This window comes from Cajanus cajan, chromosome 2 (genome assembly GCF_000230855.2).
Source record: "Cajanus cajan strain Asha chromosome 2, NIPB_CcT2T_4, whole genome shotgun sequence".
In the NCBI taxonomy this organism is placed as follows: Eukaryota; Viridiplantae; Streptophyta; class Magnoliopsida; order Fabales; family Fabaceae; genus Cajanus; species Cajanus cajan.
Genome location: NC_138518.1, coordinates 73,954,873 through 74,024,398, shown reverse-complemented (window position 1 = coordinate 74,024,398; position 69,526 = coordinate 73,954,873). Strand labels below are relative to the sequence as shown.

Here is a 69,526-nt window from a genome sequence, read left to right as displayed (position 1 = left end):
AAAGTTCACAATAACAAGTGAGGGAATAAATACATAATTATATATATATATTATAAATTTAAGTTCTTAGTTTTTAGAGTAAAATAACTTATACTACCGAATATGTGCATGGATCATCAGATAGTTTACACTATACCTTGCATATAATCTCTCATGCTTTCATGAACTGGGTAACGTACTAGCTTTGTCTTCACAAGAGCGTAGAACTGCAGAAGCTAGGTATTTTTGAGATTTCAATTTTAAAAGAAAATAGAAGAAATGACAAAAAAAAATTCAATAAAAATTCTTTAATTTGCTTATATTTAAAAAATAAAAATACATTATATTTACTTATATTTATAAAATTTATATACTTTTTAATTTAAATATAAAATTTACCTTTAAAATCACACTTCCGATATTAAAGTCATCAAAATTGATATATATCAATCGAGTCAAATTGAACCTGTGAAATAAAAGCTCGAAAAACAACTAGCTTTGGTATTATTTTTTTTTCTTAATTATAAAATACCTATAGAATTATGAAAATAAAAAAGCAATTAATTTAGCTCAATTTGATAAGCTATATACTAATGAACTTAGCAAATCTATGACCTATTTAAAGATAGATTTAACTTGATTTACTCCTCCACTTTGCATTAAGGATGATAAAATAAGTTGCTAGTCGACCTTCTAACTCATCAAAATTAATAAAGATGAATCATTTTAATATGTTTTATCTAGCTTGTCAACCCATCAAAGCAAATGGTGGATTGGAGCGAGTTGATCCATTCCCCCATTAAATCATTAAAAATTATTATTTTTATTTATTTTGTAACTTATGATGTATGTCACATTATATTAGTACAATCTTTTATTAATCCCAAGCGTGTGGTTCAGCGGTAGGGGTTGATCCACGCTTAAGCAAGGCCAGGGGTTCGAATCTTTTATTAACCCCAAAAAAAAGTACAATCTTTTATTGAAAAATTATTAATATTTGTATTGTGGTTCTTAAGGATATTATAATCTTATATTATTATATTATTGAAAGATTATTAGTAATGATTTTCATTGAAAGAGAAATACTTTTAATGATTTATAATTTATTATTTTTATGTTGTAATCTTGAGATTAAAGAACAAACTTATATCATGTGTCTTTTAATTAATTAAACTTTTCAGTTGCGGCAAAAAAAAATTAATTTATCAATTTAAATTAATTATTAAACAAAAAGAAATTGGCAAATCAACTTTGTCAACCTGCCTTATCTTATTTTTTGCAAGTTGATAGCAAAGTAGGTCAAAATGATCATATCAATCCATTTTATCACCATTACTTTTTATGTGATATACTGTCAATTGGGTCAATTTAGACTAATCACTTTGCTAGTTGTACCTAATATGAGGGTTTTCATAACATTTTGGAGTTTTGTAGAAATTAATTGTCAAAATAAACATTTGAAAACAAAAACGCATTTTAGGGTGATCAAGTGTCAAAACACAAAAATGCAAGTTAATTACAAAGTCATGTAATTAATTTATTTTTTATCTTTTGCATTTTTTTTTAATGAGATTTGTTACGCATGTGAGATGTCTCTTTATTATAATTTTCGTAACTCTTAAATTCTCTTTGTGATTATTACAGATTCTCTTAAAATAAATAAGAAATAATCACTATGACCGATTTAGTGATAGATATGGAGTGGAGATATATAGATATACGAAAAATTAAGTTGAATTGAGATTATTGCGGTTATCGTAATATTTTATATTCATATAATGAAAAACAAATAATTAATAAATGACATAATTTAATTTTCATCTTATCTGGAGTATAAAAAGTTGGAATTTTGCACACACATTCCCCTATCAACGAAATACAAATTACGTATACGAAATTATTTTGTTATGGCAAGCAGCCTGTGGGACTAACTAGTTCAATTCTCAGCAAACTATTGTTCTCTAATATACCATAAATATACATATATAGTACAGTACTCGTCTATGCTGCTGCTGCTGCTGCTACCTCTCACTCTCACTAATGCTTCTGACGATTCGTCATGTTCATGCTCATGCTCACACGCACTCCACTCCAGCCTGCATGACTTGCCCTTTTCATCTACGTAATAAAGTTGAGTTGAGCACAGACAAAGATCGTTTCCATCCCAACCTCTTCTCCTCCATTCAGCTGTTTAGCCTTTTTATATATCTTAGAATCTGCAAATATATCTCTTCCTCTAGCTAGGACCGCACCCTTAATTTTCAACATTATTTTGCATTCATATCTATGGATAAAAAGGAACACAATTTTCCAAGATACGGAACAACAACCCTGTCTTAGGGCCTAGTTATAGCCACAGGAATTAACAAAGCTCGTGTCTATATATAATTGCTTAAGCCGCCAGATCACTGTCCCTAACCAACCAATCATTGTATGTCACATCCATGAAAGCAACCTTACGTCCCAAAGCTTCTCATTCTCACTACGTGTCGCACTTCAATTTGTAATCCACTATGTCGACACTCTTCATCACTTTCTTGTTTTTCTGCATAACCACACCAAATTTCAGATCGCCATTTTCTTTTCTTTTATACACACTTTCCTTTGTCCAAACTTCAATCTTTTATGAGTGTTTCTGTAAAGACTATAAAAGCTAGATATCTAAAAATTAATAATAAAAAAAACATTTTATTAAGATCAACTCTTAAGAATAGAGGATGAAAAAAAAACAACTTTAAGAACTTGAAATTTAATTATAAGAAAAAAAACATTTTCTTTTCTTATAATTATTCTCGAGTATTAATTTGCCAAACCAATTAAATCTGCAGATATTATTGTCTCCTAAAGACTAATTAATTAGACAAATTTATAATTTCTAACACAAATAGGATCAAAGGAACGCATCGACAAGATGAATGTTTCTGCATTTGGTATGCAGTCGACAATAAATTAGGGCTTACCTGGTCCTACGCATACATCCTCCTGGATTAATGTGAAGTAAGATCTTTAAGCTTCAAGTGTTTGTTTCTTCGACCGCGAAATCATAGGTACTTAGGCTAGAAGTAACAGCGAGCCTAATAGCCCTCACTGTCATAATCTAAACTAATGGCAAATGGTCCAGCAGAAAGATACAGAATACCCAATTATACGGTTATTATTACATATAAATCTCTTTGGACCACGAATGTTAAATATACGAAATACATGGTCCAGATTTTTGAGCACCATGCGTATGCCTGCATTGCAGAATAGGAAAGCTGAGTCGTGGTTATTTTCCTGCGGTATCACGTGCGATCTGGACCATGTATACTGTCGTAGGTCAAATCCTTCAAGTTCTATAGTTCACACTTGAAGCTTAATTTATCATTTACAGAAGAAATTATTAGATTTTACAAGATTATTAAGTATTTATAGTCTTAATTAATCATTATATAACATGTATTTAAAATTTTTAATCCATAAAAACTAATAATCCTTAATTACATATTATATAAAGATTAATTAAGAAGTATGTAATTCAAAATTATCTAATAATTTCTCCATTCCATGACAGAAGCTATCAATATTGTATATATATTATAACATATGAAAATTTTCTTTTATTATGTTTGTACATTTAAAAATTGTTTAGTCATCCACAAAGTGGATAAATAAGTCTTACCAATAATATAGTTATAAGAAAATAATATATTACAAAAATTAAAATGAAAAGAAATATAATGAATATTATTATTTTACTTAAATATTACAGTAAAAAAAAAAGGCTCATTCTATCTGTATATTGGTCTAGAATAGAGGAAAAAAATAAAGAGAAATATTAGATGGAATGACATAAAATAGATTTTTATCAAATTCCATTTTATTAGATGATTCAAATAGTGAACCCTAGAACTATGCACTAATTATTTTGCAAATCTAGATTCAACTATAAGTTCCAGCCAGCTGAATCCGGTTAATATATAGTAGCAATTCCACTGAGTCATATGGATGATTAATCTAAGTAATGAGATACCTAAACCAATTATTTAATACGGTTTTGATTAAATACTCATATTTTATGTTTCTTGCAGTTAGATAGGAATGAGCTAGCTAGGTAATAGGTTGGGTTGTGTTATTTGCAGAAATACTTTTGGTAGTTTTCATTTGTACCATATACTTTGTAAATTGAGTTTTTCTTTTGTCTTAATTAGTAACGAACTGGTTTTTTGAAGATAAAAATTTAATCAATACTTTCATCTTGCAAAACTTAATTGTAAAAGGGGAAAAATGTTTATTATTATAAATAAATGAATTTTCTGTACATTTTTGTCTTTTACATATGCATATTTTTTCCGAAACTTTGGACTTTCAACATCAATCCTATAATTTGACATAAAAGTGCTTTACAAAATTACATGTATAATAATCCTCGAGTCGAGCAATTCATGGTCGTTCCATTCTCTAGTCTTTCTTCCACCGTCCTTCCTTAATCAAAATCACTAGCTACATCATCACGGTCACTATCATAATTATAGTTGGAATAAATTATGCTACTAAAAATAAATTTTGACGTATTCTTCTCATTAGCTGTATATTTCTTTATTGTTACTTCATATAATAGTTATATATATATATATATATATATATATATATATATATATATTAGTTTAAAGTTGGCTGACACTTTAATCCACCATATATACAATCAAGCTGCCCCAGAAATTAGATATATAGATCTGTATGAAGTTTTGAATCTAACCGATCGAATAGGGTCGTCCTAATTTTAAATGCCAATAATAGACGAATTCGACTGAATGCATGTAACAAACACAAACCTAAAATAAATTTGTTCTTGAAGAAACTGAACAAAAATATGTATTATAACATAATTGTTACGTGGAGCCCTTTTCATTTTAGTCTTATCTTATAGATAGAAAATGACATTCATACGAAGATTCTCACTCTAATACTAGGAGATTTCTTTGAAAATTAATGTCTATCAAATAGAATTTTATCGGTCTTGAAAAATATCAAGACCATGTCATAGAGAATACAAGTTTGATCTAGATTCTTAATCATTTGTACCAATCATCTTTGCTTTTATTAGAGATGTTAATGGGCGAGATGAGTATGGACTTTGGATAATATATAGTTCATGTTATCCTTTCTGTCGAATAAATATTCATTCATATAGATACTCATTGAGTAGGTAATTAGGTATTCACATATTTTTTTAATATCTGCAGATATCTATTGGTACACGAAAGAATTTATTAAAAAAATATTTTTAAAATATTTTAATCATATATTTTAGTTATTTGTAATCATTTTTTAAGTTATAAAAATTTACATAAAAAAGTTTAAAAATTATAAAATTTAAATTAAAATATTCTTTATAATTATATTAAATACAATAAGTAAATTTAAAAACTAAATTTTAAATATTAAATATAAGTTTAAGGTTCAAATAAAATATTTTGATTACAAAATTATTAAAATAATAAAATAATAAAACACAATACTTAACTATTATAAGTTCAAATAAAGTTTAAATAAAATTAAATTCATATAAGTCTAAAAAAATTGAATATTAACGGATAAAAGAATACTATAAAACTCATACCTTCGTCTTTAATATACAGATATAAAAAATATTTGTATTTGTTACTCATATATACTCATTTATGATATTTATTTTTTATTTGTTGCAAATTTTATCAAAAAATACTCACATTTGACATAATGAATTAGTTAAATATACATTTAATGATTCTCATTAAATGATGAACGAGAGTATAGTAGTTGCTAATATGAGTAATTAGTAATTAATAAAATAATTTAATTAAAAAGTGACCAAATTTACCAGTTTCACTATAATAGACGGAACTAAGTAGAATTATATTATATATCTTGAACTGGCCACATTATCTTGTTAGTACGTACGTAGGCCAAAACTGGAAAAGACATTATCTTGAACTTTGTCATTAAATGCGTATCTCTCTATATATATTCCTTTAATGATTTCGTAAAATGGTAGCTCTAAAGAAGATGAAGCTGGGGTGTGGGCGAGGAAGAGGAATGAAGGGGATGTTATTAATTAGGATGTGATTATGAAATCTCATAATTAGCACTTAATTAGTAGGGCATGCGCACAGTTATGCTGGTCCTCACCTGGATTAATTGTATATGTACCTTTGATGCTGATGGTCTATCTGCAGGTTTCTGAGACTTGATTGGAGTGGTCACTGGCGCATAATTAATATAATATTCGTCTTCATACAGATCCAACCATTCTTTTTCGGTGTTCACCAATTCAACACAATTTGGCCGGAATAGAACACACCAACAGTGTATCTTAAAACCCTATCTACTTACGTTAATGACTATTAGCATGTCTATATTATCGTTTAGTTCCGATCAACGTCAAAACTACAAAAGAGAGTAAAGATACGTTAAATGTGGCTTTGAAATTCGAGAATTGAGTAAACCAAACACATATATTTGTCATTTTCGATCAAATTCAACTCAATTGTATTTGTAGCTAGAAACAACTTCTACTAGCTAAGGACCCTCCCTCTCTCTCCCTCTCTAATCCGGTATAAACGACTCATGCAGATCTGTTTCCGGGATAAGCATTACAACCATTTTTTTTCCACCCCAATTCAACAAATTAATTACCCAATTATTTTTAATTTTATATCTATTACCACAACTTTTTAATTAATATAAATATTAATTTTCTTAAATTAGTTTGTTGAATAAAATTACAATTAAAACAATTTAAATAAATTTTTTGGACTGAATTTTTCTTGAATCAATTAAAATATAATTTATATAGTGAAACAGGAAACTTTTATTTAAAATTTAACAGTCCTAATTAATTTTATTTTGTATTTGTGGCAATATTCTAGTGAGTTTGGAAAATTTTATCTACAACTTATTAGACATATTTTCTGATTAAACACTTGCTTGGATATCCAACACGTTGAAAACATCTTAAACAAAAAATTTAGTTTTATTTTACTTGAATAATATGATTATCTATGCTGGTAGTGGATATATACATATGTATGTATTAATATTGATATGTTAAATATTTCAAAAAGAAATGACACTCATCACAATTTTATTCGAGTTGATCATATCTGATTATCATTAAAAAGATCTTAAGAAGAAACCACTTTTTATCTACAATATGGTAATCTACTATGCCTTAAAAATCGGTCTGATGTAGAACTATACTCACTACAACAAAATTTGTTATTAACAATAATTATTTAATGATAAAATTTAATTACCGCCATATATAAAAATATTAATGACTAATATATAATAACTACTAAAAATACATTTATATTATACTAAAGTTTATTATTAGCGACAATTATTTATTAGAAAAAATTTAAGTCTCACATCGATTAGAGATAAGATAATTAAATAGTATATAAGTGAGTAATAGCTATCATTTTATATATTCATTTTATAGGGTTGACTCCTAATTCACTATTCTAAATTGGTATCAAATTACTCATTGTTACTAAATTTAATAGTTTTAATTATAAAACAATTAGAGAGCAGCTTTCACCTTATAAATCTCACATTTCTTAAGAAACAAGACAATTAAAAATCTCACATTTCTTAAGAAACAAGACAATTAAAAAAATAAAATAAAAAATATATAAATAAAAGATAACTTTCATCTTACAAATCTCACTTCAATTAAATAGAGATAAAAAAAAAATATAAGTTATGAATTTAGAAAAGGAAATTATAGGAATAAATTATTTAAAGTAAAGGAGACAACTGAAAAAAATAACTTTTAATAGCCTTTAAAATGTTTACTAGAATTGTTACTAAAAAAATAAGTTTTTCCGATAATTTAATAGATCTTTACTAGCATTTTATAAATGTTGGTAATAATATTAGTAAGTAGCAACGGGATACATCAGCCTTTATTTAAATACTGGTGTAAAAAATAATAATCATTTATATGACCGCTAAATAATAAATTAATTGTCACAAAAAACTAATTTTAGTATTGTGACTATTCCATCTATACACGAAAAAAATATGGAAACGCAACTCTCCTAGTGTTGGTTCATATATCTACTAGTGGAAAACTTAGATTTGTTATCTGAAATTGTCACTACAACTTAAATTTTCAACGTGCTTTTAAATTTTATATATATATATATATATATATATATATATATATATATATATATATATATATATATATATATATATATATATATTCCTTCATCATTGAATTTAACGTAAGTACATCCATGTGCACTGGACTTCAATTTTCAATCCTGACATATCAATCATTTATTAGATCAAATCCATCCAACCCATCCAATTGTTGGCACTGGCCAAGTTGAATGAAATAGTGGGATTTTGTGGAATTTCAACAGCAATGGTGGTCCGAGCTAGTTCCTCATTTCTAATGGAAAAGACTTGACAGTGAGACGAAGATAAGTACATATTAAAGTAATTTCATTTTACATGTAAAATGAATTCTAAAAAGATTAGCATGCCTAAGTCTTTTATAGATAAATCAGAAGAGGGCCACGTTCATCTTCACGAAAATTGGCACCTTTTTATTCTCTAATGAATTTTTCTTTTCAAACCGTTGGATTTTTCTTTCCAAGAGCTTTTCTCGATGTTTTATATCAGATTATGGTCCCCTATCAAACTGTTACATCAACTATAAATAATATTGTCAAAGTCTATATTAATAAAGCATGATCCTCTCTTTACAAACTAGTTTTGTAATGATTGAGTTGAGATCAAATTTTATATTTTAAGATGATATTAAAGTTATTTAAATTTATTTTAAAAGAGTCATATACCATTTCATACATGCATAAGTCTTGTGAGAGATTGAATTGAAAAAAATAAGTTTTTATTGATTAAAAATAAAATAATTAAAATATATATAAAATAACTCTCACCTTACAAATTAATTTTGTATGATTGAATTAGGTCTAAAATATATATTCTAATATGATATTTGATATTAGAATATATTAAGTCAATTAGAAATATTTAATCCTGCAAACTTTACACTTAAATTGTTTAATCCTTGACATGTTTTGTATAATTAAGTTAGACTCAAATTTTATATTCTAAAAGTTTTAATTAATTTACGACACAAACACACAAATATATATATATAAATTTAAATAAGATTTTAGTCATTTTTATTTTATTATTCTTAATTTTTTTATTCATTTTAACTCTTGTTTTCTTATTAGGTTAATAAGGATGTATAATTTATTTTCATCATGTCAACCTGTATAGAAATAAAATAATATTTCTAACTATAACTTTATATTCAAATTGAAGATCAAATATGATCCTTGATTAAAAAACACAAATGTTAAACCATTTGTACTAATAATTATTGGTATTCATTTTAGTTTTAAATATTAATACTTTGGTTCTTATAAAATTGTAAATTTTTTATATATATAGTTCTCACTTATATATTAAAAGATTTTTTCTAATTTCTTGATATTTAAGAAATATCATATTTATTTTCGAATTTTTTTAGCCTCCTTATAAAATTGTTAACTTTTTACGTGTTTTTCTTATATCAGAAGATTTTTATTTCAAGTTTTGTTATTTAGGAAACATTAGGTTTGTTTTTTATTCACATGATCATTTAACAGGAACAAGGAGCCAAAAAAAAAATATTAAAAGGATCATAATAGGATTTTTTATGCAGGTCAAAAATGAAAACTATGTTACATGAACTAAAAGAATATTTAAGTTGTACATATAAATACAGAAAGACAAAACATTTTATGTGAGAAAAAAAAACAAGGATTATATAATCAAATACATAAATTATTATTGCTGTCAAGTTAAAAAAAAAAAAAAAGGAAATTAACATCTCTTGAAGAAAAATAATCATGATTATATAATCATATATAAATAACTATAGTTATTTTAATTAAATAATTTTTTTTTTGTTCGTCCCTGGAGTATCCACCGCCGACAGCAGTGACTAATCTCCTCGCTACATTGGAGGCACCTCAAAGAGTGAGATAGTTGACCCAATATTTAACGCAGCTGCATACACAAGGCAGGACTCGAACCCCTGACTTTGTTTAAATTAAATAATTTATTTTAAATATGTGAGATTAATAGTTTATAGAACTAAAGTCAAATCGATAGACATCTGGGATGAGAACAAATTGAAAAACAAGGCAGGCTAGCTGCCTAGTCTCAAAATATTAAACTAGCTAGCTAGGTAGATATGGCAATACATACATTGTATAAACATGTAATAGAGTCTTTTAAAATTACAAGTGTTTTTAAGAATTTTTTATTTTGTAAAAAAATTCACTAAATTCCTTTTATCTTATAACTAAACAGATTCGCATATTACTGCCACGTAAACATCTTTAACTAACCAAACTAAAGTGAAAATACAATGATAAAGCCCCTCACAATGATAATTGACCCAATTAATTTCGTAGTTTTGTTATATATATATATATATATATATATATATATATATATATATATATATATTATTGCTTTAGGTATAAGATGATTTTAGAAAAGATTTTTTTTTGAATAATCAAGGTTAATATATTACTTCCTTAGACTATAACAACCTTATGTTTAAGCAATTATATATATCTTATTTTTTTTCATTAAACTCGGTATACATGTTACAAAGAATATTTTTAATTTAAACTCTATATGACAACTTGAGAATAAAAAAAAATATTTTTCACCATCAAATTAAGAAAAAAAAAATGATAAATCATACCCATAAAAAAGTTCCGTATACAAGAATTGTTTAAAATTTTTTCGTGAGAGTAAAAATGTAGTAAGTTATTTAAATGTGATATAATGATATAACATTCAATAATGTAATAAGATATATAGTTAAATAACTTGTATAGTAGATACTTTTAAATTACATGCACTAACATCAAGATGTGATACATTCTCTTAAATCCAACATATTCTTAGTGTTAAAACAAATTTTGATATGAAGATTTTATAAAATTATTAAAATTAATAGAAAAAATAAAACTTTATAAAAAATTGCTTTTTTTTAATTGATGTTTAAACTTTATTTATCAAAAAACACACCTTAATTATCATTAAATAAAATCAACTTAATTTTGAAGAGATCACGGAACAAGATCGAATTGCTCTCTATTATCGCCCAATGCTAATTGTGTCTCGCCTGTCAAACATAATATTTTTGTGGCTTCCATGCTTAGTGATTTTCCAAACTTGCTTTTTGTCATCTTCATACCATAACTTCTGAATCATCATTAGATTCAAAAACCCCAACCTCAATTCATAGCAATTTGTTTTAGTTTCCGTTATTCATTTTATTTATTCTACCATTTATTTTTTTTAATAGTTCTCGCTTGATTCATTCCTTCTCATGATTAGGCATGACAATCTAACCCGCCCCCGTGGGTACCTGCCCAAATTCACCCCAATTTGAATGGAAAAAACTCGTGTTTATCGAGTTCGAATTTTCCCCGATTGATAAAATCGGGGGCGGGGCGGGGACGAGAATGTTAATACCCACCCCGCCCTGTCCCCATACCCGCTCCCGCCTCCGCCCCGCTTAATAATATAATTAAAAAATTATTTATATATATATATATATAAACCAAAATTAGAAATATTTATATGTAAAAATTTATATTATTTTACTTATTTATTTATTTTTTTAAAATTGTTCATATTTATTTAAAAGAAAAAAAGAAGAAAAAAAATAAGAATGGGGGCGGGGGCGGGGGGCAGGGCGAGGAAACCCGAACCCTGCCGAGAGCGGGGATAAAGACCTAAATTTTACCCCCAATAAGTATTGGAGACGGGGGCAAGAACGTAAAACCCGCTCTCGCCTCGCCTCGTTGCCATGCCTCCGCATGATCAACCACCAACAATTTTAATAGCACCAAAGTGGTTGCCTTTCCCATTCAAAATTCACCAAATTGCTTGATCTCAAAGCTTCCTAGGACACCCCCCTCCCCTCTCTTTTTCCCCTTTTTCAACTTAAATCTGTCGAACACAACTGCCAGTTGATATCATCGTCGAAAACTTAAATGGTAGGTCCTATTAATGCCCCCATGAGACACCTCATCAGCTACGAACCTCCCCATATGTCACCACCACCAAGTCTAATCACAGCCAAGTTCAGTTTGGTTTACAATCACAAACAACCCGATCAATACAATTTCTTAAGGGATTAAAATGTAAAATAAAAAATAATCTTGTAAAAATCCGACCCATTATTATTAGAATAGAAAAAAATTACAGTGTTATCTTTTACATCTAGACCCTCCTTAATTTAAAATTACACTAGATTCTCTTGCATGTTCTTTGCTTTGTTGTTTTTAAGAATATCGTGTAGTTGACACAAAAAACGTAAAACAAATTTACGTAATTTTTTAAAGTAAGAATAACATGTAGATTAAGAATAGTAGGTGTAATATTTGAATGAAACATGCATCCCATGCACAAGACATTACGTTGGATATCATTCTTTGTCTAACTATCTGAGACAATTTTAATCGAGTTGGATCGATTTAATACGAACAAACAGTGTTTTTTTTTTTTTTTGAGTATTTAAAGTAGTTGATCCACTCGGTAATATTCCTTTATATATCCTAAAGTCCATCAACTCCTACACACGCGGGCTGTTAACAGCTTTCCAGCGATGTTGAATATCTTCAGCAATCCTGTTTGCATCAATAGATAGACCAAGCAGGCCACGTTTAGTGAAACCCACGGCATAGAGGCCATTTTCACCTTTCCATCCATTTGAGAAAGCTTTCCGGGGCAATCCATCCTTCTCACAAAACATGTCACTGTCCTGGTCACCAAAAAAATTCAAAATTCCCAATCATTATGTGCTAATCATATTTCATTCATGTCAGTGATGACATTAAGTGCCAAAACTAAGCCAATTAGCCAAAAGCCCCAAATTAAGTTAGCAACTATTGAAGGAAGTACCTTCAACCAAGTGGGTACATTGCTTTTGTAACCAGTTGCCAGAATGATGACATCGAAATTCTCTGTTTTTCCATCTACGAACTCCACTTTATGCTTTGCTAGTTGTTTAATTCCGCGGCACACCTATACACATTAGACAATATAATGTTGGAAATAATAAAACTAAATATAAAAGCCTTTTTTTTTCTTTTAAATCTTTACCTTAAAGCCAAAGGCAAATTTGTTTTGTTTGATTAGGACAAGAACCAGAATACGACGAAAATTACTTTGACTTTGATTGAGAAAGGAAGAAATTATCCAACCTTAATTTTTCCACCTTTTATGTGAGCAAGTGTCCCAACATCCAAAACTGGGGTCTTGCCGTACAAGTTCTTAAACTCTAGAGGTCCAATTTTGGGACGATTAAGTCCAAATTGAGCTGTGTCTCCCAGAATGAGATGTGACATTAGAAGTAAAAATTTATCCACGATACGTATGGGGAACCATTTGAGCAAGCTCATAGATAAACCAAAAGTTGATTTCCCAAACATCTGCTGGGGCAAGATATGCACCTGCACTCAAAACAAAATATCACGTTTATAATTTAAAATAAAAAGATCTTAATTAAAAGTTGCTCAAGAACCTTTCTAAGAGACACGAGACTAGTGACCATAATCTTTTCATGCTTCCAGCGATTCCCGTAACCACTGAAAATTTTTCTACGACAGAAAATAACATGCTACCAAAGATTTTGGGTTGTTGACCACGTTTGCGCATGGACCGTGACTATAACTTTTTTTTCAGTTTCTTGTAAAAAAAAAAAAAAGCATTAAAATCTTATTTTTAACATACGTAAAATCTATATGTATCTGTTATTAATGAGAGTACGTGTAAACTAAATTCTAATTATATTACTAAGTAGTAGCTAGAGATATATGAAGATGTTGAGTATGTTATTTAGATCACAAGTTTAAAGTGTACTCACCGTATCTCTGACCACAAGGGATGGACGAGCATTATGGTTGCAAAGATCTAAACAAACCTCCATGCCTGAATTTCCACATCCAACCACCAAAACATTCTTCCCACAAAACATGCTACCACTCTTATATGAGCTAGTGTGTAAGATAGGCCCTTCAAACTCAGTCATTCCTTCAATTTGGGGCACAATCTCCTCAGCATTCTCTCCAGTAGCTACTATGAGCCACTGAGTAACATATTCTGTCTCCTCCTTTTTGAAACCTTGAGTCTTCACCCTCCAACAGGCACATCTATGATCAAATTTGGCACTTACCACAGTCTTGCTTAAAGCTGGTTTTATGTCAAAATGGTGAGCATAGGCCTTCAAGTAGGCCAAGAATTGTTGTTTGGTTGGATAAGAGGGAAAGTTTTGGGGGAATGGCATTAGAGGAAGTTGGCAGAATTGCTTAGGGAGATGAAGGCATAGGCGATCATAAGTCTTGAGCTGCCACATTGAAGCTATGCAATCAGCTCTTTCAAGTATTAGGCTTGGAATGCCTTTCTGTTTAAGACATGCTGCTGCAGCAAGCCCTGATGGACCACCACCAACTATCACTGGTCCTGCCACCACTATAGACCTTCTCATTTTTCCCATGTTTACCTCAATATAATCATGCACACTTTTTCCTTCCACTTCCTTCAAGTACTCCATCAAAAAGCATCACCAAAGGGGGTTCATAATTTCAAGAACTTGAAGCATGGATAAGCTTCATGGGGTGCGTCGTTACAAGGTGAAACCATAAAATCAAAGTTTTTAAATTGCGGTTGCTGTTGCTTTTGCTGTTTTTCCGCAATCCTTGATGTGATGAAAATCTGCATGTAAATGCGGTCGCAATTGTGGTTGCAGAGACTCCAAATACTTGATGTTGCGACCGAAATTGAGGTGACAGTCCTTTTTTTAAAACTTTGCATAAAACAAAACCATATTAGTACTTCGCATGAAGTTGAAACTCGAGATAGAGTATGGTTGGATTGATCTGAAGATCAAATCAACATGGTTTGCTTTAATAAACTGAGGCTGATAAGAGTTTGAACTTTGGTTTTGTTGAATGGAGGAGAAAGCAGGAAGCAACAGAGTCTAAACATAAACAAATAGACATCTAGTTAAAGGGATTTTGAATTGGGGTGTGGATTCCATGTATACATATATGTATGTATATATATTTGAATTGGTGACCGATAATGAGTGTTAAAGGAGTTTGGTTTGGTTTATAAGTGGGACATCTCCGCGTTAATGATAACAAACATTAACAACAAAACTTTCACCACCCAAAAAAAACCAAATACACAAACACGTATTTGGAGTCGGCAAAAGTTCGGTCGTTTTTTTTTTCTCTTCTCTTTTTAATATGGTTAATGTTCAATTTTTGTTCCTTGATGATCTTTTGCAGCAACCACATCTCATAATTTTTCAATTAGAAAAGATCTCTCCATCAATTTAATTATCATCCAATTACTAACAAAAGTTAGCAATATGACCTACTATTTATGTACGGAATATTACACTTTATTAAGTATAGCATCTTAATGACCCACTAGTGATTTAAACCTACTTAAACACGTCAATTTATTATGTTTAAATATCTAATTTGATACTTAATCTATCTATATTAGAGGTTTAAATAAATTAAACTCACTGTTGTATCTATTAAAATGTTAATTTAGTACGGGTCATGTCGTGTATAAAATAAAATTTTGTTAGTAATTGCATGATGGATTGAAAGGGCCTTATTTTCTAAAAAAAGATCAAACAAATTAGGGGATTCCGTTGCTGCAAAAAGTTATTAGGAGACAATGAACCGCACATTAATTATAATAAAAAGAACAAAAGTGTAATTACACCTAAAACATAATAGGTTGTGGTGTTCTCTTATACTAACATGTTTGCGTTCACATTAATTTTGGTTGGATGTGAATTAATGAAAGCAATAATCAGTTACTTTTGCATCAATTTTCATATAATTTTTGTCTAAACTTAAATCATAAATGTAAAATCATAAACTCTAAACCCTAAATCCTAAACATGTTACACGCTAAAATTGCTGCACAAATGTTGCTGGTTTAGTTCACATCATAAGAATTGCGTTTAGCATTGGCAAACCAAAAAAATGCATTTGATAGTTGAAAGATGTTTCCAAACAATTCCCCTTTCAATTAGTTCCGAATATATTCATAGTTTTGGGGTCATACTAAAACCTCAAAATTCTTTCCACAACCTAAAGAAAATTTAAGATATCTTGTTGAAAGTGTATATAAAAACAATGCAGTTGATTCTATATTTGTTTGACTGTTTTAATATATAGTAAAATAATCAATCTGATCAAATTAAAAAGAATGCTTTAAATATAGTCATGTTAACTTTAAACATCATTATTGTTGAGATAACGAATAAAATCACATCAAGGAAAGGACAAATAACAAGTTAGTGATTGAGAACTCTTCTCAACCCATTATCCAAAAACTTATGGTAAATAAAAAGTAAAAAGGGTGAAAAAAAATGAAGCAGTTTTGCAGCAATAAGACAAATCCCAACAACGTTTGAGAGTTGTAGCAAAAAATGATATGATTACTTGGGTGGACTCTCTAAGAACCAGATAATGCAAAACAAAAGAAGCTAACAGTACTCTTTGAATTTTGACAATCCTCATTTGCCACTGAATATATATATATTCATCGAATGATTTAGCTGAAGAATCAAATCATTGAAAATGTTCAGCAATAATAGGAACGAATCACTTCTTTGACTTCATTCAATTTCTTGTTTACGACTAAAACTGAATCTACAAAAATAGCTTTCAATAATAATTATATAAAAGCAAAAGAATGGATTGAAGGTATTCAATTTTAGTTTTTTATTTACAATTTTATCTATTTATTGTACCGGAAGATGAAGTGCTTAATATTAGTAGCATATCATATTATAGGAGATGGTTGGCATAATCAAGCCATTTAGAAAATAAGAAAATTTATTCGGTACATGTTTATTTATTTCTGCTTTTCCCACAATGAAGCTAAATGTTACACGATGTAAGTTTTGGAACATGAGCTTCAAAATTCATTACTCAATGACTCAAACCTAGCGAAATGTAGAATGTTGTATTTGTGTAATAAAATTCTAAGTGAGAGTGATTAGTGAAATGGAGAATGTTGGAAAGAATGATGTGTAAAAAAAATCAATAGATAAATTTTATTGTGAATGAAGTATGTCTAACAGGATCCTCTCCTGATTTAAGCTAAGAGAGAGGATTCCCATTCTTTTTCAAATAAAAGTCAAGAAAATTACTTATGATCAATTCAGAAAAATATATATATTTGTAAGTTACTTAGAATCACTTATAATTAGAAGAACTTACACAACTATTGACAGTTTGACACCCTTGAAAAGTTTTTACCTTTTTTTTAAAGAATTTTTTTTACCTTTTTATGTAATAAATAAAAAATAAAAAAGAGAAGAAGATGATTGGTATGCTCTCTTAATCAATATTGTACCAAGGAACAATTTATTTGATTTGAGATGACTAATATATTTCATGTCAATTAATCTGAAAGCAATTATTGTGGATATATACAGTAACAAAAGAAATCCATTTGTTTATCCACTTTTCTCTCTCTTGGTTTTTGGTCAATAGATGGAGAAAGAAACACATCATGGCCTAAGGCCCAAATGCAAGCCCTCGGTATCACTATGCAGCCCAACGTGTCCGACTAGACAAAAGCAAGTACCCACGAGAGCCCAAACCCACAACTTGATATAACTGCCTCGAGAGTATGGATTTCGACCCACTTTTCCAATTTCCAGTAAACATATCATTTATTAACATTTTTCTTAGATTGTGTTTGGATAAAGGAATTTCAAAAAAATTTTAAATTTTATAAATTTTAATTGTTTCAATTAAAATTTATTTATTTTTAATATGCTTTTTTTTTGGATAAAGCAATTAAAATTCTTGATTTTTAAATTTTCTTATTTGGATGAAGAAATTAGACTTTTCTATTTTCTATTTTGATTAAATAACTAAATTTTTATTTTTAAGACTTTATATTTGAACAAAATAATTAAATTTATTTTATTTATAAAATCTTTTTATTCATTATAAAATAATTATTTATATTTATAATTTCTTTTATTTAAATTAAATAATTAAAATTTAATATTTGTATTTCATTAACATAAAATTATTTACTAATTTTAATCAAATAGGTGTAAAGCTTTCCAAAATAAAAATAAAATAACCTATGTTCAATTTGAATTTTCTAACTACATAAATTAAGAACTTCTAAAATCAACTTAAAAAAAAAACAAGAGATAATATAAATATTATATCTAAATAAATCAATAGCAAAGACTAAAAATTTGCTAACAGTAACAATATCTATTTTTCAAGTCATTATTACAAATTATTTACGATATATCACACATTGTTGTATTATTCAAACGTATAGAAGCTTCATATGATTTAATCCTTTTCTATTTTCTTAATTAATTAATATATATATATATATATATATATATATATATATTCTTTGTTGAGATTTTTTGTTAATCGATCAATTCCTTTGAGTTGAGATGTGCTATCAAGACTTGGTATAATCTTCAACTCATTCAACAATCCATCTACCACTTCTTCAACTTTTTTTTTATCTCTATCTTCTTTTTGATTACTCGCACAAAATCTCCCCACACTTACTTTGGTAGTTTTTTTTTTTCTTTGTTGTGGAACTACATTCTTTTTAAGTAAATGATCAAACTATAACTCCTTTCTCTTTATTTGCTTCCTTGCTTTTGATATCATTTGTACTAAATACATTCAAATTTTAAATTTTAAATTTTAATTTTAATTTTTAAAATTTTAAATTTTAAATTTTAAATTTTAAATTATTATCAATAGCTTTAAATTTTTAAAATTCCTTTTAAAATTTATAATCAAATAAGTTTAATCAACGTTGTGAAACTAAATCAAAGTTATTTTTATTTATTAATTGAAAAATTGATTTGTTTTGAGTTCTTTTCAACAAATTTTCTTTCAAATCTACATTAAATTATTAAATTTAGACATTTTTAAAACTAAGTTATGTAAGTTTAGTCCTTTTTTACAATGATTTTTATTTATTTTTTCATTATTTTTACAATGAATTTAATTTTTCTCAACCTATTAAAAAATAAAATTTAAATTATGCCTAATTTTGAATTTTGAATTTCATTTATTTTTTAATAGTTTTAAAATTAAAAAAATTAATTTTAAAACTTATAATCAAATAAATTTATTCAAAATATTTTAAAACTATATTACAGTTATTTTTATTTATTACTTGGAAATTGAATTTCTTTTGAGTTTTTTACAAAATATATTATAAAAAAATTATACAATAAATTATTAAGTTTAGTCATTTTTTTAATCTAAATTATGTTTACTCATTTAAACAAATTAAAATTAAACTTAAAAATAATAAATTAAATATTTTCTCAATTTTATTCAATTTTTAGGATGAAATTATGTTAATAATTTCTATAATAAATAAATAAATCAATATATATATATATAACAACTAATTTAAAATTTTATAAATAAATTATTTTAAATTCTAAAATAAAATACATATAGAGGCACAAAGTGCCTCGACTCCGCTAGTTATAATATAATATAAATTATTTATTTAATATAGATTTGAATTATAATATAATTTACATATTAATTTTTTTTAATATTTTAACTTATTATACATGTTAAATGTTTATTATATATAACTAAAAATTATAATAAATTATATAAAAATAAATATTATATTTGAATATATAAATTATATTTAAAATTTATATAAATATATATTTTTAAATATATAAATCATATATTAAATTTATGATAATCAATTTATATTATAACAAAAGATTTTTTTATTGATGATTTATTTTAAATATTAAAATTTAATTAATAAATAGTTATAATAAATAAAAAAATAAAATATATAAAAAGCTAAAAAAATTCTAATTATATAAATACAGGCAAGATACCTTTCGTGTTTAATATTGAGAAATGAATTATAAATTTTAATTGTAGAAATGATATTTATTATATAATTTTTGTTTTCTTTTAAATGACAAATAAAAAATAACCCAAGCTAGGGTTCATGTCCTGGTTCTGGTATTCATAGCTAGCGCGCTGCGAGAAACAACACTGCCGCAACGCAACCGTTAGCAAACACACGAACACTGTGTGACCTTTCGTCGAACACTTGGAAGGCACAATGGGAGGGAGGAAGAAGAAGTTCATCGACAAGAAGAACTCTGCTACCTTCCAACTCATCGCTCGCGACTCCTCCGACCCTTCCTTCTCCCACTCCGATCGCGTCTTCGTCCGCGTCGACAACAACCCTGTCTCCATCCCCGTCGCTGCCGACTCCATTTACGAAGACGCCCCTGACGACGGCGACGACGACGACGACGAATACGGCGCCGGACTCGACGGCGGTCCGCTGCCGGAGGACGTCAGGCGCGAGATTCTCGAGCTAGGGTTTCCGGATGATGGCTACAACTACTTGAGTCACTTAAGGGAAATCAAGAACACTGGCGCTGGTTCTTCCTTCTTTCACAACCCCAAGTTCAAGCTTCAGCACCTCCCTCGAGATGTTAAGGTGCTCCCTCCTTTTATCTTTTAATCTGAATTTTGTTGTTTTTTAGATGGAACAGTTTTTTTTTTTGGAGTTTTTTTTTACTGATTCATAAGCGTGTTAATAATAGTAGAACAATGTTTTCAGAACCTAAGTGATTTTTGTTTCGTTGAGTTAGTTAGTGTTTGAACTGTGAGGAGGATGGATTGAAGGGATGATTAAATAGCTTGGTTATATGTTGAATTGGGAATTGATTAATTATGTTTTTTTGTTGATGGTGAGTTTAGGCGTATGATGCTTCGAGGTTGCAAATTTCTGAGGCTGGTGGAGAGCCTGAGGAGAATTCCTTGTACAGTGTTGCATCCAAGACTACCAGTGTAAGGATTCAGAAAGCGGTTGATCCTGAAGTGGCTGCATTGCTTGATGATAGCGATGTGTCACGGTTGGGCTCTGATGTCGAAGATTTGGAAGAAGACTTTGTTGTCAGGGCCAATCTAGATGAAGATGATGAAGAGAAGGATCGTGTATGCAATGGAATGAATTTCGCTATGGAATCTGTGATAAATGGAAACCAAAACAATGGGCAGGCACTGCAAGTTTCTGCCCATTCCAGAGTTACAGATGGCTTTGTACCTTTGGATGGGGCTACAGATGGTGTACCAGGAGTGGACTGTGTTGGTGAGAAGCCAAGAGTTCGTCGTTTGCTGGATGAACAATTTGATTTGGTGAGTTCAGCTGTTCATAATATTTTATTTGCTGTCTATTTTGGTTCATTGATGCTTTCTGTTTACTAATTATAATATTTAATCAAGTATGTTGAGCCTCTTTGTTTCTGGTACCTCAGGAGGATGCCTTTGCCAAATTTTGTCCTTTATTGTACTAGCAATTATAATGTCTTTATTGACTGCTGCTGAACTTTTTTGCCATTAAGATTCTCATTCTCTGTATATTTCTGTTATAGCTTGAACGCCAAGAATATGGATCTGATGATGACTATGATGATGATGGTGATGATTATTATGAAAATTATCAAGCTGATGAAGATGTGTCCCTTGCTGAGAAGCTTAAACGCTCTCTCAACAACAATGTGATGGATGATCTAGAACTTGATGATGATAAGTATAAGGTTCCTGCAGATTTATTGAAGAATAAAGATGCCCCGCATGAGGAACAAGAGGAGCCTGCTGCTGATGTAATTCGCCGTTGCAAGGAATATGCTGAGGAGTACGAAGTTGAAGATGAAGACAAGGATGTTGTATTTGTACAAGAAAGTAGTGATGAATCAGAAGCTTGGGATTGTGAGACTATTGTTTCGACGTACTCTAATTTAGATAACCACCCTGGAAAGATTGAAGCGCCTGGAGTATCTAGGAAAAAGAAATTGGCTGAAACTGTGTCTGCGGCCTTGAGTTCCTCTAGTCAAATAATATCCCTTAGAGGAAAACAGAATCTCCCCGTAGACTTCTTGCCTAGTGGTAGGAAACCGACCACTGAAAAGGCTAAAGGCCCGAGCATCGAAAGAACTGAACAGTTTAAGAGAAAACAACATGGCCTTGAGTCAAAGGAGGAGAAGAAAGAACGGAAGGTATCTGAATCATCAACTATGATGCTTCATTTATGCATGCAATTGTTTTCGACTTCTTTTTGAGACTTACCGGTTGTTTCCCCGAGAATAATAACAACGTTTATGTTTGGCTTTTATGTGGCCACTACTACTGCTACTGTACAACATTGACAGTAATGGCTATGTTGTATTGCAGGCTGCTGTCAAGGAGGAACGCCGTGAGGCGCGTCGCATGAAAAAAGAAATGAAAGAGCTTTATAAATGTGAAGCACATCGAGCACAGAGAGCTGCTGCTGTGTCTGGTCCTTCTTCCATTCATCTTATGTAAGTTTTCAAATAGTAAATTGACGTGGTATTTTACAAAAATTGGTAACTATGTGTTCCGTTTGCTGATTTATCTTTGTAGATAAGTTAATTCCAAGTACTGGCTTCTCACTCGCGTGTCTGCTATTCCACTTCTGTGAAGCTTGTGAGGTCTTTGATGTCTTCGTACATCATGACAGTTTTGCCACTTGAACATTGCACGGGAATTTTGCGAGTCTTTTTGCCCAAACAAAAACGTGCTCAGAGTTTTGTTATTCTTATACATAAAGGTTAAGCAAAAATAGTTATTTTGTTTTTGCTGAGGTGAGTGTTTTAGTGGCTTTTGTTTTGGCCTAAGTTATACAGGGGCTATGCAAATAGTTTTAATTATCTTTCTGTGTTTTGTTTTTTATATGGTCTAGTGAACAAAGGCTATGGCTATCAATTATATTTTATGCCTTTTGGCCAATATATTATGATGTATGTAACAACTAATTTAGCTATTTAGAATTATGAAGTGATTTTCCTTTCTAAAAAAATGAAAACTGACTTGTAAAGAAATATGACACGAACAATATAAAACTTGAGGATGATCATATCTATTAAGAATAAAAACTGACTTGTAAAGAAATAGAGTAGCATAGAGTTGTAATAATTGGATTTTGTCATCCTCACCTCCACAAAATCATATATCGGTGGGGGCTTATGGTGTCCATTGATTCCAATCTCGTCGTGGTCATTCTGGTCATTTATGAAGATCTCCCATCAAATTTGTGTGAAATAAGCGACTATGTTGCGAGCAAGACAACATTAAATATTGAGTCATACTTATTAAAATGAGTTTTTGGTCAGCGACAATTTTCAAAGCACTCGATAGATAGGGATCGAAAGTATTCTCTGTTGGATTCTTTATTATTCGCTTCCCAATATATTTTGCCTTTTGTGTTCATTGGATTTTGTTTTCTTTTCTATGTCATGTTCTGTTGTTCTCTTGTGTGTGCTTGCTTTTAAAATCCATTCATATTACGACAAATGTGAAGCCTTTTATTTCCATCTCCAATCCTCCTTTATAACAACAAATCAAGAGGTACAGCAGCTAATGTCTCACAAGCTAAATAAACATAATCTAACCAAATAGACATGGCTTCGAATGATCTACTTTTCCTCCGAGGCACCAATTAATACATAGAAAAACCCACACAATAAAAATCTCACCTACAAAGGACCACGCTGGGGATAGATTTAGTTAAATCACTTCAATTTACATTTTTACTTGTTTTATACTGCACCCTCCTATCATACCTACCACACGACCTATACTCTTATACCTATGGTGTTGTACAGTGCCAGAATGAATGATAAGGAGATACCCGGGGATGCTGGTGGCTGGAGATCGGTCTCCTTACATAGATATACACAACAGATCCCTGCAGTCTACATCACCATTTCTGTAGTTTTAGGATGTTCTATCTGATGGCGCAAGCTCGTTTTTATCAGAATTGAGATTGATATTGGACTGTGATTCCTCAGCTGATGCAACCTCATCCTGCTCATTCTCATTTTTCTTTGAATTCAAAAACCGACCTCCACATCCTCTTGCTCTCCTTAGTGCATGCAAATGTCGAGGTTCATGAAAGTATGGCTGAAACATTTGTTTAAAGGTCAAGTAAGGGAATCCATAGAGCCACACACAAAATATCAACATCAAGAAGTTAGCAGCTAACAGCACAACTTCTAGGAACCTTTATCCCTTCATTTTCCTTTTTTTAATAATTATCTTTTTTTAAATCAAATTTTGGCATCATTAAAAAGGAACGTAAGAACGGATAGGGATAGATATACCTTCCGGTTCCTTGCAGCTTTTTTTTCTGATTCAGCTTTAGCACGGGACTGTCTACGTCTTAATATACCGTGATACTGTTTTGCATTGACAAACACAGGCTCCTCAACTGTATCAGTTGGCAAAGGAACACCTGCTTGTTGAATTCCCATTAACTGAAGATGGACCTGACCCAGGATATATAATTCGATAATATGAGAATCATAACAAGAAGCCACAATATTGCAAACATCAAAAAAATTAGAATGTACCATTGGATTTCCACCATAGGGTTGTGGGGGATAAGTTTGTGCATCATAGGGAGTAAAGATACTTCTGTAGTACGAATCTGGATATGGGTAAGTGGGCGGTGCCTTCAAATAGAGACATAAGCAGCAAAAATCAGTAAAGTGAAAACAGAGTTTACCTTGTAAAATATGCTGGGAGACAGAAAAACCAGCAGCTATGTAGCAAGATAAAAAAAATAAAAAATATGTCCAGGAAGGGCAGGGGGCATGAAAGTGATTCAATTGCCTGACCAAGTCTGAGCAGCCACTTCTTACTTCTTTGATATCACATCAACATAGAAAATGGCACCAGCACTTGCTCAGGCAATCGTTCATTAACCTTCAATTGCCAGGATAAAAAAATTCTGGTTATTTCAAGAAAATAACCTCATCACCAAACGTAACCGCTAAAGAAACTTACTTAGACGGCAAAACTTCAGAGAAAAACAACACTATTTGCCAGATTACAAGTCTTCATTTAAGCCATCCCAGGCTCTACACCAAGAGCCCTAGCAGTTTCTAAAACTTTAAAGCCCAGCATCAAGTATTACTTTCATATAATAATTAAAAATAACTTCATTTTTGTTTATTAAGACTCGAGACACATGGAGAAATTCCTACCTAACAGTTCAGACAAGTGCTATAAGCTAAATCATTGAAAAATTAAACCAAGAACAAACTTGGGCTAACAAATTTTATCATGACAATATATTAGACTATTCAGAATCAAATTTCTTCAATGGTAAAACAAATATGTATATCTCTTGTAACGATAACAGGTAAGAAGTGTTTGACGGCATAAAATGGCTATGGCCCATACAAAACAAAACATTCCCAAGCATTTTGAAATAGTTAAATATTAAGATACCAGCTCCAATGAAAGCACCGAGGATGGCAAACCAATAGGCCTTATTTACTAAGACAATTAAAAGATAGCCTATTAAAATTTGAAGTTCATACCACAGCATGTCCAGTTCCAAGCTGTGGAGGTGTTGCATACGGAACAACCTGAGTACCAATACCTGCATGAGAAATTCCATTTGCAGATAAAGGCTGAATTTGTGGTTCTGACTGCTGCTGTGCATCAGCTTCATTATCTATAAAACAGTGAGTTAAATAATTTCAGGATTCAGACATAACGTTCGTACTTTCTTTTGGGGTTGGGGCGGTGAGTTGGACAAGTCAAATGCATCACTTTAAGAAAAACACAACTTTAGATAGCATGGAAGACAAGCTAATTTTTTTTAATAAGATAAATAACTAGAAGTCAACCTAATAAATAAAGGGCCATGAAACTTGGCAAGAGAAAATTTTCTACTCCACATGTACTACAACGGCACAACCAGAATGCAGAAGTATCTACTCCACTTGGAACACAAGCTCCAGATGTATGTTCAGTTTGTAAGTTTTAAAGGAAACAGAGGTTGTTGAATATATTTAGTTTGAAAGGAACTGAGAGAAAAAAGGTATATTCTTCGAATGGAACTTTTATGCTAAATCCGTCAAATAAAATGAGCTTTATATATTATTCTTTGTAATGTATTTATTTTATTTTCCTTGGGCATGGAGTGAGGCTTTATTTGGGGGGGCATGATATGAGTTGGCGGTTTTGGATCTTGAAGATTTATTATTAGTGCACACTATTCTGGTTAAAAGATAACTTCCCCTGCTACAGAACAGGGCTTTAGGATCTTGAAGATTTATTATTAATGCACACTACTCTGGTTAAAGATAACATCCTCTACAGAACAGAATTTCCACAAAAAAATGCATGGATAAGACGGAAGGGATGGAGTAATAAACTAAAAGCAAACTTAGAGCTTTCAACACGTGAAAAAACAAGATCAATTGGATAGAGGTTAGGGCTTGCAAACCTCCTTAATAGTTTTCCACAATTCTTCTGAAGAGCTCCTTAGGTGCTGCAAATGCAAAATAGAATCAAAGAAATGAGAGATTTCAAAATCAATTGGATTAATAAGGTATAGACCAGGGAACCAGGATCAAAAAATTACATGAAACTCGGTACATTAAATTTTTTTACATTCAGCTTACCTGGCAATCCAGTGAAATTCTCATACTGTCCATATGCTTGCCCCAAAAACATCTCAAATCCTGTTACAATAGTGGCTCCTGATTCTTCTGCTTCTTTCAAGAGTCTGGTCATCTTGGGCGTGTAGACAGCATCAAAAACCAGGGAGTAATATTTCAAAGCAGACTGCAAAAAACAAAAAAAAAAATGAATGAAATGGTTCTCTAGATTTCAACTTACTCATGTTCAATATCATGAGATTTTGTGCCTTCATACAAGAATGAGAATATTTTTGCCGGCCAAGTCTTTGGCATTTTGTTCAAGTTAAATTCAACTGCATAGAATAAAAAAATCCTGAGTGCATTGATATGTCAAACCAAAAGGTCAAAGTCACAGATAAGACTTTAGAAGCATTTTGGCAAATTAATCATATCAATTCCCTACTCTGTTAAGTAGGAATAATCAAACGGTAATATAAAAAATAATTTTAGTGAGATCAAGTCATGAAATAGGCCTTTTCATACACCAATAATCATAATTCATCTGAATAGAAATCCAACTTCATTAGCAAACTGCCAAACTGGAAGTAGATATTACATATTAAGTTCAAAACTTCCACCAACAATATTTCAAGGCCTGAAGGCCCTAATTGGTATGGCACATCCATATTAAAGGAGCAAACCTTAGAAATAGGTGTCTCATCAACTTTTGGTTGCATTCCAATTGATGTTGTGTTTGCAAGAATCATATCATCCTCCGGATGGTAATTACCTAAATCAGCAAGCGCTAAAGCGTCTCCTCCAATTATATCAGCAAGTTCTCTGGCACGGTCTTTATATGAATAAATAAATAAATATAATATGTCATTAAATATGATTAACAGACGACAGGAAATAATAGTTAAGATTGTTTCTGTTAGAAAAGCTATATATGCCTATACAGTGAATGAAATATACTTATTAGAGGGACAAGCAACATCATACAATATATCAGTAATTTAATACTGCTTTGTAAGTAAGAAATCATTTCCTCGATTATATACCAGTAACTAATTGATTCTCTCACTCTAACATAGATAGACACACATATGCGATTATCCAAAACTTAAATAAAAAAATTGCATCCATGAGAGTCATAATGAACCAAACAAACAAATCTACTAACATGAAAGGAATACAAAATATATTAAAAAGGGAATTACTATTTAAGAGAGGACTGTTAACAGGAAAAAGTACAGAAGTTCACACAAGGGTAAACAAAAGATGAACAGCAAAACAGGTTAGACATTACTATTAACAGAATGCAAGTTATTTTGTTCAGCTCATGATCTAGATATCAGAAGAAATAAAACCCAAAGCAAATAATTGAGATGCTTCAAACCACTGTAAATGTGCCCAAAATGTAACTTTTACTAAAATGACTTTTCTCTTCTGGACCAGAAATGTCTCATGAAGACATTTCTCATCCTTAAGACCAATATTAAGAATTGATCACATTGTCGGCTATCTCCTACATATGGTGTTTTGTCAACAAAGGCCAGGAAGAAACTATCACAATTCAATATGATTCAACTTTAAGCAGGAAAAAATAAACCATGAAGCTCACCATAGGTGCGGTTAGCAATCACAACCCTTGCTCCTTTCTCTTTTGCACCATAAGCAAGTGCCTTCCCAGCTCCACCAGCCCCAATAACAACAAACAGCTTACCAGCTAATGGCGAAACAGCTGTGCTATTACCATTTTGTTTACCTGTCAAGAAATGATTGAAGTATACACCATCTTCAGAATAACAGTTACTGACAACAATACAGCAGAATTGCATAGGCACCAAACATGACAACTACCTCGTAACCCATCCTCAATTGCAGAAATAGCACCAACATAATCCGTGTTATACCCAATCAACTTCCCATCAGTTGGTCTTCTTATAACACAATTCACAGCTCCTATTGACTGTGCTCATAACCAATTTGAAGAATTTAGAAAAAATGAATCAAAACATTTCTAATTATCGATCCAAGATTGTCAAACACACATTGTAGTGCAAAGTGAATCCATTACCTTAGCCACTGGATCAACCCCATCACAGCATTTAAGTGCTGTCTCCTTGTGAGGAATGGTAACACTGAAATACAAATACTAAAGATCAAACTCAAGTAGTTTCCTGAGAGTTTTAACTATCCTACTCAGAAAAAAAAAAATTGACTGAAATAGAATGATGAAAAAAGAAAAGGGTTTAAATGCATAATTATGAGAATGAATTCAACAATAGAAGTATAGAACTATAGAAGATATTAATAGAAGGGAAGAAAACTAAGAAACACATATATAAGGTAACTTAAGCATTTAAGCAAAGGTTGACGTGTTACATAATATAAAGAAACAGCTTCACAACTGCTCAACTCTTCTTACTTGCATACGCCTAGGGCATAGACACCTAGATTTGAAAGGACTAAAATTATGTGTATATGCCTCAACTAAATAGATAGCACTAATTATATATATATATATATATATATATATATATATATATATATATATATATGTAATTGTGTAAAACAGAATGGCATACCAAACGCATTACAATGACTACAGTCATTGGCCAACTGATTAGAAATGTTAAAGAAATATCCATCAACTCAAACAGTTATGTAAATAACATGGAACAGGCGTCACAAATTCCAACTTCAAATCGAATTAATCATTAAACGATTTTATGACAAGGCATAAAAGATTTTACATACTTATTAGATTTGTCAAATAAATGCTTGAGCTGTTAAAATACTTTAACAACCCTTTCTATGTCAGAAATGGTACAAAATGGAATAGTAAACTTATTTTAAATATCCTCAACAGTCAACACTTGGTATAACAACATATCAATAATCCAAGCCACAAAAGACCAAACAGTAGACTTATAGCTTATTTTGCATACATAGATCTTTAGAAAATTGAGAAAAGATTTCTATCCTACAAAAAAGACACTAGAACATGTTACCATAAAGTGACCATAGCAGCCACAGAAAAAGCATCTAAAATTAGATTATAAAAATTCAAAAATCTTCAAAAGGAGTTGGAACCTGAATCCCACAAAATCTGTTGAAGAATAAGCCCTGAGAAAATTGGCAGGGTCATCCACCAATAAAAATAAATAAACACCATCAATACCAACTGACTTGAATGCTTCATTGAACAATTTGGGTGATTTACTGTGAGCAACAGGCTTTCCAATAAGCCCATATACTTTAGTATCAGGCCCCAGTTGTATCAAATTGTATAGATACAATAGATCCTTAAGCGTAGGTTGACCAGGAGCTGAAATTACTCCTGACTCAAGGGTACCAAAAGTGAGATATCCACCAAATTTTGCACAAAGTATACGAGAAATCAATCCCCTATCACCCATAACAAGTCCAATAAAAGGAACCTGGAAATAAAAACAATAGTTATGCTAAAATTATTCATTCTCATACAGAAAGCCTCAATATAGTAATAATAAATTTCAGTGTTACCAATCAAAACATAACTAGAACCAGAGGGTCATTTCTTGAAGGGTCATGTGACTTGAAATTAACAACATTACGTTTTAAGCATTAACATATGAGATATTCAAATAGTCCAAATGTATTGGAAATAATTGGATAGTTGTATGCAAAGGCAGGGTGTTGCACAAATTCTTTCTACTACCATCATTACATGGTTTTAAATTGTTGAGAAAAACATTTCACTAAATTTACATTGGTTGCCATTGCATTGGCCCCTATTTCTTCAAAGTTCAGATATGCACCTTGACAACAATTTTGACCTCTCTCCCTCAATTGATCTTCCTATCAATTTCGTCTTCACCATACACTAATTAAATTTGCTAATGTATAAGGTCAATAGTTTATAAAAATAAAAAGACAAAGTGTATATGGAGTTAAAATTTTGTTCAAAGTTTCAATTACCGAACATACACGCCTTACTTGAGAATGCACCATTATCTGAAACATGCGTGCTACATCAGTGATGTCCAAGGCAGTTGTTGCAATCTTCACAATGTCTGCCCCCGTTGCTTGTATTCTTGCTACAAGGTTGCCAAGATCCTCAACTGAAGGAGTAAGCTGATAGTTGTGAGATGAAACAATGACCTTGGTTTTGAATGACTTCCCACGTATAGAGTCAAATAACTGATGCGCTACCTTTGGAGATATGGCAGAAATATAAATGTTTCATTTTCATAGTTCAGACATCATATAGCAAATAATATGAAGACAGTATCTGGCTTTAATCAAATGAGGGGAAATGTTTAAATAGCCAAGAAAAACAAATTATTTTCCCTCAGATTCACTATCTGATATTTATATATACTACTTTGATTATCAATATCAATATATTAGAAAAAAGTTACAGCAATTCAACCTGCAGTTGAGTTTACTCAATGCTGTATGCTACTAGGATGAGATATATCCTAGTGCTTCCATGAGAATCACAGATTTAAATTCAACCATAAAAATAAAACAATAGAGAAAACAATCAAAAGGTACCGTTGGGATACATATATTCTCTCCCGCGTCATCAAGATGAATGAGTGATTCACAATGCATGAAAGTGAAACTAGTAAATTAAGAGTGTATCACTTGAGAAATAGAATATAATAATAATATACTAAACAAACCACGCCATTGCAAGCACATTGTGGTGGGATCCATGTGGATTTAATTCTACTTTCTTAAGGGTGAATTTGTATGAAATTTTCCACAAAAAAATGCATGGATAAGACTACCCGTTACACTATTGTCTAAATAGTTAGTTAGTAAAGAGTAATTGTTTAAATAATATATTTTTACATAAAAATTTAACTATGTAAAATACATTTTTAAAAATACTAATTTCTCTTTATTTTTCACATAATTTCACTCTACCAAACAATCACAAATTTCACATTATTTCCTATCATCAAAACAAATATTTCATATTCTCCTCCATTTCCCACAACTATTCCCCCTCTCCCAAACACATCATAAATGTTATCTGAGAATTACAATTTTTTACTACATTAAATAAACAAATAAAGATAATATGATATTTTTATTGCATTAAAATTTTAATTTTACTTCAAGAAAGTTAATTTTTTACCTCTCCTATGAGAATCATTTTGTAATAAGCCTATACAAAAATCATTATCAAAAAATAATATTTTTTAAAAATAATATTTTTTAAATAACAAATCAAACACGAAAAAAATAACATTTTTTATATAAATTCTCAAAAAGGTAAAAAAAAAAATTGAGTATCAAACACTTATTTAAGTTAAATAAGAACTTTAATAAATTACTTTTAAAAATCACCATTAGAGATGAATTTTTTGGTTATTTTGTAGATACCAATAAAAGTTAATAAATAGAGAAAAGAGAATGTTATTATAAATGTTGGCTCAAGGTTAACCTTTGCATTATGAATTTATTCTTACTAGTAATGTAAAGGGGGAAAATCAGCTACAATAAGTACGTTTTCTTTTTTTATTTGATTAAATAGGTGAATAGAACATATTTTTTCATTTTATTTTATTTCCTGCCAAAAAAGAACATAATTTAATTTATTTACTTTTAAGACGTGTTCATTTTAAAATTTCTTCTTCACCAATAAACCTATCAAAATCACTCACTTAAATTAACGGTTAAAAATCTTGAATTGATTTTTTCAATTGTGAATTATCTCGTATTTAATTAATTAGTATCTTAGTATTTAATTAAAATTTTGATTACTTTTTTAACATGTTTTCATCCGAAATAGGAGAAATGTTACATATTACTAGTAATTGACAAGATATTTTTGTAAGAGGAATGCTTTCTTGATCGGTAGTAATACGTTTTTTAATATATTCATTTTTGTTTAAAGAATTGGAAACATTCATTTTTTTTTTTTTTAAGTTGTACGTGCCTTATACACTACTAATAACATTAAATACTTTTGTTTAACTGCATAATGTTAGAATCTGCTAACAAGGAATACCATTACAGTAAGTATTCCCGTCCTACCAATTTTAAACATAAAAATAAAAATAAAAATGTATATAAGGTTTAATGAGATAATAATGATATTCAACGCGCAAATAAACGTATTATTTAATTGCAGGTAGGGATTTATGTCTCTTAATTTTTTTAGAAAAATTAAAATTAAATAAATAAATAATGAAGTGTACAAAGAAGATTTTGATTTGTTAAAGTTTTTAAACGATAAATAAAAAAGAGAAAAAACAATGAAGTGAATAATTATTAAAAAAGTGGCAAAAAGTTATTAATCGTGTAAAAAAATAATATATTTTTTTTATTTTTTAAAATAATTAAAGAGTGCTGATCCAATCGTCCAATTAAAGTGTAGATAGAAAATAATTATAAAAAAAAATCTCTTTTATAATAAATATAAATAATTTATTTATTTAATTTTTTACCTAAGGGCTTTCCAATTTTATCACTTTGATAAATATAAGAGATGTGAGACAATATGAAATAAATTGTTATTGTTAAATTAATGTTTTGTTTTGCGGTAGCTATAATTAATTAATACTATCAAATTCTACTTTTATCATCTATACTAATATACAAAGTAAATATCACTTTAATAATTAATTTTTAGTTTCTATTTTTATATAAATTATTTTATTTTTTATTTATTTTTTATAATTTTTTAAGACTATCTTTTCTTATAAATAATTTTTCATTTTTTTATTTTATTTTATTTTATTTTGAAATTACTATAATTATTTATAAAAATAATTATTATTTTTTAATATAATACAGGTACAGAGTGCTTTTTTCCTGCTAGTCTTAATTATATGGATGATTGTATACTAAATCTTGGTAGTAGAGATATGGGGCTAATTTTTTTTTAAATTTCCATATTTTTTCTCCAACTTACAAGAAAAAAAATTATATAAAAAAGTAAAAGATTAAGTTTGCTTATTTTTATCTTTTTTTCAGTGTTAACAAAAATTGATACATACATTAGTTAATGTATTATTTAATAAAGTTGACACTTATTGTTATTACGTTCACGTGTAAAAGACATTTTGAGTTTTCGTGAAATATTTTTAAAAAATAATAAATAATAAAAGTTATATAATAGTAGATGATTATTGCAAATACAAAATGATTATAGAATAAAATTTATATAAAAAAAACATAATTTATAAAAATAAATTAAGATAAAATTGTAAAAAAAAATATAAATATCAAATGAAACAATTTATTCTATCGATAATTAATAATATAAATACAGATAACGAGTGTTCACTCTAATTGTCGGAAAATTGTTAAATTTTATTAGTAGTGATTGTTGTTATACTCATTCATGTTATAATTTAGTAAAGAAAATCATTGATACTTACCAAAGATAAATCAAGTTGCAGATTTTATTGTTAATGCTTTAAGAGGTGATTTCAATTGTATATCGGCTTTTCTAGATGCTTTTAAGCACTCAATAAATTTTTATTAAAAAAAAATATTTTTCTCATTATTTATTTCAAAAATAATGTAGAATTATTAATTATTATGATAAAATATTTTTTAATAAAATATATTTATTAAATATGTTAGGATATAATTTTAATTTTATTTAAATATTTATATAAAAACATTGTGTGTGTGCATGCATTATATTTAAAGAAATTATAAATAACAAATAAATAGGATAAGAAAAAAAAAATCATACATGTGGATAAATTATACAATTAAAAGAGAGAAAGAAGAAAGATAAAATTTTAAAATATAATAAATGATATGATAAAAAAAGTTAAAAAAAAATAACCATATTATTAGTACAATACTTAAATTTGAGATTTTATTTAAAGAAACAACTCAAAATAATAATTTATTTATTATTTAAAAATGATGCTATATAATTTTTGTATGTGTATTTGTTTTTGTTATACCCATGTGTATTTGTTTTTAAACAGAGTGTGTTTGATAAAACTGACATAGAAATTGGTTAAAACTTGTAAAATATAAATTAAAGTTGGAAAAAATTAAATTTACGATCTAACTGATTGTATTAATAGTATTTAGTAAAATCGATCAATAAGTTAACTTATAAATATAAAATAACATAAAATACATATTTAGTTATTCAATGGAAAAATGATTTCAAAATGATTTAATAAAACTAAAAAAATTAAAAAATTAATAACTGTAAGATAACTTATGTTCATACTTATTTAAAACTCTACTTGAAGTAACTCAAAATTAATCTAAAAACTAGTAAAATAAACTCTTAAATTAAATAAGTTTTTTCTACTCCGATTAACCTATAAGTTCTTCCATTTTCTTTTGAAGAGCACGTACGACATGAAAGTTTATATCATTAAATAAATAAATTAAATAATGGGAAACATATTTAATGCATTTATTAGAGAGAAAACACATTGCATGTTTATTAAGCTATTAAGCACACATTGTTGAAGTGGACTGTAAAGTCAGTTTAGATATACTTTTTAAAAATCAAAATGGATATTATGAAATTTACATTGTCTTATCTAAATGTAGAGATTATTTCAATGGTATTCCAAATTTTATGGTGAATTTTATTAAGAAGTAAGCAAATTATGTTGCTCATAGAATAACTTAAATAGTGGTGATCCTGAATATGAGTCAGAATTTCATTATTGAAGGAACATTAAAATAAATGTTATTTAGTTTAGTAATATAAAAATATAAATTTAAACAATTAAATTATATAAAAATGTATTTAAGAAGATAAATTAATTGCAATAAGTTAATTAATAATTATTTTTTTAATTAGTCAACAAATATCTACCCTTAATTTTAAGAAAATGAATTACTAATATTAAATACAAAGAAGAAAGTGTGATATATTATTTTTTTTTTCTATATATTGATGTGATGTTTCACAAATGTTAATGTAAAATTATAAAAAAAATTGCCTTTTAACTTTTTTTTTGTTCTCCCTTTTTCTCCAATTTCATTATTTCTCTTTCGATTTTTAAAATTTTGACTAATCTTATTCCACTAAATTTGTAAAATTAAATTGTAAATTTACACTTTTTTTTATTATGAATTTATTTATAATGTGTTATCATTATTAATATCTATCCTTATCGAACTCAAAACTCAAACTTGAAAGTTAAATATCAATTGTAATACCAATTAATTAATTAAATATTAATAATTTTTAAACACTTTTATTAAATAATTTATTGAGACACAAGACTTTTAAATTTGAAGACTAAATATAATACCAATTAATATATTAAATATTAATAAATTTTAAACATTCTTATTAAATAAAATATAGAAACACAAAATTTCTAATCTCACTAGTATATATAAAAAGAATATACTTATTTAGTATCCATTTTTTAAAAAATATCTATACCCCTATTTTATATTTAAAGAAAAAATACCTGTCTCTAAAATAAATCACTCACTTTTTCAAAAGTAACCACCTATTATTTTTACGTACCTATTTTTATTTTATGGAAGCACGTGAATTTTTTATTATTTTAAAATTTCTTAAAAAGTTTACAAAAATGTATCTTGTTTGGGTTTATTTACCAAAATAAATCTATTTACTGTGCTGATTCAGAATTCAGTCTCTAAGAAGCCGAATTCTAACCTGTAATAGTGAGTTTTCGGTGTGATGATGACTGTCAAAATTCGATTCTTAGGAAGTTGAATTTTGGAAAATCTTATTTATTTATTTATTTATTTTTGAATTTTACATTTTTAAAAATATAAAAAATACAAATGATTACTCAAAATTTGGATTTTCGAGAATCAAATTTCGGCAGCTATGTGACCATGTCACGCTGGAAAATCATTATTTTAAGTTAGAATTTAGCTCTCTAGGAATCAAATTCTGAACCTAAATTAATACAGGTGATCCATTTTTGTAATTTTTTTAAAAAATTTTTTAAGAACAGTAAAAAATTTGGAAGCACGTAATACCTTTTTTTTTATTACTAATATATGTATAAGATTATTTATTTATCTATATCTATATGCTAATAATAAAATAAATATTTATATTAGACATATAAAATTTAGTATTTCAACTAATTCTAAAAATCATTATTGAATTATACAGTAGTATTTAAGTACATACATATTGCACGGAGCCACGGAGAAGGTGGTAAATAAATGAGAGAAAAGGAGAAGCACGTTGACGTTGTTGTGGAATTTCCCGGTTGAGGTTAAACCGTTAAAAACTAATGAGCGACGCAACGGCTCTTAACCTTGTCCCAACCCAGTAGCGCCAACTACAGTTCCCTTATCGTAATGCGATCCAGCTCAGCACCTCACTTTTGATCCTCACCATCCATTCATCTCCCGTGCCACCAAATTCAGTGGCCAAACTACTCGCTTCCATCGCAATTTCAGTTCCCATCCGCACCCGAATAATACCCCTCTAACTACCGAAAATACCCCTCTAACGTTCGCATTAACCATCCTCTTAAATGAAACAGCCAAAGGTCATTATCGTCGCAGCATAAGAGCCATTGGAAGGATCCTTTTCTTAAACCGGATTTTTTGTTTCATACTTATTTTCATTTATTACTATTTATTTATTTATATATTTTCTTTCTCTCCCTCTCCCTCCTCTTGTCCCACTGCAACAGTGTTACTCTCCGACGAAGGCTTCCTTCCGCCATGGCGAATCTCGCTTTTTGAGCTTCCGAGTCGAGTAGCTCACTGAGTCCAACCATCGAGTCGAGATCTTCCAACATGTTGGACGGGATACTTGGCAAAGGCTTCACCGCGAAATGGTTAGCGCTGTGTGCTTTTTATTTATTTTTACCTTCGTTGTTGTTGAGTGAGGAAGAGAGTGTGCTTATGCTTCTGATTACGGTAATCGACTAATCGTGTTTTCTTCTTCCTTTTTCTGTTTTCAGCAAATCGTTGATCAAGCTGACTAAGAGTCGGATCGATGTGATACGGAGGAAGAGAAGAGCGACAGAGAAGTTTCTGAAGAAAGATATTGCTGATCTATTGCTCAACGGTCTCGATATTAATGCCTATGGAAGGGTAATTCATTTCTCTTATGTTTTTTTACTTATAATTTTGTGTGTTTTTAGTGCAGTTTTCTGGATTCCGTTACGTTAGACTGTTGATGATGCTAATTTTCATCGAGTAGTGGATTGCAATAGACTTTTAAGTTTTAACTGTGTGAATAATTCCTTTTTGTTTGATAAACTTATTTCAATTAAGTTTTTGTCTTGCTGCGATGTGTTTAAACAGGCTGAAGGACTCGTGGTTGAGTTAACATTGTCCTCTTGTTATGGTTTCGTCGAGCAATGCTGTGAGTTTGTGTTGAAGCATCTCCCAGCGATGCAGAAACTGAGGTATTATTAATTTGTTTTGAATTTATGCTTCGATATTGAATTGTTCATATTCATATTCATTTTCATTTGAAGTCACAATGCTATGACTTATGACAAATGTAGACAATCATATCCACCAATTTTTATTTGTGACTAACATAATTGCTCTTGTCAAAAACAAACTTTAGTGTGCATATATGATGCTTGAATACCAGCGGAAATTCGATAATTTTTAAAACAATGGATACACTATAATAATGCTGTATAATATTAATGAGATTGTAAAATCGTTTATAAACAAATACGTATCTCACCGGTGGCATGAGATAAATGAGTTTGATTAAATGCATGTTTGGATCTGAGTTTTAAGATCCACATTTTCCAAGGATTCGCGAGTAAAATACCTGCATAAATAAATATTCTTTGCTTCAATTTGATCCGCGTTCATGGAAGAGAACGCTGAACCAAGCAAGCCCTAAATGAAGATTAAAAAAGGAAAAGTTGCGAGAGACAAAAATAATTCCTCTGTTCAGTACAAAAAACTGTCATTTTTTGGCCTTTGCGTGTGCAGTTTTCCATGTTTGCGTACCGCTTATAGTTTTTCCGAGCAATAAAGTAATTTTTGTAATGATTTTGGTGAGATGACCTGCTCAGAATAAAACGACGTTCAGTTTATGTTGTAGATGGGAGTGGACTGGTGGAGTTATATTTATTTATTTTTCTGTTGACTAATGTGATTGGTTGGGCACCTGTAACTTTCACAAATGTCCCAAAATTGTTATGGTTGGATAGTCGTTGTATACTTTTCCTTAAATTCAGAACTTGAATAACTGACACAACTGCTTCCATTTCTTTTACAGTGCTTGCCCTGAGGATTGTAGGATGGCTGTATCGTCTCTGATGTTTGCTGCTGCACGATTTTCTGATTTACCAGAGTTACGTGACCTTAGACAAATATTTCAGGAAAGATATGGGAATTCCATGGAATGTTATGTCAATCAAGAGGTGACTTTTCATTTATATTAGAGTTAGAAAACATAATTCACAACTTCTTTTTTCTGGTTTCCCGTACTAACTAAATTGTTCATTACCAGTTTGCTGCAAATTTGAATTTCAAGTTTACTACGTTGGAGAATAAGGTCTGCTTGATGCAGGAGATTGCATCAGAGTTTTCAATAAACTGGGACTCCAAGGCTTTCAAACTGAGGATGTCGAGATCCTCTGCATTTGCACAGGTGCTATATTTTGCATTTTCTTTTCATTTTGGACTAGTTTCTTTGTCTAATTGAATACTCATAATTCCTTGTTTCAAATTGTGAGTATCTAAAATTTAATTATTTGTTACAAATGACTTGTACAGGACCACAATGCTTGTATGTCTAACCCTGATAAACCATCACATGGCAAGGATTTTACCCAAAAAGAAGTAAGGACTGATGTTTTGTCAGAGAAAAATCATGATCCTGCCATTGATAGAGGCAGATTTCAGAATGGCAAGGAAGCTGTTGTCCCAAACAAACTTAATCATAATCTTCAGTCTAATTCCACACTCCCTAATGGATTCAAGCCACTAAATAGTCGGGAAATTCCTCGGAAAAGGGATGGTAATGATAATCCTGGAAGGCGAGAGGTTACTGTTGAGAAGAGTGATAGAGGTTATTGGAAAGAGGTTAGTATGCCAAAACCAATTGGGCATCCTTCTCAGAAAACAGTGGAACAATTTGAAGGTGGTTCCAAACTGTTTAATAGTAGGGGGAATGCCTCCCCTCCGAGAGAAAACCAGGGTACTATGCGAAAACCAATTGAACATCCATCTCAGCAGAAAACAGTGGAACAATTTGAAGGTGGTTCCAAACTGTTTAGTGGCAGGGGGAATGCCACCCCTCCGAGAGAAAACCAGGGTAGTATGCCAAAACCGATTGGACATCCATCTCAGCAGAAAACGGTGGAGCAATTTGAAGGTAGTTCCAAGCTGCATAATGGTTGGGGGAATACCACGCTTCTAAGAGAAAACCAGGGTAGTATGCTAAAACAAATTGGACGTTCATCTCAGAAGAAAACAGTGGAACAATTTGAAGGCGGTTCCAAGCCACAAGATAGTTGGGGGAATACTACGCCTCTAAGAGAAAACCAGGACACTGCAACTTCTAGGAAGTCTCCTATTCATGCCGGTTCGCATTTCAAGAGTAATAATGAGCCATTTACTGTCAATCATGTTGGCCTACCTGGTACTGATAAACCCGAGAGAAATTTTCAAAGGGGTGATGAAACACCTACACTGAAGCCCTGCTACAGTAGTGCCGTTCCGCCTCCATATGTTAAACAACCTAATTCTAAGCAGCAGAACAGCGCACGTGGAGCCAATAATATATCTTCACTTACTGACAGTGGTGGTGTCTCTACATATTATTCAGCATATGACAAGTCTGATGCTGCTTCTGTGCCAGAGAGGATTCAAATAGGTTTGGATAATTCTGACCAGGATTGGCAGGGCAATAGGCATGATAGACTGAGCAAACAGAGTCGTGAAAAAGAAATCTCTATTCAAGAAGATGCTGAAGAAGTCCCTTCGGGGAAACCAAGATCTATGAGGCGAAGGCACTCAAGATCACGACCACCTGGTTACTATGATGCCTCTAACGAAGAATATCAACTTGAAAGAAAATCAAGGAGCAGAAGCAGGAGACGAGATGAATCAAGACGTGGTCTGCAAGCTAAGTTTGATGATGAGCGGTATCAAAATGCTGAAGAGGAAAGGATAATGGATAAATTACTGATCCATTATAGCAAAAAGCCATCCATCCTTGTGCCTGAAAAATTAAAAAGGAACTCTAGAATTCACCATGAGCATCTAACTGTTAACTCAACCAGAGAATTGCTGCAGAATGGAAGCGGAGATAGATCTGATGGGACTACTCATGCACCACGATCAGTTTCGGTTCCTCGTGTACATCACAGAGAAGCAGAAGTTAAGAAAGTGTTTAACCGTGCTGCTACATTTGTTACAGTTAGATCACACGAAGCTCGGCATGTGCATCCCAAGTTACCTGACTATGATGATCTAGCAGATAGGATTGCAGCCTTAAGAGCAAGATAAAGGATATAAGTATTATTAATAATTGCTCCTCTTTTATCAGCATGATTGCATTCGTTATGGTCATCACGCTTTTATCTCGTACAATGTTCGTGTCTTTTGTTACGGTGGTGCTATTATTGCAAAATGTTGACTACTTCGGAGCTGTACTGAATCATCATAGATGGTCCCGTCCGTGCTTGTAGACTATAGTAATTCTGTCATCATCCTATCGATGCAACTATAGGTCATACGCAACATTAATTCAAGTTTTGTCTTTTATGATTGTAGAAATGTTTGTAGCAAAAAATCATGGTGTTCCTACTTTCTTCGGGTCGAGTAATGGGAAGAAAAGAAGCTGAGGCAGACGGTATTGGTCCAGAGCCTCTTACTCACCCCTTATTTTTTCAGATAATGTTGTTTACACATTTATACATACATTATTTTATATTCCAATAATTTTATTATTTAATTGCTTATTTTTTTCGATTCTGTAACTTCACATGAACATAAAGTGATTTCTCACACTTTAATGCAAGAATGTGGCATGTGGTTAAAGTTGCACAAAAGGTCATTTTTAATGTGACTTCCAATTTTAAGGAACAACTCAGGAAAAGTAAAGCATGCAGTTATATTAATCTGAAGAGCTTAATAAATCGAGGAAGAAGAATGCAGATGTAAAACTTTTGTTAGTTTTACCGTGCGAGCATATGGCAGTAAAAAATTAACCAATTGACTGTTCTGATCTGGAATGTCAAAACACAAAGTCCAAACTAGTTCAGAAGAATAGCCTTTGTGCTCCCTAGGACTATTGCTCTTTTTACGATTCGCATCCGTCTGCATCTAAGCCTCCTGTCTATTGTCTAAGGCAAAGGACTGTTTCCCGCCAAAAAGGACTTGTTCCTACCTCCCCATATATTACCGTGCTTCTACAAAGGAAACGACAGAAAGAGAAAGAGAGAGAGAGAGAGAATTCAGACTCCAAAGAGATGAAGGGTACATCCAAAGTGATTATGGGTGCAACCTTGGTAATGGTGGTGACCCTTGCAGTTGTCCTAGTCCTTATATTTGTGCTGCTAGCTGAGCTCTACTGCTCCCTCTTACACCGCCGTCGCCACCTCCAAAACAGCAACTCTAACAACACTATTCCCGCTACCACCACCACCCAACCCACCACAGCCAGAGCCAATGCTTCTTCACCTTCTCACACAACCTCACACCCCCAACAACAATCTCCTCCATTCCGCAGCATCTATGCCCAAGGAGTCCTCCAAGCTCCCAGAAGCATCCTTCTACCTGCAATTTCTTGCAAAGAAGACAAAGCTGGGCCAAGGAAGCACTATTCTGAGCTTCATCAGGTTGTTCAAATCCAAATACAACCCCGAGAATCAAACTCAATCGCAAGCCCTTCTCCACCACCATCCTTCGTATCCATAGCCCCCTCAAAACCAAATCACCAACACCCACTTCCCATGGGAAAAAATCCCTGTCATAATGACAACAAACTTTGCAGTGGTGGGGAACACCTTATGTACATTTCCAACCCCATATATGAAAACGATGAGAGCCAAGGGAGTGGGGCAAACACCCCATTTGAGACACCAGACACTTCACCTTCGCGTTTGGAAAAAGTTGGTTCTTCTGAGGAGGATGAAGCAACCCCTTGTGTTACTCACTCACCTCCATATACCCCTCCTTTGACTCCAATGAAGAAGCTCCCAGCAGAGGCATGTTCTGTTTCTCTTAGAGGTGCAAGATCCTTGGGCACTTCATGCAGTGATTCTCGCAGCAACAATGGCCTCTCTTCATCCTCCGGTTCCCCGTGTACTTCTCCATCATGGTAATTGCAATGATTCTTCAATGGGGTGGTTAGATTGCACGCGTGAAAGCTTCTGTTTGGTATTTTTTGTTACCAGGTTAGTTCTGTGAATAAAGTAAGAACAAAAGTAGTAGCAGTTATAACTTAGCATGTGGGAAGAAGCTGTGAGTACTTTCTTTTTGCAGGCGTGGTTATCATAACGCGTCTGTTTGTTGTAAGTGGTAACACTCATGGCGATTGGCAACTCAACTTTAGTATTTTTCTTATATCTTGGCTTTCCCGTAGCTAGTTAGATAAGGGGCGCACGGTTGTTCTTATTGGCATTGTACACTCTGCTTGTTTTTATTTATTTATTGAAAATAGGAGCATTTCCGAGTAGGAAGATTTTATATTTTTGCTCGCGTAATTTGTTAATTATCGTAGAAATTAAATGAAAATTTTTCTATATATCTCGATCTTTGATGGTCTGAAGTTATGTTTCCAATGCATAATAATGCACTGAAGAGTGAAGGGTAAACCCACAAACAAGAAGCTGTGCAACTGCAATCTGCAAGCATAGTCTTTAGTGTTTTGTCCATTTGGAAAAGGACGAGCACATAGTTTTGCCGCAACTCCATGTGGCAAGAAGCTTCAGTTTTCGCCGTGATTGTGTTATGTTGTGTTGAGTAGTTTTCTATGGTTCAGATTAAAAAAAATAAAGATATTCGATTTTGTTGGGATTTTGGGTGCATGTGATGTGAAGTGCTGCAACGAATGTTCACAGTAAAAGAATTTATGTGACGAAGAAATACTAATTAGTTGGGTTGAAAGAGAAAACGGAATAAAAGAAAAAGAATGAAAATAAAGACAAAATGAAATAAAAAATAATGATTTTAAAAAAAAAATCTACCAAAAAAAAAAGACAAAATGCATATAAATAAGTACATGTGTGTTGGGATGCTTGGATTAAAGGAGAAAAATTAGAAGAAATGAAAATTAATGTTCTAGTTTAGTTATACAAAAAATAGAAAATAAACTTAAAAATCATAATAAGTGCAAACTGCATGTTTCAATTAAAATTTGATGTAGTAAAATCAAGTTTAGAGATAAAGAGTATATTTGATACATATTATAAGATACAGCGCAAGAAGGATAAAGATAAATGTTTTTATACAATATTTTTTTTTAGTTTGTGTATTTTTTTTATGGACAATGAATATACAAGTAAAATAATATAAAATTTTCCACAATTTATGTTAATTATTTTAATACCACGATAACGGTAAAATTAATATTAATTTTAGAATGTGATGTGGTAATAATTATCTTAAATCTTGATTACGATGACAATAACAATAATGAGAATGTTGACAATGATAATAATATTGTTGGTATTAGTGGTAATAATGATGATAGAAATAACAATAATAATGATAATGGTGAGAAGTAGCAAAATAAAAAATAAATTTGAATATTTTTATTATTTAATTATTTTATATGTGAAACAAAAAGTTCTCTTATAATTTGTGGGATAACAAGAAATTGAAATTTTGTTCTAACTATTTTCTCTTTATTTACTTCAATGTATCATTTTGCATAGCTAGAAATCACATTTCCTAGAATATTACGAGTATGTGTTTTATCATTTGAAGTCACAGGTTGAGTTTATGTTCGTAAACGTAATCAATCTAAAAGTGCTGTATGAAAGGGAGGCACAATCCTTTTTTCTAAGAATTTCCATACCAAATCATAAACTAAAGTAAAATTTTGCCAACATCAAGCGTTACCAAGTGGGTATAATGTCTTTACACAAACCGGTTGTAAGCAATAAACATAAATAAACAAATAAAAGAAAGAACAACTTTGGGCGTGAGATCTTACAATGTATACCGAACATGTCATTGTTCTTCTTGGAAGAGCAATTACGTAGAGATCAACAATGGACATAGATTATGGATGCATCCACACAACTCACGAAAGGAAGGATACATAGAATGGTGATCCCGCACTGAGCCTTGGGTAGTGAACTATATTTGAGATTTGAGTACAACAGACATGGCTTTAAATGTAACAATACTTTCCAAAAGAAAAGATTTCTGACTTTGCATTAAGAACAGCAAAAGAATCCTCTTCTAGTTTCTCGAGGCCTGGTATGCAGCTTGATTCCAGTTTGACGTAAAGGGTTAGCTTTCGCCAATCTCTTTGCTGCAACAATTTTTGTTTCGAGGAACAAATCATTTTTATAAATTAACTTTTGTATAAACTAAACCAAAAGTCACATTAAGTGCAAAATTTAACAAAATATGACCCCAAGAAGAGACGATGCAAGTGCCTCTTAGCAAAAATACTAAAAAGGGTGAAAGGGATGTCATTTTACCTATTTCATAGAAGAGCTCGTTCACATTCTGTGCGGTTTTTGCTGAAGTTTCAAGAAAAGATAAGCCATGTTCTTTGGCATATTCCTCACCCTCCTGAAACCATCAACACAAAGTGCGTGGTATGAAAGACGGGTATTGTTGGTTTTGAAACAAGAAAAAAAACAAATAAGAGCAGACCCTATGGAAGAATAAACTACTGTAGAAACTAGAATACCTAACAAAATGTATCGTAAATGCAGAAAAAAAAAATGCAATATCAAAACAATAGAGAAGAGACTCTTGCTCTTGTCAAAAATTCCTTGATATCTCTAGTTGATTTTCCTTTCCTTTCTTTTATACGTATTTTCTTCTCAAATCTCCATACTCGCACTTAAAATTTTGCTCTTATGTTTTCTCTCTCTGGGTCGGTCTTAGAAAGGTTTCCCAAAAATATATAAGGATCCAAGACATTGAAACCAAGTCATATAAAACAGAATAGACTGAACTCATCAAATTAATAAAAACAAACTATGTACAATCTGAACTTATGAGATAAATGGAGACAAACTAAATTTATAAAACTATACAAACGAAGACTTTACAAAATATAGAGATAATACATTAAATTTTGAGTCATAATCAACAAGTACCTCATTGAATAAGGTGAATCCTTGAAAGTAATATAATAAGCAAATAGAACAATTCACTTGATATACCTCATTGCTGACTTTTCTGTCCGCCTCCAAATCAGCCTTGTTAGCCACCAAAAACATTGTCAAACTTGCATTTGCTGAAGTGAATTGTCAAATTAGTACCGCATCATGAAGTTGTGGTGAACTTTCTCAGAATGATATATTGAACTCAATTTAGCCTAAGTTTACTACTTCGAAGTATGCAGGAATGTGGTTCAGATATCAGTGGATTGCTCTGGTCCTCAAGTGCAATTCATTTGAATTTACATGATGGTTTTGATTGGAACTAGTAACCACAAAAATCTAAAATCATTGGAAGACTTCATGCCACATGTTTACAAGATTTTAGTATCAAACAAATTATATTAAGCTCAATAGCTTCTAATGTTTGTTGAAAAGATAGGTATTTACCTTGCCTTTGTACTTCTCGAACCCACTTCTTTGCTCTTACAAAAGAATCCTGCGCCAGAGTATGATCAGTCAGATATGTTCACTGTAAATGTATTTAAATATTCTACAATAGATACCTATGTAAAACACAAGTGAATCTTTTAAAGGATAAATATACTAGAATAATCATGAATTAGGGATACACTTGTATTATATTTATAGCACATTTCAACTGCCAAATTGATTAATCATCATCCACTGCGCATGAAGCTTGTGAAGAGAATGAGACTTGATATTTAGTTACCATGCTTGTAATGTCATACACAACTATGGCAGCAGCAGCACCTCGATAGTACATAGGAGCCAAACTGTGGTATCGTTCTTGCCCTGCTGTGTCCCATATATCAAATTTTACAGTGGCTTCATTTAAAGACAATACCTGAGTGAAGAATGCTGCTCCAATTGTTGATTCCTGCACACGTATATTAATGGTTACCTACTACTTATCTATGATGATTTGAGGAGGCATCATACAGAGGACTAAAATACTGACTTAAGGGACAAAAACAATAATAGTAACCTGGTACTCGGAAAATTGACCTTTGACAAATCTTAGAACCAAACTTGTCTTCCCTGCTCCCATGTCTCCAAGAAGTACCTGGGGACAAATAATAGATGTAATTATTTTTTTCTGCTAATAATGCTTGTCCTTTTGATCATAGGAAAATGAGGGAGGGAACAAAATTTTGAAATTTGAACCAAAAGAGGAAATATAGAAATTTTGGTTGCTTATAATTTTCTTTCCTCCCTATTTTTTCTTCTTTTTCACTTCTACTACACAATAGAACTTCTCAAAACATAGGGAAAAAGTAATGGATGGAGAATTGGAGATAGACATATATACATAATCTTTAAGTTTGCATATTGAAGAAGCACACATATTATGCAAAAATTCAACTAGAACTAATCAATCAACAACATTGCAAAATGTGATTAATCTACTCGAATGATTTTATGTGTAATTTGCCCCCTCAGAAGAGAAGGGTGAACAATGCACACATAACCCAACGATTTACTTGATCAGGCAGAGATTCATCAAAATCAGATATGTAACTTAGAATCCAACACATATTTCACATAAGAAATAAGTTGAATTCAAATAACTAATACAAGTTATTTGCATCTCCTGTCCTAATATATGTAACATGTTGTTCTGATTTAGAGCCTAACATGTGAAACAGGATCTATTTCTACTTTTTGAATGAAGCTGATCGTTAATATATCAAATCAAAAAAAGAGAGAGAGACATACCTACCAGTTTTGCTTGTAAACTCTTGTTTCCTGTCCTAGCCATAGCTTAGTTGATCTATGGGAAGAGGAAAATTAAAGGAGAAAATTTCTAGAAGAGGCTTGAAAAGAGAGGCCAAGAGAAAGCAATTATATGTTAGTAATGGAAAATGGAAGAGCTGGAAGGCTGAAAATCAATAATGGTGAATGGTGACACTGCATAAGACTGGTAGTTTGTAGGTTGGACTTGTAGGTAAGATGATATGCATAAAACTTTTTCTTTGAAATTATCAACTTGTGTTTCAATTTTTGCTAAGGTACATGAGTTAGCTTTTCAAATTAATCAAATCTATATCTAGTTAAGCTTTTTATGATTATAAATTTGCAATACTGTATTTAATATTTTTGTCCTTTTTATTTTACGAAGGCTTTTTTTAATAATTCAATGAGATAATAACAAAACAGAAAAAGGATATTGAGAAGACAAAAATAATTTATCCCAAAATTAATGTAATACAACTTTTATAAATTATGAAACTATTTTATGTACGTAATTGAATACAATAATCGAATGGAATTTAAGATTTCTTGTACTAGTTGGCATAGAAAAACAATAAATAAGATATCAAATACAATTTTCTTATATTGAATATTAGATATCTCAAACATGAAATTTACAAAATTAAACATTTGTGAATAATATAATCGTTTAATAACAAAATGATTGGACAAGTCTAACAAATAAATGTGTAAATAAAATATATGTAACTTAAATTTAAGACAAAAAAGTAAATTTTAGAAAATAAAATTATAATATAATAATAAAAGTGATTAAATTTGATATTAAACAAGAAACCTTAATGCGAAAAAAGTAGTTATTTTATTTTTAAAAAATAAAAATTCAGGTATCACAATAATTTTTATAAACACCAGTGAATGTCTCTATGTATTTTGTTTAAAAATAATATAAAATAAAAAGTAAAAATAATAGAGATTGTAAAATGTAAATCAAGTGAGATAATAAATAATTAAAAAAATAAAATAATTTTAAACAAAGAGATCAAAGTGATTATAAAATAAGAGAATTATTGATAGGATGGATAATTAATTGTTTCTATTTTTTTTTTTCTTCTATTTTATCTTTAAGAGATATGGTGGTAATATATATATATATATATATATATATATATATAATAATAATAATAATAATAATAATAATAATAATAAAATACATAAATATCTATCTAAAAAATGTATATAAAAAAAGTGTTCTCTTTATATATAATATAAATTAAATCAGTATTAAATAATAATCAATTCATGCATTACAATATATATATATATATATATATATATATATATATATATATATATATATATATTAAGCTACTCACGTTTAAAAATAAAAATTCAAATATCATAATATAAAAATTGTTTTTAAAATATATATAGACATCCACTTTTCATACAATGTTGTGAATAACATGTCGGTACACCCTTATAGAGATAATTCATAATTGTACTGATCTATCCTAATGTGTTATATGAATAAGTATAAGTTGGGCTTACGTAAAAAAAAATAAAAACAAAAACATTACAAGTTGGGCTACATCCTACAGTCACTTCCTGCATTGGGACAGGTTAAGGAAATTTGATTTTTAAGAAAAATCACATTAAAATCTTTTTTTTTTGTACATACATTTAAAATCTTTTAATAATATAAAATATGCTTTTAAAAATTATTTACAAGTTTGTTTTTTAATTATAAAATTAATTATCAAATTTTAAATTTTAAATCTTATTAATAAAGTAAATAATTTATTTCTGATATGCTTGTACTTTTGATTTGGTTAATTTTTGTGGACTTTTTTCTTTTTTGGATTGCTTGATTATTTTCTTTTGTTTTTTTTTTCTATTTATTTTGCTTCATTTATGTTATTCTTGACTGTAAATACCTATTTTCATTTCAAAAATGTTAAAATTAGGTTAAATTATAAATTTATAATCTTAGTCTTTTATTTTATTTTTTACATTGATTATTTATCTCTTAAATTTAGGTCAATTTAATCTTTTTGAATATATTTTTCTACTGATTTAAGATTTATATCCAATTGAAGTTCAAACCAAATATGTTATAAAAATAGTAAAAATAAAATTTTAAAAAAATCTAATTTCATATAATTTTTTACATAATTTCACTATATTTGTAGCACTTTTAATAATCAATTGCATTTCATAATTTTTATATAAATAAATATGATATTATAAGTTTTAAGTCTTAAATCAGTCAAAAATTAATTTAAAATTAGTTATAAAATTAAAAATTATCACTATTTAAAACGAATCAAATTGATTTAAATATAAAAGAAAAAAAATACAAAAATTAACATTTTAATAGATAAGAGACCAAAATAATTTAAAAAAAAAAGATAAAAGATAAAAAGTATAATTTAATCTTAAATTAAAAAAGTATAAATAAAAAAAAAGAGATAAAAAGAAAAGGAGAGAAATATAAAAAATCATGACTTAATTTTTTTTAATTTACATATGTTACATATAAAATTATAAATAAAAAAAGAGAAGAAAATAAATAAATATAACACAAAAAAAAGTAAAAGTAAATTAAAAATAAAAGGCAAGCAAGAAAACATGGTGCATGTCCCTTTTAAGATTAAACTGACTTATTATTTCACAATGTTTTTTCCTTTAACTGTATATGGTCCAATGTACGGTGAGAACATGACTAATACCAAGTACCAACCTATCCATGCTTACACAAATACCCAGAATTCAGGAAGAAAAAAAATCAGCTAAAAAACCACAATACCCAGCTTTTGTCCTCTCATATAATAACAATAATAATAACTAAAAAAAATATCATTCTAGTACAGGTTGAGTTGGTATGCATAATAGTTAGAATATTTTTTAATAGAAAAATTAAATGGAATAATTTATTTTTTTTTGAAAATTTTTAAATATCTTAAAATGAAATAGCCTATTTAAGTGGTAAATTTTAAAATAATTTAAAATTTAAACATTTATAAAAAAATTTAAAATAGTAAAATTTTAGTTTTTTTTTTTAAAGTGAGAATTTGAAATTTTTTATATTTTTTTTCTTTTTATATATCTTTTATCTTTTCTATTTCTTGTGTTTCATTTTGACTCTCTCCTTCATCTCTCATATCCTATCTTCTCTCTCTCTTTTATGCTCCTTCTCTCTTTCCTTTTTTTCTCTCCTAATTTTTTTTTAATTATTGGATATTGAAAAATATCAATAATTTTTTAATTATTAAATATTAAAAAATATTTTTTAATTCCTAAATATTATGTAACATTAATTTTTAAGATTATCAAATATCTAAAATTAGTTAATATTCATGTTTATAAAATTTAATCTTAAATTTTCAATAATATATATATATAAAGAGAGACTCATTTATTTCAAGAATAAGAGTTTTATAAGCTTTATTTATGTATTAAAAATTTTAATTTAATAATTAGATCATTAAAATTTAATATAAAATATAAATTATTGAATAAAATAAATTTATTTTATTCTTAAAATGAATGGATTAGCACAAAATTAACCCAAAAAGAAAGTGAGCATTTTAAGGCCCAAAATTTAATCAATCCATCCCTGAGCTAGACAGAAAACACTAAGCCCAAACCCGTTGACTTAAACCATGTAGCCCAACTGCAAAGCAAAATTCCTCCTACGAACCAGTTCATGGACTTGTGGTTTCTGGAATTTTCGTTCTGAATCTTCTGATGGTTCGCGGAGGTGCCAGTTACGGTTTCAGTTTTGGAGTTGAAACCAGAGTACAGATAAAAACTAAGAAGTAAGATCCCCAATATGTTGATTGAAGGCAAGTTGAATCAATAATTCTCACAATCACAATTTCAATCTTACTTCTTTCCTACTCCATTTTCTTTTTAGTTTAAAATAAAAAATAAAAAATTAAGTTGCTAGTTTAATTATTTAGAAGTCTCTGAACTATTTAAAAACATTTAGTGATCAGGTACTTAACGAAGAATGAATCTAATTACAAACTTTTAAATTACATCAATCTATTTATTTTCTTAAAATAATTTAAGCACGTTCTAATTACTTTAACCATAATTATATAAATATATTATTTCTTTTGTGAATAAATAAAGTTTAAGTATGTGTTTTTTAAAACTCCAAGCGTGTAATTTGTGAGACCCCGTTCATATTTTTTTTCTCCTTACTCACTTCACTCTTCTCATTTTTCTTCCTCTCAACTCACTTTCTCTCAATTCTCCTTTACTCTCTCTTTTCCTTGTTTCCTTTTTCTCTGATCTTGGGTGGCAGTGGTGATCTTAGGAGCTGAGTAGTGGTGTTGGATTGCTAGCTAAGTCGTGCGGAGCTCCTCTTCAAGCTTTTTCTTCTCCTTTATCTTCCCGGAGCTCGGAATCATATCACCGAGGTAAGGGAAGCTAGTTTCTTCGCTGTTTTTGGATGCCACTGAGTTCAAGTAACTCAATAGTTGTTGAAGAGATTGATTCTTGGTTGTGATTGAAGGAAATTTTCGTTTTTGGGTTTCCGGGGTTTGGATGCAAATCTTGGGGATTTCACTTGTTTGATGGTTGCATGTTAGAAATGAAGTGTTTTTCTTAATGCTTGATGAAAATGTTGGCTTTTTCTTGGTTTGCATGTTGGTTTCCTGGTGTTTTTCGCAGATTTTGGTGAAATTTTCGAAGTAGGTAAGGGTTCCTGTTTGAATTTGACTTTATAGTCTTCATGAAAGTTGTAGCCTTGGATGTTAGCTTTCCAATGGCGCTGAAATCACCCAAAAAGGAGTTTTAGAACTCTAGATATGGCTGTTTTAGTGAAGAGGGATCAAGCTGCCAGCATTGCTTATAGCTGTTGCGGTTTTTAGAATTTTCAACAAGGTAGATGAAGGAATCATGACTTGGTGTCTTCATGAGAGTTGTAGTAAATCTTCTTATCTTTCATATGAGATAAGGATGAGTATGTTAGGAGTAGTATAACTCCTAATGCGCTATTTTCTGTGGAAGTTGCCATTTCACATTTAGTGATTTGGTTAAGTTGAAAGTTATTTTAGGTGCTTAGGTTGATCGGTGTTGTTTGGGTGGGTAATTTGACAAGATAGATGAGTCGTAAACAAGGTGGATGAGCCGTATTATGTGTAGAATATGTTGTGTATTGTATATGATGTTAATGATGTAATGTTACGCTGTAATAGATATATATATTGTCGTGCTGAGTTGGGCTGTCATGAATGGTTTTCATGTTGAATTAAAATATTGTTGTACTATAGACTGTTGAGCTGAGTTGTGAGTAGTAAGCTGTGTTGTATACTACCTAGTTGTGCAGGATGCTGATATTGGTGTGTTGCGTTGGGCGCGGCCCTTGTCGCGCTGGGCGTGAGACTCCTTGGGAGTCTCTGCCTTGTGGGCGCTGGGCGCAATTGGTATTGCGCCAGGCATGAGTGAGCCTTGGGTGCTCTGGCTGGGTCCCGTCGGGCGCGGGCATGCTTGCGCTGGGCGCGCTGGCCCCCTGGTGCTCTCTGGTTGCACTGCGCTGGGCGCAACCATGAGTGCGCCGGACGCGGAGATGTGACTTCACTAATGGATGTTAGAGGTTGTTTATGTTGAGTTCAAGTAGAAGCTGTTGATTATAATGTGATGACTTGTGGATAACGCTGCTTGTTGATGTTGAGTTGTATCAGTTGTAAATTGTTGTAAGTTGATATGTTGTGTTGTATTAGTTGTACATTGTTGTAAGTTGATATGTTAAGTTGTACAGTTGTGTTGTACTGTGTGTTGATATTGGATAATGTAGGCCGAAAGGCTGAGGTGTTGTAAGCCGAAAGGCTGATGTGTTGTAGGCCGAAAGGCTGAGGTGTTGTAGGCCGAAAGGCTGAGTTGTTGTAGGCCGAAAGGCTGAGTTGTTGTAGGAGATCTCCGAGGTGATATGCGTAACGACGCATTGTGTGTGTATTGGTGAATTGTGTTGTAAAACTGACAGGATGTTTATTGATGAATTGTTGATGGTTGTAATTGTTGTTATTGCTTAAAATTTCCCTATATGTTGTTCTTTTTATGCTAGCTTACCCTTTTTGTTGTTTCCATGTGTTTGGACTGCGATGATCATACTATGTATGGGAGCAGAGCAGGGATAGGTGGTGGCCACTGGTGAGTTTGCAGATGGTAGGCGGGGCTGACTCCTGTCGATGTTTTGTTTTGTTTCAGCTACTTGGTGTAGTAGCTTTGGATGTATTTTTGTACACTTTAAATCTAGTCAGACTTGGACCATGTATATATGTATATTCTAGACACTATATGTATACACTTGTTCCTTTCTGTCCGGTTTTTAGGTGTACTGTGTAGTGTGTAGTGATCAGCCGGGTCGTTACATAATTCAGCGGTAGGGGTTGATCTACGCTTAAGCAAGGTCAGGGGTTCGAATCCTGCCTTGTGTATGCAGCCGCATTAAATCTTGAGGCCAGCTATCCCACCCCTAGATACTCCAGGGACGGACAAAAAAAAAGAATGTGTTTTTTAAAATAAAAATAAAAAGGAAAAAATCAAGTTTATTTACAGGTAACTAGGAGCATCTCTAACAAGGGATACTTAACCAGTTCTTATGCATAAGAACCCATTTTTGTGAATTTCAGTTAGAACAAGTCAATGTAGCAAATCACATACAAAAATTTTCTTTCTACGAGCAACAATTGATTGTGTTTAAAAAACAAACTTTTAACCGGTAAATGTGGCAACTAAAGTTGAGACGGTACCATGAAAATAATTAGAAAAACAGACTACTCACGTTTATTTAGATTTTTTTTTTGAAAAATGTTTTTAGAAGAGTCACTATCTTTTGCAACTTAGGTCGCAGCGAAACAGTGAAGATTATGTTTTTAAAAAAATTGCTACTAACGTTTATTTAGAAAAATATATATAAAAAAAAATTTAAAAGGAAAATGGTCCGTGTAATCAAAATTTGAGTTTGGAAATAAATTATGTATGAGGATTGAGGAGGGTATTAGGTGACATTCATCTCAAGACGGCTATTTCTTTCAAAAACTTTAAAAATACTTATTTTGTCCCTTAAAAGAAAGAAAACAATATTATTTATTTTTTAATCATTATTATTGTATTTTAAAATATGATAATTTTTATTACTTAAAACATTTTTTATTAAAAGAAAGGATCATTGTTATAATTATTTTAAATAATAATAATAATAATAATAATAATAATAATAATATTATTATTATTATTATTATTATTATTATTATTATTATTATTATTATTATTATTATTATTATCCATATTTTTAGTTCGAGATGAGTGATCTCCTGCATATCTACAAGTGATGCAATGGAGAATCAGGTTTTTATGTATTTTTTTATTAAAAAACATTTTATGTGTTAGAATATTTTAATCGTAAATCACGGAATTGTAACACGAAACATAAGATTTTACAAGATTTATAAAATTCAAATATATGCATCTAACATAATATTAAAAAAAAATCATTATAACCACATGTAATACTTATTAAACTTAAATTCATGATCATATATTCATAAGCATAATAAAATCAATAACTAAACTTCATATATTGCACTGTCAGTATCAAAACAACTTGAACCACGTATTTTAGACAATTACACCTCTAAGACTCAAATAGATCATCTATCCATCTCTTTGAGGCTTGACATGGCGGAAAATATTTTTTATTTTGTTAACATAAAACTAAAATTTAGAAATAAGGTAAAAAAGAATCATTATACTGATATATATTATTAAGATCTAATAAGATAAATTATGTAGCAAGTCATTTATGTTCAATTATTTTGTTGTCGTTGACTTTTTTTTTTACATTATTAATACATTATAATAAGAAATATGATCTCAAAAATGCGGTGGAGGAATCTCAAGTGTGTGGTTCAACGATAGAGGTTGATTCATGCTTAAGTAAGGTCAGAGGTTCGAATTCTGCCTTGTGTATGCAGTCGCGTTGAATCTTGGGGTCAACTATCTCATTCTTTGAGGTGTCTTCAACCTAACGAGGAGATTAGTCACCGCTATTGACGGTGAATAGTCCAGGGATGAACCAAAAAAAATGTGGTGGAGGAGGGAGGAGATCAGTGAGAACAAGGGTTGAAGTCTGGGACAGTTTCCAGGGACGCTGAGACGGTGTTGGGTTTAGGTCTAGGATTTGTCAGCCTTGAGTTTTTGAAAGCCCAAAACAATGAGAAAAAAAGGGCCCAAAAAGTTTTAAAAAGTGAAAAATAAGTGGACACTGAAATCGCAAAACACGTCGAGTGTAGCGTTTTAGCATGGCGATTTTATCGATTTCACTCGGGAACGATTCTGATCATGGACGTGTCACAACACAAGTGTAGAAGCGCACAATTCTACGAGGCAACTTGCGATTCTGACTACTAAATATATTCTAAGGTGTACACCTCAATAATGTTACATTTGAATTAGATTGTGTTCGTGTTTTTTTATAGTATAACTAGTCACCATTGCGATTTATCTAAATTTAGTGTTATTAACAATAATTATAAGCCCTTTTATCTAAATTAGAAAACTATAAGATTAGTTTTGCTGGTAGACAACCAAACTTGGTAGCTCAGAAATTTGCAAAGACAATCGAATTTCAAGCTGATCTTGTAAACTACAGACATATTCCTTCTTGTATTGTTCAACAAATTATTAATGAATTTTAATAACTCAATTAACATTAAAAAAAGTTCATTATATACTCAAGCCTAAAATTTAAATCATAATAAGACATTGTTCCTTGTGTGAATTAATATTTATATATAAATTTTGTACGAAATAATATTTTTATCTTTCATAAAAATTTAATATTAAATAAAAAAGTAAAATTAATACATTATTATTTTATTTTATAAACTCATTAAAATTAACTTACATAATTATTTGTATTGATATGCGTGATTTAATTAGTATATTTTTCTAAATTGACTAGTTAAATAATGAAAAATAGATTCCTTTAGGGGTGGGCAACGGGCGGGTTCGGTTGGGTTCGGGTGAAAAATGTTCAACTCGTTATAAACCGATTTTGGAAAAATGTGACCCATATCCGACCGACTGAGCTTCCGGTTTGAGGCGGTTCGGGTTGCAACGGATTCGGATTTGTGCGGGTGGGTACAATCGGGTTTGAGATTTTTTGTGGACCAAGTTATTTTAACGAAGGTGAAGCTTAAAACGGTAAAAAAATATTTTTAAAACAGTGTACAAAAATAGAATGAAGGTAACAATAGATGATGTAAGTAGATTCGTAGATGAAACATTTACAAACTAAAGAAGCAAAAACAAAAGATAACAAAATCCATAGTTGTTACATGCAAAAGAAATCTAAAGTTAGATTACAAAATCTATAAGAAACTACTGTCGCACAAGTTATACTCAAAATAGAGATAGGAAGAGGAAAAGAAAGATATAGAAAGAAACAAAAAGAAAAATCTAAAAATAGACTAGTGTGTTGAGAAATTGAATGAGGAAGGAGAAGAAAAAAGAAATATCTAGGTTATGAAAAAAAGAAGAAGAAAAAAGTTACAAATTGATGGCTATATTATACTTGAAATAAAGACTTTTGAATTTGGACTATTGTTGTTTAGTTATACAAAAGTAATAAAAATCTAAATTTATCTCATTTTCGGTTGGGTTTGGTTTTTAGCGGGTTTAAAAATTTAAAACCGAACCCGCCCAATATAACATGTATAAAATCAAAATTTTAACCCGATTTACCCGTAAAACCTGCCCGAACCCACCCAAAAGTAATATTTTTTATCGGGTTTTCCGGATTCGGTTCGGGTCTCGGTTTTATGCTCACCCCTAGATTCCTTAATTTTATGAAAGAAAAATTAGAATAACTTAATACATTTAAACTATTAGATTTATAATAATAAATCAGATTATGACACGTATACATTTAAATTAAAATATATATTATACACGTGTCATAATCTAATTTATTTTTATAAATTTAACGATTTAAATGTATTAAATTACTATAACTTTTAATCTCAAAGTTAGAAGATCCGAGTCCTAAATAATGTACGTGACATAGAGTTACTGTTCTTGTCAGATTTTTACGATCTTATCCACAATATGCTGACGTGCCATCCGGTTGTTTTTCGCTTTCATGGACAACAGTGTCATTGAGTAGGGTTTTCATGGGATTCATTTGTAAGGTCCATTTCATATTTTATCTATAGAAATAAATGAAAAATAAAGTTAATGAAATTAAAGAAGAAATAAATTAAATATTAAAAATAAAAATGTTAAGTTTAAGAAAAACAAAATAAAAGATGACTTAAATATATATATATATATATAATATTTTACTTTGATACAACTAAACAATATATAAAATTAAAAACATTACAGTTTAATACAGTTGTTTTAATTTATATATACAGAGAATTACAACTTACTATTTTAATTTTTTTTAAACTAATTAAATCTATGATATGTGTTTTATTCTTCGCTTAAAGTTGTAATTTCTTTTACACTAAATTATAGGTTCATTTTTTTTTTAAGTTACAAGGGACCAAAATCAGCTAATACTCAGTCGAAACAATGACTTAAAATTTAAACAAACAGAAAATTCAACAAATTTATTTATAATATATTTGGGATTTCTAATGTGATCAAAGAAATCATCCAGTGTTTAGATTAATTAGTGTTATTCAAGTCTCTTCTTCCTATAGAAGATAGGTGTAATTTTGAAAAGATTAAAAAGTAATTTAAGAGACTAATGAGCCTTTTTTGGAAACAAAAAATCTTACTTTTATGGATTATTTTAAAATTAAAATTGATATTTTTTTTAATCATTTCGTTCATGTAAACTATTTATATTGTCGAAAATATTTCTACTAACAATTTTTAGTTGAAAATATTATGTGGGATTTAAATATGATTTTATTCTTTGAATTTTTGTTAATTTTTTAAAAAAATTTAAAACAAAATTTATTTGATTTTAATCTCTAAAAAAATATTAAAAAAAATTGACATTAAAGCTAAAATGTTAATAAGGCAATATATTTTATCCATATTAAACGATATTAGTGACTAAGGAGAGAAAGAAACTATGTATCTCTAGTTTAAAAATAGTAATGAAAACGAGTGATTAACCGAAAATTTACAAGGTAAAAGAAATCACACAAAAAAATATTTTGAAAGTAATTATTAAAATGATAAGATAGTCTAAAATTATATAAAAAAAATTATTATTTTTATATATAGTTGAAGATTTAGTTGAAGATATTATGCAATATTTAATTGAAATTATTATAATAAAATTAACTGTAAATATACTTTTGAGTTAAATCTTTTAAACCCAAATTATTGAATAACCACCCAAACTCATTGTTATTGTTTGATGGTTACTTTCATCACCTACTTTGCCATGAGACACACGGGCCCTACTCTGGCTTGATGTTGATTGCCCTGCTTTAAAATATCTAAAATTCATTAAAAAGATATACTTTATCATCCGAATCATCATTCCACCAAATAAAAAATTGTCATTTGTTACTATTTTTACTGCTCATCTTTTATGATGAACAGTTAACATTTTGGTTTATTCTTTTGACTGAATAAAAAACTGATATCTGTTATTACTTTTATTGTTCATCTTTTATGGTGTCCATGTTCGATTATTTTTTTGTTTTATTCTTTTGGAAGATGTAGCATTTGTTTCATAAAAATTCAGAGTTATCCACTGAGACAATTATGGAGTTAGTTTTTTCAAAATGAATAAATAATTGTTTGAATATTAATTTAAAATTATATTTAACAAAAAAAATATGTATTTTCTATAAAAAAAAAGCTTGTAAGTATAAATTTTAAACACATCCTACTCAATTTTGAAAGATTCCCTCCTCTCCTTTTCATTAAAAAAAAAATACTTTTAACCACAAAGTGAAATAATTATTTTTTCAGATAGATTTTTTTTTTACTTTTTTCTATACAGACAAATGAAAGAAATAAGTAAAAATTTAAAATTATTATATACAATATCATATAAATTACATTAAAAAAATTTTAAAAAAAGGTTGGTTGTTGGTTCTATTTTTGTATAGGACTTATGTTTTATCTTAATCTAAACATTTTTTATTAAAATAAAATATATTATTTATGTAACGATCCGACATGATTATTATATTTATGAATCATCAACTAACAGTAGAAAATAACTAAATTTATCTAAGATTATACACAGGCAAATTCAAACATGCAAGAGACAATGTATATAAATATGTACACAGTTGAAATAAACAAGTATAATATATATATATATATATATATATATATATATATATATATATATATATATATATATATATGTGTGTGTGTGTGTGTGTGTGTAGTAATCAAAAAATTATAAGTGTAGCCTTTAAGTTGTTTTTTAGCAACACTTATATAAATGATTACGATGGAGTAACCAAACAAAAAGTTACAACAAAACTAGGCACCAACATGGCCTCACAACACCACATCTTGCCTTCGACTAATTCTGTCATACTTCCATGAAAAACATGATTATCATAGTCCAACTATTATAAAACATGTAAGGATAAATTAGATTTAAAAAAAATAATATATGTACAAGTATAGGATCAAAATTTCTATACTAATCATCATATCAACAAAAATTACACATCAACATGGCATCCAACACTTCTATCAAAGGTAAACACTTGATCAAATTCACACCGCACCAATGTCATTCAACAACCAAAGTCATATAACATGTGAACAATTACCATAACAACACATCATATGCATGCACCTCAATTAATGCATTGATAAGCATTTATCTATAGAGATCTCCTACAACACTTGAGCAATTTAAGTGATTTGACCCTACCAAAACAACTGATCATTTTCATGCTTTACACGTCTTCTAGATCGACAACTAAATTGAGATATCAATCCCTACCACATGATTTCTCAAATGTTTCCACTTAAACTATAAAAGTTTAGTATCATTGTTAGATACAATATAGCTTGGGTGTGGGTCTACCGCGACATTGACATACATTAACCATGTCACTTATGAGATTAACCCGCTAAATATCGTCATGATACCATGCATCTCTCCAATAATCAGTTAAGGATTGTAGCCTTTAACTTCATATTTTACTCCAACATTGACTAAGGATATAGAGGAGACTCTATAATCCACTCCAAGAGTTATCACTTAGGAGTTTTCAACAACTGGTCTTCCAAAACGTCACACCAATATCCACACAATGGGATATTCAACTTTCAATGCTTATAACCATACAATCATTTACAAATATCATCCCATATCAATATATATAGAACAATATCATCAATCAACATGTAACAAATTCACGTAACCTATCCATGTTTACCAATTAATTAATCAAACAACAAGGTATTATCAAGAACCTCGTACCCAACGCCACACACCCTAGCTCGACACCGTTGAGCCCATAAGCTTTCTACCTCGCCCACGCCCAATGCCATACAACCCTCACCCAACTTGGTTTAGGTGGAGACCCCCTAGGCCCTCATGCCTAGCATGACAAGGTCCCACGCTTTGCCCCAAATCAATTTGAGACGATTTTCTTTTCTTATACTCGACGTCATTCCTTTGGCACCTAACACCAATCCAACCTGAGGCAATTCTCTCACCACAAGCTTGACGTCATTCAAACCCCACCTGACATGATTTCAACTTGAGCCAATTCTTTCTCTCATCACGCTCAACGTCACCAATTTTACGTCTGACGTGAGCAAAACAAATGTCTCCTATTAAGGTCACACCTGACACAACGGTGAGTTCTGTACATAGAAGACTCGTGAATTGGCTCATAACACTTGAAAAAAAAAATTTCCACGTGCAATACCATAATCCATATATATGAATTATCCACAACCCATTTCTCATAACAAATTTAACATGCAACACATATAAGATTAGACACCCAAAATTCATCTCCATGAACCAAAAACACCAAAAGCTCAACAAAATAATCATTTCACCCTCAAATTCATTCATACAATCATGAATTCAACACATTAAATTTACATACAAACCAACCATCTAGCACAAATTTGAGTGCTAATTTCCCTTACCTCAACTCCAAACAAAAAGAGAGGAAGGAGAAGGAAGAATGGAACAAAACTCCCTTGAGGAACTACGCACAACTCAAAGAACTCTAATTCCTAGCTCTACAAACTTGAATTAACAATAGCAACAAATCAACTCTTTGGGGAAGAGCAAGAATCCCTTAACTTCCCGAATCTCTTAACAATGCTCTAAAACAACACATCACACAATCATTGATAAAATGTAATAATTTAAGAAAAATGTATAGTGTTGCAATTTCCTTATTTTCTTTGCTTTCCATTTTTTTTCCTTCAAGCAAATAAAATCTAAGATAAATTAAATGAAACATGAATTTGATATTCACGTGTTTTTGGATATTTTTGTACTCATTCATTATTATTAAAATTATTATCATTATCATTATTATTATCAAGTTATTATTTTTATTATTATATTTAGAAGCTACGTAATATCAAATAATCTAAATTGAGTTAAAAAGACTCTTTTATATTATTTGTGTAGAATTATCATTTAATAGGATAAAAAATTTAAACTAAAAAAAGGAAATAAATTCTTTTCAATTTTAATCACTTGCACAAATAATCATCAACTACACAATGGAAAGATAAGTGATCAATGGAAAACATTATCCACTGTGTCCAAACATACGTGAGGGGTGGCAAGGAAAAAGTAGTACGCAATGAAATTGGAGAAAAGTAGTAAAAATAAATATGATTAAGTTTTTTTCGGGGTAATTTTTAGTTGTTTGTTTTAAAAGAAAATGGAAAGTTTTGAACTGTCTTTGTTTCATTAGCTGAGTAGAACAAAATGGAAAGGGTAATAAATAACTTTTTTAACCCCTAATTAAATGAGACGAATGAAATAAGTCTTGTACAACGTGAGAAAGAAAAAAAAGGGGGGGGGGGGGGTAAACTCAGAAAGGGTGAATATTTAATTTTGTTTGGGTATAGAAAATGCATTAGAAAAAATTTATTCATCATCCAATTTCAAAACATTAAAAAAAAATAATATATATATATATATATATATATATAATCTATCCAATAAAAAAAAAACTATCCAATCAAATGTCTCTATTTATAACAGAATTAACATTTAAGTAATTTTTTGTCTTAAAATCTTAAAATTATTGATGTTATGTTATGAAATTCGGTCTATTTATTAATAATGTTAATCTTTATCATAAACTTCTCAACTCAATAAATATTCGACGACCTCTAAATTCAGCCGTTTAACTCAGACATTATACAATAAGGAGACATGGATATATATTTTCAAGACGGTGCAATTTTCTTTAAGAAGAAAAGACTTTCACGTGAATCCCAGGTTAAATATTTCGTCCTTTTCCTATTTTGTCTGTACCAAAAATATTAAAGATGATATATTTTTCTTATTCTCTATCCACCGAATCTGGTACTCCTACGTCTCACTTCTCTTTAAACAACCAGCATTAAATTAAAGAGCATTTAACAATATTTACGCATTAGAATTTAAATAAAACACAATTTAATTCCTCTTATAATATTTAACATTTTAAATATATAGATATTAATTAGTTCTACATTTTAAAATATAATTATTTTATGTAATATCTTGATAAACAATAAAAAGATTAATAAAAAAGCTTTATAAAAAAAGACTCTTAATAGTAATATATTTTATTTAACAAATATTAAAACATTTATTATATAAAATTATTTAATACTTAATTTTAAATAATTAAGTATATTTAATAATATATACTATAAGACCGCGGATAGCGGGGAGTGGAGAGTGGGGACCCTTCGTCCCTCAATTTTTTAATCACAACTGAAACTCAAATATCAGCATTAACCATCGTAGTTAGGTTTAGTAGTAGTAATAATTAAATAATTAATCATGTAGCTACGAATTAATGTTGAAAGTTGCGTTAGGATTAATCTGCGGTATTATCTCGAACTGAATTTTCTTTAACCGTTAGTAAAAAGTGGTGAAATATCTAGTGTACAGTAAAGTGTAGTTTTTGTATATAAGAGAAGTTTCTAGTCTTCAGTGTTTTTGACCATTGTAACCTTTTCGGCATTCATGGCTTCCCAATCTGAGGGTCAGAGAAAGCTCACCGTTTCGATTTTTCCGGAGAGTGACAGTGGCAGTGGCAGTCCTAGCGGAGCGACGTCGTTTCCCAAAGGGCAGTGCCTGTGTTCTCCAACGACACACGAAGGCTCCTTCCGCTGCCGTTTTCATCGCTCCTCCGTCACGCCTTCATCGTCCCCACCCTCGTGGATGAAATGCTCCTCCAAGACCAATTAGGATGTCGTTTCTCTATCTCTCTCGCATCCTGTATATGTTTATCCACTGCTTTCAGAATTTGCCCACTTTGTCATGTGTTAAAGTAAATTTCATGTAAGTGGTTATTAATGTTATAGTACTTAATTAGGGAGAGAGGTACTAATTAATTGTGTAGCTACTTTTGTCACCCATCACTGTTTAACTTGTTCTCATCTTTAAAAAATTTTCTTTTTCTTCTCAAACTAATTTCAAAGATAATTTTTTCTTTTTCGTTTTTTTGGTATGAAATTAAGAGGTGATTTAAATTTTCAATAATAATTAGGAGATTTGGAAACAAGATAAATGTTTGATTTCAAGTAAGTTTTTTAAATTATTGCCTAGACTTAGTCAGATCTGTAATTTAGCTACCCTCTTTTGATTACAAAGAGGATTCAAGGTTCAAATTTTATTTCGCAAAAAGTCTTTTTCTTTTTCATCATTCTTAATTCTATGCTCACACACGTCTTCGATTTCATCTTCTAATCTTCTCTACTTATGTTCTGATTTGAATAGAAATTAAAATGGATAAGAAAGAATCATAGATGAAAGAAATAAAAAAAAAGTTAATTAAATTTTATAGGTTAAAACCCTATTTTGGTCCCTTATAATCTTTTTTTGTTTCAATTTAGTCCCTAATTAATTTTTTGTCTCAATTTAGTCCCAAATTAATTAATTGGTTTCAATTTAGTCCTAAATTAATTAATTGGTTTCAATGTGGGACTTTCCGTCCAAATTGCTTTAACGGTGTTAACTTTTGGCCACGTGGACGCCACGTAGATGCATACGTGGCATCCACGTGGACGAGAATTTTTTTGAAAACACCTGGACCCAGAATGGGCTGGGTGCACTTTTGGTGTGTTAATTTTGCATCCGGAACGGCCCGTTCCAAGTGCAAAATTAACACACCCAAAATGCACCAGAACGGCCCGTTCCAATTTCAGAACGGGCCGTTCCGGTTTTATTTTATTTTTTATATATAAAATATTAATAATTTTATAAAATATATATTATTAATTATATTTTAATTATGTTATTATATCTAATAAAATAAATATATTAATATTTTTTTTATATTTTATTTTATTATGTTTATCTTATTAATTTTTATCATTTTATTCCTTTAATCTTAAATAAGTTACAAAAAATTATAAAATGATATTCCTTTTATCTTATTAATTATTATATTTTTTAATAAAATTAATTAAGAATATTGGTTTAATTACATTTTTTATCCCTCAAGTATTACAATTGTGCAGTTTTGTGATCTCCAAGATTTTAATTGCATAATTTTAGTTCTTAAAGAATTGCAATTGCGCGATTTTGGTCCTTCAATTTTTAATTGAACAATTTTAGTCCCTCAAATATCATAATAGTATGATTTTTGTTTCTCGCATTAAAAATTAATAATTTTAATATATATATATATATATATAATATTTTAAAATTAAATAATTATTTATCTATTTAAATTAACGTATATTATAATTTTCGATATTATATCAATAATATTATTAATATATTTATAGATAAACTAATAATTTGATAAATATAACTTGTTATATATTAATATACTTTTACAAAAATATAAGTATATTAATTAGAAATATATATCTGATCTTATATATTTATATTTTGTAAAAGTATATTAATATATATTAAGTTATATTTATCAAATTATTAGTTTATTTATAAAAAGGGTAAAAATATTATTGATATTAATTTATCAGTAATATTAAAATACTAATAATATATAAATTTTATTTATTTAATAATAGTAAATATATATCATTTGATACATTAAAAAAAAAAATACGTTAATTTAAATAAACAAACAATTATATAGTTTTAAAACATTATATATATATATATTAAAATTTTAAAATTATTAAATTTTTAATGAGAAAGACTAAAATTCCACAATTATGATATTTGAGAGATTAAAATTGTTCAATTAAAAATTATGAGACTAAAATTACACAATTATAATCTTTTAAGGACTGAAATTACTCAATTAAAACCTTAGAGATCAAAATTGCATAATTATAATATCAAAAACACAATTAAGTAAAGAATATTTTATTCACAGTTCTGGAACGGGCCGTTCTGGAACCAGAACTGCCCGTTCTTATTTCAGAACGGCCCGTTTTGAAATCAGAACAGCCCGTTCTGATTTCAGAACGCCCGCTCTGCTTCATTGGTGGTGTTTTAATTTTGCAACCAGAACGGCCCGTTCCGGTTTCAGAACGGGCCGTTCTGGGTCAAGGTGTTTTCAAAAAAATTCTCATCCACGTGGATGCCACGTATGCATCTACGTGGCGTCTACGTGGCCAAAAGTTAACACCGTTAAAGCAATTTGGACGGAAAGTCCCACATTGAAACCAATTAATTAATTTAGGACTAAATTGAAACCAATTAATTAATTTGGGACCAAATTGAGGCCAAAAATTAATGAGGGACTAAATTGAAACACAAAAAGATTATAAGGGACCAAAATAGGGTTTTAACCAATTTTATATTATTTACATTGATGGAATTAAAAAATAGATATATAAAATAATTTTTATTTTTTTTATTTGATTACATTGGAAAAGTAAAGGAAAAAAGATGAAAAATATATATTATAAATTTTATCCATTCTAAAATTTTTCTTTTTTTATTATATACAATTTTTCATCTGTATTTTATATAAAAATTTGTAGAAGACAGGTGGTTTCTACGAATTTTTTTAAAGAATTTTATCACTAAATAATACCTTTATAAATAATTTTTTTTTTGTAAAAAATTCATAAAAAATAGTAAAAACAAATTATGAAAAAAAAAGAAAATTAGAGAAACTACTATACTACAAATTCATTATTTGTAGATAACTTTCTAGTGAATTTAAAATCTATAAGTAATTTTTATGAATTTTTTTTTGCTTGTACACCTATAATATAAAATTTATAACCTCTTAAATTCTTAGAATGTAGGTTATAGAATTAACTCAATCCTACAAAATTAATTTGTAAGGTAAGAGTTGCTATTACTTATATAATCTTATATGTGAAACTTGAGATTTTTTTATAAAATATTAACTAGACAATATCCTTAAAAAAGCATAATATAATTATATGTGAAACTTGAGATTTTTTTATAAAATATTAACTAGACAATATCCTTAAAAAAACATAATTCATTATATTGAACTGCAAAATTATATTAATATTTAAAATATTTAATATTCTATAAAAAAAATTATTATATAATTTTATTTTGAAAGTTATCACTAAATTAAAACTTGTTATCATTAATTTATATATAAAATAAATGTTTAACTTACTAATAATTTATATTAAAATTAATTTTAATGAAATATTTATAAGTAATTTAGCAAAATAATTATCATTAATTTATCATGTTTATATAACTTTATATATTTAATTAATTAAAATTAAAATTAAAATTAATTATAATAATATATTTATAAATAATTTAATAAAATAATATTTTTTAATAAAACAATTTTTAATTTTTAAACTTATAAAAAAAAATTTCCTGTAAATTAAAATTGACAAGAAAATATGTAAGAAAAAATTACTTACAAATTTTTCCTATCATTTATTATAATATTAATAAATATTATCTGTAAATTTATTTTTGTAAGAAAATCTGTAAGAAACAAAAGAAAATTCTTACATCATTTTTATCATAAAAATTCATATGATTACTAAAATCATAGTAAAATTTATAAAAATTTATTATAAATTATTTTTCTTAAAAAATTGTACAACTTTTACAAATTTATTTTTTGTAAATAAATTTTAAAAAAAATTGTGAAATTATTATTGTAAGAAAATAGGATGTGATAATGTTACATTACTCATAATTGTTTTATATTATTGAGTGAGTTTTAGTGTTGAAAGACTTAAAAACCTGACGATTCCTTAAGAACTTTAATTGTGAGGAGAAATGATTTCTCTCAGCAAAAATCCAGTTTGATCATAGAAAAAATAGTATATAAAATTTATATTTTGAATAGAGGTTTATAAACATTTTTTCTTAGTTTTCTATATAGAAGAATGTAGAAAAAAAAATTGTTGATCCGCTAGCTCTTTTCTCTTAATCTTATCTCTTTCTTCCTCTGAAATTTCATTAGAGTTATGTTATTTGTGAAACAAGTCAGTAGAAATCTTAAATTAATTGTAACTTCATTCGAAGTTAACACTTCTCTTCATCTACTACTTTGAATTTGTGTAATTTAGCTACCCATTCTTGATTACAAAGAGAATCTTGAATTAATTGTGAAGTCATTCGAAGTTAACATTTATCTTCTTGTACTACTTCGAATTTGTGTAATTTAGCTACCAGTCTTGATTATAAAGAGGGTCCAAGATTTCAAATAAAAGACACTTTTTTTTAATGATTCATAATTTATGCACACGTATAATTTCTTATGAAAAAAAATCAAAAAAATCTTTAATTGTCTAGAATGTGGGTTGTAGGGCTCCTACAAAATTAATTTATAAGGTGAAAGTTGTTCTCATTTATATATTCTTTAATTGTCTTATTCTTAGACTTAATATTTTTTAAATATTAACTACACCATGTCCTTATAAAAAAATTATTCATTATAATGAATGACAAAATTATATTATTATGAATTATATTAACTTTTAAAATATTTAATATTCTAAAAAAGTTTTTTTTATTATATAATTTATTTTGCAAGCTATCATTAAAATAAAAATTATTATCATTAATTTTTATATTTTAATTAAAATAAATATTTAATTTACTAATATTTTAAATTAAAATTAATCTTAATGAAATATTTATAAAGAATTTAGTAAAATAATAATTTGTTAAGTAAATATTTTTTATTTTTAAATTTTATAAATTATCATTAAATTAAAATTCATTATCATTAATCTATCATATTTATAAAATTTTATATATTTAATTTAATCCAATTTAAAACTAAAATTAATTATAATAATATATTTATAAATAATTTAGTAAAATAATATTTTTAAATTTAAAACTTTTAATTTTTAAACTTATAAATTTTAAGTATTTTTTTAATACTTCTTGTAGATTAAAATTACAAGAAAATTTGGAGGAAAAGTATAATTTTCTATCTTCTCGATCACTTCATCGACGAATAATCTCTTCTACCTCTCTCTAGAATTTTCTATCTTCTTGTTCTGATTCTCACTTTTTTATTGTTATTTATATTTTCTCTTATAAATTTCTTCATTGTTAAATGCTGTTTTCTTTTTCGAACTGCTTGTGTCCTCATGGTGGATTTACTAATCACCTCACATTTCATTGATTTTTCCTTTGATAAGGATTCTAATTATCTCAAGAATATTTTTATAAAAATTTAATTTTATCATAATTTTTTTATCAACATTGAGCAAATTTTGTTCTTTAAAAGGTACAATCCTCATTTTAGAAGATAAAAATTCTTTCTATAAATTAATTTAGCCACAAAAATTCAGTATTTTACTTTTGATTTATTTTTTAGTAAAATTTTAAAAGAAATATTATTTATTCAATAAAGAAATATATTCTTGTGTCTTGTTTAATTTTTATTTGCTTGATAATATTTATATATTATTA

General features: G+C 29.3%; 7 protein-coding genes and 1 long non-coding RNA gene across 9 annotated transcripts; 3 read left to right on the top strand and 5 right to left on the bottom strand.

Moving 5' to 3' along the window:
* Nucleotides 1-1,780: 1,780 nt before the first annotated feature.
* LOC145955335 (uncharacterized) lies at nucleotides 1,781-3,596 on the bottom strand. The gene is made up of 2 exons (XR_014431952.1): nucleotides 2,940-3,596; nucleotides 1,781-2,524 (listed from the first exon to the last, which is right to left on the bottom strand). It is a non-coding gene; the product is annotated as an uncharacterized LOC145955335 (long non-coding RNA).
* Nucleotides 3,597-12,414: 8,818 nt separating this feature from the next.
* On the bottom strand, nucleotides 12,415-15,228 carry LOC109804146 (indole-3-pyruvate monooxygenase YUCCA2). Its single transcript, XM_020365931.3, has 4 exons — nucleotides 13,925-15,228; nucleotides 13,263-13,511; nucleotides 12,961-13,083; nucleotides 12,415-12,820 (listed from the first exon to the last, which is right to left on the bottom strand). Exons 1-4 carry the CDS (start codon nucleotides 14,609-14,611, stop codon nucleotides 12,632-12,634), a joined length of 1,248 nt encoding a protein of 415 aa, XP_020221520.1. The 5' UTR covers nucleotides 14,612-15,228; the 3' UTR covers nucleotides 12,415-12,631.
* A 4,841-nt stretch (nucleotides 15,229-20,069) lies between these two features.
* Nucleotides 20,070-22,903, top strand: LOC109803527 (uncharacterized). The gene is made up of 5 exons (XM_020365141.3): nucleotides 20,070-20,589; nucleotides 20,853-21,290; nucleotides 21,527-22,150; nucleotides 22,326-22,453; nucleotides 22,536-22,903. The coding sequence occupies exons 1-5, from the start codon at nucleotides 20,203-20,205 to the stop codon at nucleotides 22,537-22,539; spliced, it is 1,581 nt and encodes a 526-aa protein (XP_020220730.1). The 5' UTR covers nucleotides 20,070-20,202; the 3' UTR covers nucleotides 22,540-22,903.
* A 985-nt stretch (nucleotides 22,904-23,888) lies between these two features.
* Nucleotides 23,889-25,730, bottom strand: LOC109803352 (nuclear transcription factor Y subunit A-7). Its single transcript, XM_083069894.1, has 5 exons — nucleotides 25,679-25,730; nucleotides 25,499-25,635; nucleotides 24,524-24,625; nucleotides 24,275-24,439; nucleotides 23,889-24,074 (listed from the first exon to the last, which is right to left on the bottom strand). Exons 1-5 carry the CDS (start codon nucleotides 25,728-25,730, stop codon nucleotides 23,889-23,891), a joined length of 642 nt encoding a protein of 213 aa, XP_082926020.1.
* LOC109803351 (bifunctional 3-dehydroquinate dehydratase/shikimate dehydrogenase, chloroplastic) lies at nucleotides 25,583-31,168 on the bottom strand. Its single transcript, XM_029272350.2, has 10 exons — nucleotides 31,094-31,168; nucleotides 30,533-30,748; nucleotides 29,648-29,994; nucleotides 28,629-28,692; nucleotides 28,412-28,520; nucleotides 28,173-28,316; nucleotides 27,250-27,398; nucleotides 26,591-26,753; nucleotides 26,413-26,457; nucleotides 25,583-25,635 (listed from the first exon to the last, which is right to left on the bottom strand). The coding sequence occupies exons 1-9, from the start codon at nucleotides 31,151-31,153 to the stop codon at nucleotides 26,417-26,419; spliced, it is 1,293 nt and encodes a 430-aa protein (XP_029128183.2). The 5' UTR covers nucleotides 31,154-31,168; the 3' UTR covers nucleotides 25,583-25,635; nucleotides 26,413-26,416.
* A 5,917-nt stretch (nucleotides 31,169-37,085) lies between these two features.
* Nucleotides 37,086-41,436, top strand: LOC109803459 (uncharacterized). Its single transcript, XM_020365043.3, has 6 exons — nucleotides 37,086-37,329; nucleotides 37,456-37,588; nucleotides 37,802-37,905; nucleotides 38,745-38,889; nucleotides 38,979-39,119; nucleotides 39,245-41,436. Exons 1-6 carry the CDS (start codon nucleotides 37,289-37,291, stop codon nucleotides 40,979-40,981), a joined length of 2,301 nt encoding a protein of 766 aa, XP_020220632.1. The 5' UTR covers nucleotides 37,086-37,288; the 3' UTR covers nucleotides 40,982-41,436.
* A 135-nt stretch (nucleotides 41,437-41,571) lies between these two features.
* On the top strand, nucleotides 41,572-43,168 carry LOC109803460 (uncharacterized). The gene has a single exon (XM_020365045.2). The coding sequence runs from the start codon at nucleotides 41,947-41,949 to the stop codon at nucleotides 42,799-42,801; it is 855 nt and encodes a 284-aa protein (XP_020220634.1). The 5' UTR covers nucleotides 41,572-41,946; the 3' UTR covers nucleotides 42,802-43,168.
* Nucleotides 43,169-44,601: 1,433 nt separating this feature from the next.
* LOC109803904 (ras-related protein RHN1) lies at nucleotides 44,602-47,666 on the bottom strand. 2 transcript variants are annotated; one of them, XM_020365576.3, is made up of 7 exons: nucleotides 47,510-47,666; nucleotides 46,775-46,852; nucleotides 46,499-46,666; nucleotides 46,216-46,264; nucleotides 45,829-45,902; nucleotides 45,133-45,226; nucleotides 44,602-44,960 (listed from the first exon to the last, which is right to left on the bottom strand). In XM_020365576.3, the coding sequence occupies exons 1-7, from the start codon at nucleotides 47,546-47,548 to the stop codon at nucleotides 44,863-44,865; spliced, it is 600 nt and encodes a 199-aa protein (XP_020221165.1). In that variant the 5' UTR covers nucleotides 47,549-47,666; the 3' UTR covers nucleotides 44,602-44,862. The 2 variants fall into 2 exon arrangements, with proteins under 2 accessions (XP_020221165.1, XP_020221169.1); XM_020365580.3 differs by having other exon boundaries at nucleotides 47,506-47,656.
* Nucleotides 47,667-69,526: the final 21,860 nt, after the last annotated feature.

What these genes read in the sequence shown, in the direction of transcription:
- LOC109803904 (XM_020365576.3), bottom strand. Translation starts at nt 47,548, where the DNA reads ATGGCTAGGACAGGAAACAAGAGTTTACAAGCAAAACTG. An exon ending in GTCAATTTTCCGAGTACCAG is followed by an intron (nt 46,667 to 46,774) that starts GTTACTATTATT and finishes ATACGTGTGCAG; the next exon opens with GAATCAACAATTGGAGCAGC. An exon ending in CGAGCTCTTCTATGAAATAG is followed by an intron (nt 44,961 to 45,132) that starts GTAAAATGACAT and finishes AAATTGTTGCAG; the next exon opens with CAAAGAGATTGGCGAAAGCT.
- LOC109803527 (XM_020365141.3), top strand. Translation starts at nt 20,203, where the DNA reads ATGGGAGGGAGGAAGAAGAAGTTCATCGACAAGAAGAACTCTGCTACC. An exon ending in TGGATGAACAATTTGATTTG is followed by an intron (nt 21,291 to 21,526) that starts GTGAGTTCAGCT and finishes TTTCTGTTATAG; the next exon opens with CTTGAACGCCAAGAATATGG. An exon ending in AGGAGAAGAAAGAACGGAAG is followed by an intron (nt 22,151 to 22,325) that starts GTATCTGAATCA and finishes GTTGTATTGCAG; the next exon opens with GCTGCTGTCAAGGAGGAACG.
- LOC109803459 (XM_020365043.3), top strand. Translation starts at nt 37,289, where the DNA reads ATGTTGGACGGGATACTTGGCAAAGGCTTCACCGCGAAATG. An exon ending in AATGTTATGTCAATCAAGAG is followed by an intron (nt 38,890 to 38,978) that starts GTGACTTTTCAT and finishes GTTCATTACCAG; the next exon opens with TTTGCTGCAAATTTGAATTT. An exon ending in GATCCTCTGCATTTGCACAG is followed by an intron (nt 39,120 to 39,244) that starts GTGCTATATTTT and finishes TGACTTGTACAG; the next exon opens with GACCACAATGCTTGTATGTC.
- LOC109804146 (XM_020365931.3), bottom strand. Translation starts at nt 14,611, where the DNA reads ATGGAGTACTTGAAGGAAGTGGAAGGAAAAAGTGTGCATGATTATATT. An exon ending in TAAAAGGTGGAAAAATTAAG is followed by an intron (nt 13,084 to 13,262) that starts GTTGGATAATTT and finishes TAATGTGTATAG; the next exon opens with GTGTGCCGCGGAATTAAACA. An exon ending in ATGTACCCACTTGGTTGAAG is followed by an intron (nt 12,821 to 12,960) that starts GTACTTCCTTCA and finishes TTTGGTGACCAG; the next exon opens with GACAGTGACATGTTTTGTGA.
- LOC109803352 (XM_083069894.1), bottom strand. Translation starts at nt 25,730, where the DNA reads ATGCATTTGACTTGTCCAACTCACCGCCCCAACCCCAAAAGAAAGTAC. An exon ending in TTGGAACTGGACATGCTGTG is followed by an intron (nt 24,626 to 25,498) that starts GTATGAACTTCA and finishes CTCTATTTGAAG; the next exon opens with GCACCGCCCACTTACCCATA. An exon ending in CCTATGGTGGAAATCCAATG is followed by an intron (nt 24,440 to 24,523) that starts GTACATTCTAAT and finishes ATCCTGGGTCAG; the next exon opens with GTCCATCTTCAGTTAATGGG.
- LOC109803351 (XM_029272350.2), bottom strand. Translation starts at nt 31,153, where the DNA reads ATGCATTGTGAATCACTCATTCATCTTGATGACGCGGGAGAGAATATA. An exon ending in GGGTTGATCCAGTGGCTAAG is followed by an intron (nt 28,521 to 28,628) that starts GTAATGGATTCA and finishes TTATGAGCACAG; the next exon opens with TCAATAGGAGCTGTGAATTG. An exon ending in AATTGAGGATGGGTTACGAG is followed by an intron (nt 28,317 to 28,411) that starts GTAGTTGTCATG and finishes ATTTCTTGACAG; the next exon opens with GTAAACAAAATGGTAATAGC.
- LOC109803460 (XM_020365045.2), top strand. Translation starts at nt 41,947, where the DNA reads ATGAAGGGTACATCCAAAGTGATTATGGGTGCAACCTTGGTAATGGTG.